We start from the raw sequence: 72,089 nt of genomic DNA, 5'->3' as shown, positions 1-72,089 counted from the left end.
AAAACACCCCCCCACATTACCCACAACCCTTTACGAATACAAATCATTGCCACCAGCCTGACACCAAGACCACTGCGACAACTAGACACATACACCACTCACACCCATACACCCCTCACGCACTCCACATCACACACCCCAACACATTACCCAACACACCCTCACCAACACACATCACATAACACCTATGGCACCACAAAGGCACCCCCTTTTCACTGAGGAGGAGTTAAGGGTCATGGTGGAGGAAATCGTCAGGGTAGAGCCACAGCTCTTTGGAGCACAGGTGCAGCAGATATCAATAGCAAGGAAGATGGAGCTATGGTAGGGAATCGTGGACAGGGTCAATGCCGTGGGACAGCACCCAAGAACAAGAGACGACATCAGGAAGAGGTGGAACGACCTACTGAGGAAGGTACGTTCCATAGCAGCAAGACACCAGCTCGCTATACAGAGGACTGGCAGTGGACCCCTACCACCTCCTCCACAACTCACAGCATGGGAGGAGCAAGTCTTGGCATTACTGCATCCTGAGGGTCTGTCCGGAGTTCGAGGAGGACTGGACACTGATAAGCCAACTATTAACAATTATCACCCCCCATGCCTGCATGGCATCACACACCCTCACTCCCATCACTCCACTCCATCCCACACACTCCACCATCACATCACACTAATCCCAGTGCCAAGCGCTGCATGCTGTACCAATGCATGGACACCCCTCCCAGCCTTGCATGGATACTCATCCCCAAAGTATGCACAGCATAGGGAAACTATCCTAACCACTATACACCAACATACACAAGCAAAAGCTGGCAGGGGAACAACAACCATAGAGGGGAAGCTACAGAAGTACACATGTCAGACACCTGAAGCATAATACATCATTTACATCCCCACAGGTACCCCAGCCAATGTCACTGGATTGGAGGTGCCACCTCTATCTAGTACCCCAACAGAGGAGGCCCACAGTGATGACAGTAACTATGGACTTCTGGATCTGGACAATCTACCTGGCCCATCAGGGACCCCTGGACAGTCGGTTACCCAAGCCCAGTCACAGTACACCACAGACCCACCCCTATCAGGATCCAACACCACAGCACCCTCCCAGCGTACCCAACCCTCTGTCCCCAGGACACGTCAATCAGCAGTGTGCCCACCTGTACAGGGTCCCCAGGCCACACCTCATCCACAAGACAATCATGGACCTGGGGTCAGTGGCAGTGGGCACACCGTTCAGGGGACAGAGGCACAGGCCAACAGGGACACTGGGAGTACTGCTGTGCGCCAGGGGAGGACAGGACCAGGGAACCGACTCTCCAGGAGGCACCCTCCGAGATCCTGGGAACCTACCAACATTCCCAGGACACGATGGGCCAGATCCTAGACAACGTGCAGGAGAACTGGTGGTTGCAGCAAGGACAGTATCAGGGGATCGGGGAGGACTTGCAGGCCATTAACAACACCCTGGTCTCCATTACAGGGGTGCTGGCAGACATGACCAACATCATGAGGGAGGCAGTGTCACACGAGCAGGCCCCTACCACTAGCCAGTCATCTGAACAGCCCTCCACTTCCGCTGCAGCTAGTGGCCAGGAGGCCCTGCCACAGGACCAACAGGCCACCAGCACCCCTCCCCTGCAGAGGGTGAACCTCCCCGCAAACGTTCCCTGTGACCCAGACAGAAGCCAGAGACACTTGCCAATACCACTGCCAGGAAATGAGACTCTCCTGATTGTCCCCCTTGTGTCCCGCTCTGTCACCTTGTCCACCTTGAACTGCTGTTGCTCCCCTTCCTATGTTCCCATGGACACTGCACCTGTGCTACAAACAGACTGGAACAATACCCTGGACTTTCCTCCATCATCACCCCATTCCATTGCATTTTCCCCTCTATATTTTAGCACAACAACAAACACCCTTAGATAAAACTCGACTACTAGTATTTCATGTATTGCAAATTTGTATTCATTGAAACAGCTACAACCATTTCAAATGACCTGTACATAGAATGAGCATAGAATTAATGACCTGTAGCTGGCTGTTGTGATCATACTAGGAGAATGTGTCATATCACCAACATCTGCAAAATTAATATCCAGAGGTAACAATAAGTAGGGCAAAGAAGTGGGTAATGCCAGCATGACAATGCCATACAGAATACATCAATAGTCATGGAAATGTGAAGTTGCACTGTCTCACCTGTGTGTCATTGGAAGTACTGATATTCTGTTGTCCACATCCTCATGCTCTGCCTCCTTATCCTCACTGTCCTCAGGGTCCACTGGTGCCACAGGGGCATCTCCAGGCTCCTCCTTCTGCAGAAAACGTACATGGTGTTTGAGGGCCAGGTTGTGTAACATGCAGCATGCCACTACTATCTGGCAGACCTTCTTGGGTGAGTAGCACAGGGATCCATCTGTCAGATGGAGGCACCTGAACCTTGCCTTCAGGAGGCCAAAGGTCCTTTCAATGATCCTTCTGGTTTGCCCATGGGCCTCATTATAACGTTCTTCTGCCCTTGTCCTGGCATTCCTCACAGGGGTCAGCAGCCATGATAGGTTTGGATAGGCATACACCAACATATACTGGGTGGGAACCAGGGCTCACCCATTAGCCACACCCTGTGCCTCTGTAGTTGGGACATCACATTTGGGATGCTGCTATTCCTCAAAAAAAAAGGCATCATGCACCGACCCAGGATACTTAGCATTGACGTGGGAGATGTACTGGTCCGCCAAGCACACCATCTGAACATTCATGGAGTGGAAACTCTTACGATTCCTTAACACCTGTTCATTCTGGCGGGGGGTACAAATACAATATGTGTTCCGTCAATCGCACCAATTATATTGGGGATATGTCCCATTGCATAGAATCTGTCCTTCACAGTGGCCAAATCCTTAATGTGGGGGAAAGCAATGTAGCTGCACATGTGTTTTACCAGGGCAGACAAGACTCTTGTTAGCACGTTTGAGAACATTGGCTGTGACATTCCTGCTGCCAGGCCCACTGTCACTTGAAAAGAACCTTTTGCCAGGAAATGGAGCACTGATAGCACTTGCGCAAGAGGGGGGGATCCCAGTTGGGTGACGGATAGCAGATATCAGGTGAGGCTCCAACTGGGCACACAGGTCTGTGATTGTGGCCCTGTCCAGTCTATAGGTGAGTATTATGTGCCTGTCCTCTAGTATAGCCAAGTCCACCAGAGGTCTGTACATGGGGTATGTCTCCATCTCCTAGTCATCTGCAGTGATAGGTATCTAAGGGATAGAAGAGTGAGTAGGCTGTCACAAACTGAATGATGGAGCCACAACAGCAGTCCGCAATGTGCAAACATGTTATGGGACAGTGTAATTATTGAAGTATGTGCCTATTTATCCTGTGATGCAGCAATAATCGATAGGCCTGTTCACCCCCCCCTGAAATGGCGACTGCCTGTTCTGTGTGTCGGGACAGGTGGAAGTGAGGTAATTCCGCTGTCATTGTGCGCGGTGGCGGTAGGCGGTCGTGAACCGCCGTGCAATTCCTCATTGGTTAATATTGGTCCCTATGGGGTACAATGGTGATCTACGCCGGCGGTGACGGTGTGCACTGCCGCGGACGTGACCGCCATTTTCTATCTGATTCCTCACTTGTTTCCTGACCTTCCATAGGACAGGACCTACACTGCATGTGCTGCTGTGATCTGTGTCTGAAACCTACTATGGCCCGTGTGACCCGGGAAAGGGCCCCAGCCTTCACTTCTGAGGAGTTCAGCGACTGGTGGATAGGGTCCTACCCTAGTAAGGACTGCTGTATGGGCCTCCAGACCAACAGGTGAGTACACTTTTTGCACAATGCATATGGCATAAATGCATGGAGTGGTGTGTGAAGGCCTTGTGTAAGGGAGGTGGGTAGATTTCCTCTTGGCGGTGTACATGTTGTGGGCTGGGCTATGTGTGTGACAATGGTGATGCAAAGGGGTATGGTGGGCCATTTGTGTGACAGGCTGGACTGTTAGTCTAATGGTGTTCTCCTGTCTGTATTTCCTCTACAGGTCAGCGCTCATCAAAAGAAGGGAATATGGCGTGCCATCGCCAAGGAGTTGCAGACCCTGGGGGTCTATTGTAGGCGGAGCACCCACTGTTGCGAGCGGTGGGAGGACCTGAGATGCTGGGCACGACAGACCGCGGAGGCCCAGCTGGGGATGACCTCCCAACGAGGAAGGGATGCCCGTTGGACCCTGACCCCCCTGATGGCCCGCATATTGGCAGTGGCCTACCCTGAGCTGGATGGGGGCTTGAGGGCATCACAGCAGCCACAAGGGGGTGAGTACAGTGGGTATCATTACAACTTACGGCTGGTGGGGTGGTATCCGGGTGGTGGTTGTGTCTCCTTAGGTGCCCCTAGGCCAGACATTGCAGTGTAGGACCTCTGGTGGATAAGGATCTGTATGTGAAATACAGCTTACCTAGCTTGTTAGTATCCACTCCTGGGCAGGGCTGCATGGGTCCCAGGTGTGCTGCAGTTGGCAGTGTGTGCCCCTCCTCATTCCTTGGTGAGTAGCCATTTCACTGGTAGTGCCATGCATAGTGCGTAGGCCTGTTCCCTGTGTGTGAACGTGCTGTGTGTGCCAACGGTGGTGTTGGTGCTGTCATTGACCCAGTGTATCCTTTGTCTCTCTCTCCCCCCTTTCTTGTTTTGTCATCCTGTCCTTATGTGCATTAGCATAATCTGGCGGAGGAGCAGAGGCACCGGCGACAGAGGGAGCTGCATCCCACTGGACTCTGGAGGCAGAGTCCACCGACGCTGAGGGCACCAGTGGGACGAGGGGAGCACCACGACGGAGACAGGACGGGACAACACAGACTCTGATACCTCCTCCAATGGGAGCTCCCTGGTGGTGGCGGACACCTCTGTGACCACCCCAGCTGAAGGTACAGCAGCCACCCCCCGTACCAGCACTGCCCTCCCAGTAGCCCCTCAGCGAGTTGCCTGTGCTCGCTCACCCAGGAGAGAGGGCATCTCCTTCGCCCCAGGCACCTCCGGCCCTGCCCCGGTGAGCCCTGCTGCCCTGAGTGAGGAGGCTATTGACCTCCTGAGATCCATCTCTGTAGGGCAAACAACCATTGTGAATGCCATCCAGGGGTTGGCAGCCCAGATGCAGCAATTAAATGCATTCCTGGAGGGCATTCACGGTGGATTGGCGGCCCTACAGAGATCGATTCAGGCTCTGGCCTCCTCTCTGATGGCAGCCATTGTCCCTGTTTCAACCGTCGCCTCTCCAACTTCCACTTCCCAGTCCCATTCTCCTCATCCCCAACCCATCCAAAGCACTCAGCCAGACGAGCATGCACAAAAGACAACACCCAAAAGTGTCACAGGCAAACACAAGCACCACACTTCATCCCACAGGCAAACACACAAACACCATTCAGTTGCAGACATGACAACATCCACTATCTCCACTGTCTTCCCCTCCTCCTTCTCCTTCACCTCCCACTGAGTTACGTCTACACTCACACCTGCATGCACTACATCAATATCCACTACCAGCATCATCACCACACCAAGCAGAACACACATCTCACTGGCACACACCTCCACAACATCCATGCACGCGTCCCCTGTGTCCTCTCCCCCCGTGTCCTCTTCCCCCCCCAAAGGACACAAACTCAAGCACTCAGACACCCAACAGCCATCCACCTCACAACAACATACAGCCCATGCACCTGCACCCAAGACCAGCAAACACCTCCAACAACCACTCCCTCATCCTCCACTCCCATTACTCCTCCCTCTTCCTGCCCCAACATCCCTAAAAATCTTTTCCTTTCCACAATTGACCTCTTCCCTACCCCTCCCCCCGTCCTGCACGTATGGGCAGGGTAGCAAGGACCCAGCCCAGCACCTCAGCCAAACAGTCCACAGGCCCAGTGGTAGCACCACCTACTCGTGTTGATAGGGATTCCAGGCCAACAATACTGAAGGAAAGGAGCACCAGCTGGAAAGAAGGGGAAGGAGCATGCACCAGCTGGAAAGAAGGGGAAAGAACCTGCACCAGCTGGAAAGAAAGGGAACGAGCCTGTACCAGCTGGAAAGAAGGGGAAGGAGCCTGCACCAGCTGGTATGAAGGGGAAGTAGCCTGCACTAGCTGGAAAGAAGGGGAAGGAGCCTGCACCAGCAGGCAGAGGGGGAAGAGCCCATCCACCACTGCCAGGAAGGGTAAGGGATCCCCAACCCATGACCAGGAGGAGCGGTGGCAATCTACACCAGCGGAAGCTGTCAGCCAAACACCGCCACCACCAGCAGCTGTCACAGGGCCACCACCGCCAGCCGTGGTTGTGCAGCCATCAGAGGGTGCAGGGGCTGAGCAGGAGCCTCCCACAACCACCATCACAGTGCAGCCATAAGAGGGTGCAGGGGCTGAGTAGGAGCCTTCCACAACCACCACCACAGTGCAGCCATCAAACGGTGCAGGGGCTCAGCAGGAGCCTCCCACAACCACCACCACAGTGCAGCCATCATAGGGTGCAGGGGCTGATCATGAGCATCCCACGACCACCACCACAGTGCAGCCATCAGAGGGTGCAGAGGCTGAGCAGGAGCCTCCAACAACCATCACCACAATGCAGCCCTCACTGCCAGCAGACGCCATATAGTCCATCCTCCAAGGGCTACTATGCGGCCTGCCGCCTCCAGAACCAGTGGGGTGTTCACCCACTCCAGAGACTGTGGCCTTGCACTCCTCAGGACAAAGAGCAATGGGCATGTTGCCCCCTCCAGAACCAGTGGGGAAGACACGCACTCCAGTGACTGTGGCCTTGCACTCCCCAGGGCAAACAGCAATGGACATGTTGCCCCCTCCAGAACCAGTGGGCTTGTCCCCACATCCAGATGAAGTGTCCCCCCTCCCCCTGAGGTGCATGCCTATTTGATAACTGATGCCCCTGCAGTGTTCTATCCGGATTGGTGCAGGATTCAAGTGGGGCCTTGAACTGTGCCCTGTAGGCCCTCTGAACTATGAACTAGGTAGTGTCCCTTTTTTAGACAACAAATATGTTTCATGGCCAAATCAGATTGTTGATTTTATTGTTGGACTGATTACAATCACTTTCGTCAATTCCTGTTGCCCTTGCATTATTCTGCTCATTTTCGTGGTCATATTGTTTTTGTAATGTACATGGTTGTGTGTATGGCGTGTGTATGTCAGGTGTGTGTGGAACGTGTGTGTCACTCTTGTTTTCCTTTCACCCTCCTTTGTGTGCTAGGCGGCTGTACTCACCATTGTCGTCTTTGCCGGCGTTGGTGTTCCAGGTCGAGCATAACGTAGAAGGTCATCGAGAAGACTTGCAGTTCGGGTTCCATTGTGTCGTGGTTCTGTGTCTCCAATGGTGAGTCCTTTGACTTTTGTGCTCTATTTCCGCCGGGCTTTTGATGGCGTTGGTAACGCCCCGGAAAAGGTGGCGGTTTGCAGGGTCATAATATGGTAGGCGGCTACCGCCGTGGTGACTGTTGTTTCCGCCCTGGTGGTCGGTGTGGTACATTGGCTGTCTATTGGAGATATCACCGCCATCATCATAATTTGGCAGTAATTACCGCCAGCCTGTTGGCGGTATTACCACCACTTTATCACCCACTGCCAAGGTCGTAATCAGCGCCAAAGTGTCAAAGTGACAGGTCACACCAGGAAAAAGCACCAGTTCGATCTCAAAGACGAATGACCCCCCAAAGACTGACCATCAAACATTAAATTAAATTTGCTAAACATTTGCTTTTGGTTGAAAACATCAGGCGAAGAAAGAACATCCAATTACAAAAACATTAGATATCGGCAATGCATTAGAAAAGACACAATAGGAATGTTCAAAACGTTGATTTGTTCCTCTTCCATTTATGTAACTCCAAACTATACTAAATATATCTTGTGCACCTCTTCTTCCGACTGTGATCAGTAGGCTCTTTTGTTTGGGACATTACAAATATTCTGCGAGACAATTGTTACAGAAACCTCAGTATCCTCAAGAGAAAAACATAAGTTAGAAACATAGCTTTAGACAAATATGTGACTCAATTAATGGAGCATGTTATAACAACAGATGTGAAAACATACAATTGTATCAACAGTAAGAACACCGGGTGTTAGATAACTTCCCACTGTGGCCTTGTCTGCTTGAGGCTCAGCAGTAAACAAGAAATACTCATATTATTTCAGCATTCATTTTAGCAGAGAACATGCTCTTAAAGAGATGTGTTTTTCATTATGACGTTAGTACATTATTTATAAAATCATGTGCAGGCCTTGCACTAGATGGTAGCCAATAATAATGGCACATTTTGTAACATACATAAATTTTATCATTAAAGCATTTCACACATTAGTACATAAGTATGATTACGTGAAAGATAATTATTGATGCAAAATTTCGACACTCGCAGTGTCAATGCCGCCCCAGAACATATCACCATACACGAAAGTTGGAGACCAAGCAGAGATACTGTTGCAATTTTCTAAACATGGTAATTTACCTTTTCCGTAATCAACTGTTTTAAATTTCCGTTTACTTCGTAATACCAACTGTCACAAGACTTTTCACTGTGCACGCAACCATTAGTCACTGCTATAAATTTTCTAGCTATAGCGTTTAGAATTTTGAATTCTATTAAGGATACGGAGGCGAGGTTTATGATTTTCTTTCCCTGATTTAATATTTTCAGCAGCCAATTAGAAAGAACTTTCTTAACAAACTACATATCCCATGAACCCAAGTGTAACACATGATTAACCATAGAGATCAGCCCTACAAAACCTTCATGACGTAAAGCCACTTCCTCTTTCTTTACGAGATAGACACAGTTAATGCACTGATGCCGAAAGTCTCAGAAGCAAAAACAGAACCTTAAAGTCCAGGAAACAAAACCAAACTTCTGAACAAGGAAGCCAGACCATCTCATCAAGGATGTGGACGAAGACCGAACCCCATACAGAAGAACCCCAGTCATTGAAGAGAAGTCAATCGTTTGTCCTCTTCACCTATAATCAGAAAATGCAGAAAGACTAGCCGTAAACACTGTCTTATAAACAAAACATTCAGAAATTGCATTTATTTTTTATTTTTTTATAAATCATACCACATTATAATCAGGGTTGGGAGAAAAAATAACATCAACAAATTTGTAAATATAGAATACACAATGAAAAAACATTATAAATGATGATATTCAAACAATGGGTGGGATAATCCTCGCCTCCGTGTCCTTAATAGAATTGAAAATGTTAAACGCGATAGCTAAAAAATGTTATATTCTATGTCAGGACCGGAGGCTCCGATTATGCTAGTTTGAAGTCTTGTCATTACAACTGAAGAAATATCCAAAATAGGTTTATAATAGAATCTTTTAAACGTGGAATCAGAAGACCACTCTGCGGCGCCTAATATATCCTCTAAATGAGAACCAAGGGAAAAATACTTTGATGTCATAGCACCTCTCACAGAGTGAGCTCCACATTTAGACACATCAATGCCAGCCTCCGACAGGATCCATTTCACCCATCTAGCAAGGGTTGCCGAGGAGACTGGACGAAATGATCTCTGAAGTGAAATAAAAAGTTGGCCCAACATATCTGAGCGAAATTTAGCTGTTCTCACCTCGTAATCCTTCAAACATTGCACCACACAAAGTTTGCTATTATCTGGAAATGCAGAATAAGATACCAACCTGGTATTACACTTTGTTCTTCGAGATATAACAAAAGATACCTCTTCAGGGGAAAAACGTCTCCCTGCTAAATCTAAAGCCTTGACGTCAAATACTCGTTTACAAGAGATAAGGCAGAGTAGCATGGTGAGCTTAGCAGACAGTTGTTTCCTAGATAAATATTTATTGGAAGGCCAGGAATCTAAAAATCGAAGAACGACATTAACATCCTAAAGATCCGAATATCTAGGAAGGGGAAGATTCAACATCCTAATGGCACGGATCAACTTACAAACAACAGGTAATTGACCCACGGGTCTCCCTCAATGAAAACATGACCGGCAGAGATTGCCGATCGAAAATTGTTAATAGATTTATATGCCATCCCTGAAGCAGCTAAGGAAGCAAGAAAATTCAATATCAGGGAGCAATTGGAATTAAAGGGCTCTGAACCCTGTGAATTACACCAACTGCACCAGCGCCTCCAAGCTGAGGCATAAAGTTTATGGGTACTGGGGGCCCAGGATTGATTGATGAATTCTTGAGCTTCCTTCGAAAGGCCTGAGAGACTCCAGCTTTGCCTGAAAGGCACCATGCTAGGAGCGACAGTTGTGCTGATTGAATCAATGGATAAGAAGAACCCCTGGGTCCAGGAGTAAGTTTCAACACCAGGGTAAGAGACTGGTAGGGGCACAGACCAGCTCCATAATGATGGGAAACCAGGGTTGAGCTCTCCAATACGGGGAGATCAACACCATTTCTGCTTCCTGTCTCCTAAGATGCGCTAAAAGCCTGGGAATCATTATGAAAGGAGGAAATGCATGGGAGAGGATTGGGATCCAGTCCTGGAGGAAAGCATCCGTCGCTTTCGCTCCTGGATCCGGATGCCAACTGAAATAGGTCAGAAGTTGGGTGTTCAATCGTGAAGCGAAGAGGTCGACATTGAAAGGGCCCCATCTCTGCATGATAGCTCTGAAGATTTGTGGATGCAGTCTCCAATCGCTGGCATCCTTTAAATGTCGGGAGTGCCAATCCGCTATCACATTCCGTTGACCCGGAAGATATTTTGTCGTCACCGAAATGTGATTCTGGAGCCAAAATGCAAAAAGTCCTTGGCAATTTCCGTCAGTAATTTGGATTACGTCCCCACCAGCTTGTTCATATAGCGAACCGCTGAAACATTGTCCATAAGGAGAAGAATGCAGCATTTTGCTTTGCCCTCTGTAAAGCTGCGAATTGCAAAGGATGAGGCTAAGAGTTCCAGGCAATTGATATGAAGAGATAGTTCCTTCTGAGACCAACGACCCCCGTGGAAATTTTACCGCAAAGGGCACCCCAACCCCACAGACTGGCATCCGTCTCTATAACTAGGTCTGGGGAGGAGGGGAATATGGCCCTGCCGTTCCATGCTTCCATGTGAGATAGCCACCAAGAGATTTCCATTCTTGCTTCTTATGAGAGGGGAACTAATTGGGAATAAGACAGACCCTTGTTCAGGTGCATGATCTTCAGGCGTTGGAGGGACCTGTAGTGTAGAGGACCTAGGAAAATCGCCTGAATTGAGGAGGCTAGAAGTCCTACTAGTCAAGCCAGAGACCTCAAGGATACATTTGTCCTGGGCAAGGCTAGTCTCAATTCTCTCTTGATGTTCTTCACTTTCAAAGGAGAGAGAATTAATTGGGCCGAAGGAGAATCCGCTAAGAATCCTAGGAATTCTATAGATTGTGTAGGCGTCAGGATAGACTTTTGGACGTTGATGACAAACCCTAATTCCTGAAGAAGACAGATCGCCAATTCCAAATGGATAACTGATGTTTGGGGAGATTGGGACAGAATGATTATGTCGTCCAGGTAAATGATAAGACGAACACACCTGGATCTTAGAGATTCGACAACCGGCCTCATTAGCTTCGTGAAGCACCACGGAGCCGACGAAAGACCGAAGGAAAGAACCTTGAACCCATAAATCTTTCCTTCCCATTGAAACTGGCGCGAAGCGTCTTTTCGGAGGAAAGATAGGTATGGACAGGTAGGCGTCCTTCAAATCTAAACATACCATCCAATCTCCTATCCGAAGGATGTCTCATAATAAATGTATCCCCTCCATTTTGAAATGGCGGTAAACCTCTAGGCGCCAGGGCAAATTTTTTTTGTTTGTTTGTTTTTTCAGAGATGGGGAGCGACCCATTAGGCAAGGGTCGCTCCCTTGGGTGGCAAATTGTATTTAGACCATTTCTGCCCCCCTTGGGGGCAGATTGGCCGATTTTAGGTCAATCTGCACCCAAGGGGGCAGAAACCACTAGGCACCGGGGATTTTTATTTTGGCGCCAATGTCACGCAGGGGGAGCGACCCCGTAGGCAAGGGTCGCTCCCGGGGGGTTTGGGGGGCTGGGGGGGCAAATTTATTTTAGGCCATTTCTGCCTCCCCGGAGGCAGATCGGCCTATTGTTATTAGGCCAGGGGGGGCAGAAACCTCTAGGCGCCAGGGCAAAAAATTTTTTTTTTGTTTTTTTTTTTTCAGAGATGGGGAGCGAGCCATTAGGCAAGGGTCGCTCCCCTGGGGGGCAAATTGTATTTAGACCATTTCTACCCCCATTGAGGGCAGATTGGCCGATTTTAGGTCAATCTGCCCCCAAGGGGGCAGAAACCACTAGGCACCGGGGATTTTTTTTTGGGCGCCGCAGGGGGAGCGACCGGTAGGCAAGAGTCGCTCCCGGGTGGGGTTTGGTGGACAAATTTATTTTAGGCCATTTCTGCCCCCCCTGGGGCCGGCTGAGCTAGAGGCCAAAATCCACGTTGCGTTTTGGGGCATTTCCTGTCGCGGGCGCTAGGCCTTCCCACACAAGTGAGGTATCATTTTTATCGGGAAACTTGGGGGAACGCTGGGTGGAAGGAAATTTGTGGCTCCTCTCAGATTCCAGAACTTTCTGTCACCGAAATGTGAGAAAAACGTGTTTTTTTAGCCAAATTTTGAGGTTTGCAAAGGATTCTGGGTAACAGAACCTGGTCAGAGCCCCACAAGTCACCCCATCTTGGATTCCCCTACGTCTCTAGTTTTCAAAAATGCACAGGTTTGGTAGGTTTCCCTAGGTGCCGGCTGAGCTAGAGGCCAAAATCTACAGGTAGGCACTTTGCAAAAAACACCTCTGTTTTCTTTAAAAAAAATGTGATGTGTCCACGTTGCGTTTTGGGGCATTTCCTGTCGCGGGCGCTAGGCCTACCCACACAAGTGAGGTATCATTTTTATCGGGAGACTTGAGGGAATGCTGGGTGGAAGGAAATGTGTGGCTCCTCTCTGATTCCAGAACTTACTGTCACCAAAATGTGAGGAAAATGTGTTTTTTTAGCCAAATTTTGAGGTTTGCAAAGGATTCTGGGTAACAGAACCAGGTCAGAGCCCCACAAGTCACCCCCCCCCATCTTGGATTCCCCTAGGTCTCTAGTTTTCAGAAATGCACAGGTTGGGTAGGTTTCCCTAGGTGCCGGCTGAGCTAGAGGCCAAAATCTACAGATAGGCACTTTGCAAAAAACACCTCTGTTTTCTTTCAAAAAATGTGATGTGTCCACGTTGCGTTTTGGGGCATTTCCTGTCGCGGGTGCTAGGCCTACCCACACAAGTGAGGTATCATTTTTATCGGGAGACTTGGGGGAACGCTGGGTGGAAGGAAATTTGTGGCTCCTCTCTGATTCCAGAACTTTCTGTCACCAAAATTTGAGGAAAATGTGTTTTTTTTAGCCAAAGTTTGAGGTTTGCAAAGGATTCTGGGTAACAGAACCTGGTCAGAGCCCCACAAGTCACCCCATCTTGGATTCCCCTAGGTCTCTAGTTTTAAAAAATGCACAGGGTTGGTAGGTTTCCCTAGGTGCCGGCTGAGCCAGAGGCCAAAATCTACAGGTAGGCACTTTGCAAAATACACCTCTGTTTTCTTTAAAAAAATGTGATCTGTCCACGTTGCGTTTTGGGGCGTTTCCTGTCGCGGGCGCTAGGCCTACCCACACAAGTGAGGTATCATTTTTATCAGGAGACTTGGGGGAACATAGATTAGCAAAACAAGTGTTATTGCCCCTTGTCTTTCTCTACATTTGTTCCTTCCAAATATAAGAGTGTGTAAAAAAGACATCTATTTGAGAAATGCCCTGTAATTCACATGCTAGTATGGTCACCCCGGAAATTCAGAGATGTGCAAATAACCACTGCTCCTCAACATCTTGTGCCCTTTTTGGAAATACAAAGGTTTTCTTGATAGCTATTTTTCACTCTTTATATTTTAGCAAATGAATTTCTGTATACCCGGCATAGAGTGAAAACGCACTGCAGGGTGCAGCTCATTTATTGGCTCTGGCTACCTAGGGTTCTTGATGAACCTACAAGCCCTATATATCCCCGCAACCAGAGGAGTCCAGCAGACGTAACGGTATATTGCTATCGAAAATCTGACTTTGCAGGAAAAAGTTACAGAGTAAAACGTAGAGAAAAAGTGATGTTTTTTTCACCTCAATTTCAATTTTTCTTTTTCAGTTGTTATTTTCTGTAGGAAACCCTTGTAGGATCTACACAAATGACCCCTTTCTGAATTCAGAATTTTGTCTACTTTTCAGAAATGTTTAGGTTTCTGGGATCCAGCATTGGTTTCACGCCCATTTCTGTCACTGACTGAAAGGAGGCTGAACGCACACATTTTTTAAAAAATGGGGTATGTCCCAGTAAAATGCCAAATTTGTGTTGAAAAATTGGGTTTTCTTATTCAAGTCTGCCTGTTCCTGAAAGCTGGGAAGCTGGTGATTTTAGCACTGCAAACCCTTTGTTGATGCCATTTTCAGGGAAAAACCACAAGCCTTCTTCTGCAGCCACTTTTTCCCATTTGTTTTGAAAAAAAGAAATTTTCACTGTATTTTGGCTAATTTCTTGGCCTCCTTCAAGGGAACCCACAACGTTTGGGTACCTCTAGAATCCCTAGGATGTTGGAAAAAAAGGACGCAAATTTAGCTTGGCTAGCTTATGTGGACAAAAAGTTATGAGGGCCTAAGCGCGAACTGCCCCAAATAGCCAAAAAAGGCTCGGCACAGGAGGGGGAAAAGGCTTGGCAGCGAAGGGGTTAAAGCATAGAAATAATCGGAGCCTCCGATCCTGACATAGAATTCAAGTGGCCAGACACAACGGCTTTTCTTTCGTGTTAAATCTTGGTTGTACGAGACTGAAAGTGATGTCCTTGCACAGCTGGAATTCAGGAAATGCCACTTGTCACATCAGGAAGATCTCCGCGGGGCGTGGTTTATGGTTGACCTTTCTGGTTTCGTAGTCAGTAGGGGACGTACAAGCCTGTGCTTTTACGTCACTTTAGAGGCGCCGGGTGGTGCGGGAAATTTCTAGAGGCGACGGGAGCAGTCTTCTTACTGCGAGGGCTGAAATCACTTGCAGGACCCAGCATGGAGGAGGAGGTGAGAGTCCGCGGTAGAAGACATTGCTCATGAACAGTGGCGAAAGCAAGGACAAGCGGAAGGGGAACAATAATAGAGGGCGAGGTGACAATTTAGCACAGATAGGGCAACAGAGGCTAGAGGGGAAATAGTGGCAAGGAGAGAGTGAAAGGAGACGGCACGCCTGCAGTTAAAATGGAGCGATCAATATTTGGACGAATTGTGGGGAAAACAAACATGGGCGTGTAGTGTAGCGGAGTAGCAAACGTAGATATTGGAGAGAGCGTTATGGGGAAGAGAATAAAAATGGATCCGCGGGAGATTTGGAGTGGGAGCTGGAGCAAAAGTGGCTGTGAAGGCAGAGATCTACGTGGATTGAGGTGATGCGATAAGTGAAAGAAGGGAAATGGAATGCGGAGCAAACAGTGATGAAACACAATAAAATGTAAGGAGTAGTACAGAGTGTGTTAGTTTTGTGAGGTGGTGGTGTATATAGGTGGGGACTTAATGGAAAGGAATATGTGATGAAGAACAAACACAGTTGTTAATGGGAGGTATGAGTTGGGGAGCGAGCTGGGTAGATGTGTTAGGCAAGCACGTACATTTGGATAGTTAGAGTCGAAGAGGTGAAAATACCGGGGAGGTTGAATGGCTTGGTGTAAAGGAAGCGGGAACCGGTCTACTCGCACAAAGATGAGATTAGCGGTTGTTAGATGTGAGACAAAGAAAATTTAAAAGCAAGGTAAAATGACGGGTGCGACAAGAATGAGGGACAGGACACAGCAATGCATTTAGCTGGAGAAGGGGGTGGAAATGGTAGAGTTGAAGCAAGGGAGTCATGTCATTAGAGGACGATAAGACAATGACAACTGCTTAGCAACAATATAAGCCTTCATTTAAAAGGTGGCGAGAAAGCAGCTGCGGTGTAAACATTTATGGTAATCGAATTGCAAGACGTTTTCTACCTCTTTGGTTCCCTCATATAACGGGAACTGTTCCAAAACCACACGATATACTGCAATTGCTCAAAAATGCAGGATCTATTAACAGTGATATTAACTACCCAGATTGTTTCTCATATTTCCACAAAACGTTAAAAAACAGTAATCTTATCGCCGCTGTTTGGCGTATCATGTAGCGAATGCGGGCAGCGGGTGTTTCAATTAAAGATTATAGGGTGCAGCACCTTATGTGGTTTAAGGAGGTCCCAAGGGGCAGCCTGTGGTACTGCACACTTTCTCTGCTTCATGCACATTAGAACAGTAAATGTTGCAGGTTTTTTAGGGTCGAGCCTGCGTCGCATGCGTATCGCTCGCGAGACGCTTTAGGTATTAGAAAAGGGCTCGGAGCCCTGTCGACCTCACGTCAGTGTTTTTCATTGGTTCGTGGGCTTGCCTATTAAATTCTGCTTGCTTTCATTAGTCTAAGGCATGCATCGTCATGCCTTTTCCGGTAGCTTTCCCTCCTCGAGTGCATCGACCAAGTACAGAAAACATGCGAGGCTCGCTTTTTCTGTCTGGCTCGTGGACTACTTTTTCGCCTATTTTCCTAGCGCGATTTCGCTTGGCAGAAGTCGAGCGCTTTACACAGTTAATTGCACTTTTTCGGGTTACGTACATAAATGCACTTTTGCCGATAGGTGAAAAGTCGGGTTAGGAGTTTACAACGCTATCAGCTCTAACACGAGCAAACGCGAGACCCGTTGTATTACAAATGCTTGTTTTTCCAGTCAGCATATTCTAAGTGTAAAAGCATTAATGTAGCCATGATCTACGTGATTACATTTCACATGCTATACTTAATCTTGTCTTTTTTTGCTATCCAAAGCGTTCCCACTGTAATAAAGTAGCGGAGTAGCAAACGTAGATATTGGAGAGAGCGTTATGGGGAAGAGAATAAAAATGGATCCGCGGGAGATTTGGAGTGGGACCTGGAGCAAAAGTGGCTGTGAAGGCAGAGATCTACGTGGATTGAGGTGATGAGATAAGTGAAAGAAGGGAAATGGAATGCGGCGCAAACAGTGATGAAACACGATAAAATGTAAGGAGTAGTACAGAGTGTGTTAGTTTTGTGAGGTGGTGGTGTATATAGGTGGGGACTTAATGGAAAGGAATATGTGATGAAGAACAAACACAGTTGTTAATGGGAGTTATGAGTTGGGGAGCGAGCTGGGTAGATGTGTTAGGCAAGCACGTACATTTGGATAGTTAGAGACGAAGAGGTGAAAATACCGGGGAGGTTGAATGGCTTGGTGTAAAGGAAGCGGGAACCGGTCTACTCGCACAAAGATGAGCTTAGCGGTTGTTAGATGTGAGAAAAAGAAAATTTAAAAGCAAGGTAAAATGACGGGTGCGACAAGGATGAGGGACAGGACACAGCAATGCATTTAGCTGGAGAAGGGGGTGGAAATGGTAGAGTTGAAGCAAGGGAGTCATGTCATTAGAGGACGATAAGACAATGACAACTGCTTAGCAACAATATAAGCCTTCATTTAAAAGGTGGCGAGAAAGCAGCTGCGGTGTAAACATTTATGGTAATCGAATTGCAAGACGTTTTCTACCTCTTTGGTTCCCTCATATAAAGGGAACTGTTCCAAAACCACACGATATACTGCAATTGCTCAAAAATGCAGGATCTATTAACAGTGATATTAACTACCCAGATTGTTTCTCATATTTCCACAAAACGTTAAAAAACAGTAATATTATCGCCGCTGTTTGAGGCGTATCATGTAGCGAATGCGGGCAGCGGGTGTTTCAATTAAAGATTATAGGGTGCAGCACCTTATGTGGTTTAAGGAGGTCCCAAGGGGCAGCCTGTGGTACTGCACACTTTCTCTGCTTCATGCACATTAGAACAGTAAATGTTGCAGGTTTTTTAGGGTCGAGCATGCGTATCGCTCGCGAGACGCTTTAGGTATTAGAAAAGGGCTCGGAGCCCTGTCGACGTCACGTCAGTGTTTTTCATTGGTTCGTGGGCTTGCCTATTAAATTCTGCTTGCTTTCATTAGTCTAAGGCATGCATCGTCATGCCTTTTCCGGTAGCTTTCCCTCCTCGAGTGCATCGACCAAGTACAGAAAACATGCGAGGCTCGCTTTTTCTGTCTGGCTCGTGGACTACTTTTTCGCCTATTTTCCTAGCGTGATTTCGCTTGGCAGAAGTCGAGCGCTTTACACAGTTAATTGCACTTTTTCGGGTTACGTACATAAATGCACTTTTGCCGATAGGTGAAAAGTCGGGTTAGGAGTTTACAACGCTATCAGCTCTAACACGAGCAAACGCGAGACCCGTTGTATTACAAATGCTTGTTTTTCCAGTCAGCATATTCTAAGTGTAAAAGCATTAATGTAGCCATGATCTACGTGATTACATTTCACATGCTATACTTAATCTTGTCTTTTTTTGCTATCCAAAGCGTTCCCACTGTAATAAAGGGTCTCCGTCAACAGATGTCTGAAGTGTGGCATAGCGCCAAAGCTGCTTCCTTTGTAGCTGGGAAACAAGATTCCAGTATAAGCGCTGGCTCACCATTCTACGATTCTGGGCAATTCACGTAATCTCCCTGTGCCCCCCTAAAAAATGAATCTGCACTTGTGTAATATAATTGGTGCTCCTGGAAAGCGCTTCGATGCCTTCGGGTCGAGTTTGCACTTTATAAAACTGCAAAATATCCATAGTGATTTTGGAGAAGATTTTAAGCCGTAAGTCACCCAGCACTAAGAATTCACATAGATGCTGAGCTTGAAGTCACTTTAAAATGTATAACCTGTCATCCTTTGTGGAGAATTGTGGCTCAATGGTTAGAGCGGCAGACCCTGATGCAGAATCTGGCCCGGGACCAGGGTTCAATTCCCGCCTCGGCGGGTCTTGAGCTCAATTTCCTCGGACCCGATAATTCTCGCATCAGTGCCTAATCTAATTCATAGGTCCCACTCTGTAACTCTGGGCAATAGCTTGCTTAATCTCCACAACGGCCCCAACAGCGCTGGGATGCCTGGCTTCACCTTGGAGGTTGCCCAGGAGTGGGCACCTCACAGGGAAAAGCCAGGAGGGGTTCCACAGCGGTATGCGTACAGCGCCTTGAGACCCTAACGGGTGAGTAGTGCGCTATACAAGTACAAAGTTTACAGTTTGTGGCTTGGAAAGGTGCTTTCCGTCGGGTATGGTGCGGTATCTGTTGGATTTCACCAGGAATTGTTACACACAGCAAAAAATGCGCCCACACACTCTCCTTCTCTCTGTTTAGAAAGAGTGCAAAATGTTGGTCATTTCACAAACTATTGTGCTTTTATCCCACTTACTACACCTACAAATCCACATTCCTCTTTCCGCTGCCCCTTAAGCCCCTCTTGTGCGCCATGCTTACCATATAATATTATGTTCCAGCCACTGAAAGCGTAGGATGAAAAAGTATGTTTACACATATTAGCGCTTGTCACGTTGATTAAAAGCCACCCCTCCAATTCCAATTTCTTAGTAACAGCAGCAAGGAGTTGTCAGCTATCATGACTCAATTTTGCCCCGTGTAAAGCTCGACATCGGTTGTAAACTCTTAAGCAAACACTTTTCAGGAGAAGAACCATCTTCATAAGCTATACACTCCCAGATAATGACAACTGCACCCTAATCCACTCCCTTACTTGTGCATCCACTTCTAGCATACTTTTGCCCTAGTTCTCCCCTTGTACGACTTAAGGATTTTGGGGGTCCTGGTCCAAACTTATTTTGAGGGCCCTTGTTCATAAAATATTTGAATTTATGATCCAGTTCCAGCCCTTTCTCACCCTCTTTGGCCAGGTCACTGACAATCGATAGGCTCACCTGTCCAAATTCCTAATGTGTTTACATCTAATATTCAGGGGTAGTGATGTGTGTTTTCAATACTTGAAGACAGCAGCGGCTCACTAATATTACTGCAAATAACCTCCATGACACCATCCAATTTCTCATATGTGAGGTCCTTTTTTGGTCTTAAAGAACCTTTTTTTATGGATGCTGCATGAAACAAACACAACATTTCTCTGAAAATGTCAGTAATAGTCCCTCACACATCACCCACATTAAAAATAAATTACAAGAAAATGGTACTAAAACAATCTAAGAAATGTTCAAGGTCTTCATCGCAGGATTCTCTGCAGTAAATGGAAATGCTTTAGTTATATGGCCACTGAAATTATGTAGTTGAGAACCAAATTAAGCAGCAGGGCTGACCAAATTATGTGGCAAGAAAAGTCCAGTTAGCCATTTACAATTCAAATAGCTCTAATTCAAGCAAATGCCAGACCTATGGCATTATAAATGCTGGTTTCTTTTGCCTCTCCACTTCGTGCTCCATGGCCGTATGTTGTTTTTTTCCTCTTCCTTGCTTTTGGGCATGCTGCAGGTTCTTTCTGATGTCTGCGCCCAAAGGCTGCAAGCTGGGGAGGGGGTTAGTTACGTAAATATTATTATTATTATTATTTATATTTATTTATATATACATTTTTTTGTGAAGTTTCATATAGTGTGGACTCGATCGGAAGAGTGCTTTACATGAGTACCACATGCGTACAAGTTTAACAGTTGAAAATATAGAAACTGACAAATTTTAAACAGAAAAAACACAGAAACCTCAAGGTGGCTCTACGGCACAGCTGGAGAGCTGATGCTACAATAGTCACTGTGCTCAGGAAACCTGCCCAATAATAATACTTTGCGGGGCATTTCTTTTGCAAGACATTTTTGCCCATAACTCAGCCGGTGGTGGTCCTAGGACAATGGGACCACCATCAAAGCGTTCAGTTCTATGTGCACTTTCCATCTAGTTCATCACTGGGTCCCTACACTAGGTTGGGGGGACGCCAAGATAATAACTTCTCCCACCATTCATTGTCTTTTTTAAGCTGTCTCATGGCTGGAACTTTTATTTTACAGCTGGGGTTAGTTTGTGTTTTAAGGGCCTTGTTTGTAATATTATTCTGGTAAGCCTGAAAATGTGTAACGCACTACACCCAATATTGGCTAAATATATGCATACACTGCATTACTTTCTGCCATTCTGTTTTCATGTGGTTATTCTCTCTAGAGGCTGACTATGTATACATGACCATGTTTCTTCCAAATGCTATTCTTATTGTTGGTGTCCTCTAGGGGCTGTTCTGAGCATTAGTTAAGATACTACACTATTAACTGCACTCTGAAACTCGCCCCATAATGCTTTGCGGGGCATTCCTTTTACAAAACGTTTTTGCCCTTAACTCACTGTGTGGTGGTCTTAAGACAATGGGACCACCATCAAGACTTGACACGTTCTGTCTGGGTCATCCCGAGGTCCCCACACTAGGTTGGGGGAGAACCCAAAATAATAACCTTTCCCACCATTTTTTTTTTTTTTTTGCTGTCTCCTAGCTGGAACTTTTGTTTTATAGCTGGATGTGGCTTGTGTTTGAAGGGCCTTGTTTGTAATAAAATTCTAGTAGGACATTCTGTTTTCATGTGATTATGCTTTCTAGCGGCTGACTATATGGTACATGATCATGTTTCTTCTGAATGCTATTTTTATTGTGGTGCCCTCTTGGGGCTATTCTGAGCATTAGTCTAATGCCAAGCATATGAAGGAATGCACAAACATAGTTTATTTCTGATAAAGGTTCTATTGTGTTTACATGATGATTGTATATGCTTTATTGATCTCTTCTTATTGCAATTATGATCATGATTCATGTCAGCGTAACATACTTATTACACTATTGACTGTTTGAACAGTCTTGAAATGTTTGGGTGACCCTTCTAGGGGATCACCAGTGGTTGCATAATGTGAGCTATGGTATGTTCCATCTGCCAATGTAATGTACTGCATTGCTAAATACTAATAAGGTCCCAAAGGTGAGACCTATTGGCTATGCCAATGCTTGTTCCTTGTTGTTCTGTCAGCAACAGCGCAGGGATCTAAGCATTTTATGCCTTAACACAAAACTTTCTCTACTCTACCTCTCTGCAAACTACGCTGACGTCTATCTCTGGGGCCAATTATCACAGCAAACTGTTCTGGTAGGTGGCCCGGACCAGATTCAGTGTCTGAGAGGATAAAGAAGAAGCATGGGTGGGCCAAGGCAGTGCAGGGGCGAGCGGCAAAAAAAGTGTTTTGGAAGAACAGTTGTTTTAGACTCTGTCAATTTTGACCTGTCAAAGGTATATTTTAAATAATGCTGGACCTAATGGGTGGATTATCTGTGCCCAGTTTAAACAGTGAGCAGGGGCATTGGACACAGGTGGAGCCCTCTCCCCAGTATCATATCTGCCCACTTTTCAAGACCAAAATGAAGATGATGGGCGGGAGGAGGAGGCATTGCCATCATCCACAAGAACACTCTCAGGATCACGGCCAACACCAAAGACACCCTCAGCATTGCTGAACTCCTGCACTTCCAAATCTACACTGACCCAAACACCACCTTCCGAGGGGCCCTTGTCTACAGGCCTCCCGGCCCACAACTGCAATTCAGCGACTCCATTGCCGACATCATCAGCAGGCACGCTCCTGCATCCACTGACTACATACTCCTCAGAGTCTTAAACTTCCACCTCGAACACCAACGACAACAACACCGCCACCCTGCTAGACAACCTCTCCAACCTCGGCCTCAAACAGCTCATCACAACACCAACCCACTCCACAGGACACACACTCGACCCTATTTTCTCCACCAGCAATCACGTCTCTTTCAGCCACACCACCAAACTCCACTGGACAAACCATCGCTGCATCCAGTTCTCCTTCAAGAAACCCACAACACACCAACACCCACAATGGATCCCCCACCGCAGTTGGAACAAGGTCACTGAAGACCAATTTATCGCAACCCTCTCCCAGAACCCATCCATCGACACCACCGACACTGATGCAGCTGCCAGCAACTTCAGGCAATGAGTCAACACCTGTGCCAATACTCTTGCCCCAATCAAGAATCCCTCCAATAGACGTACTCACAGAAAGGCCTTCTGGTTTACACAGACCTCCACAACAGCTTCAGCACCCAGGACACCCACCAAACCCACCCCCTCCTCCATGACAACCACCAACACCACAGATTCACCTCCGACCAACCTCCTTCTCTCCCCGTCAACGACGACACCATCCGAATCATGAACACCATCCACTCCGGCTCTCCATCTGACCACTGCCCTCAATACATCCTCAACAAAGCAAGCTCCATCATCGCACCCCAACTACCGAAGATCATCAACAGCTCCTTCGAGTCCGCCACCTTCCCGGAGAGCTGGAAACACGCCGAGATCAGCGCCCTCCTCAAAAAACCCAAGGCAGACCAAAATGACCTCAAGAACTTCCGGCCTATCTCCCTGCTCACCTTCCTGACAAAAGTCATTGAGAAGGCCGTCAACAGACAACTAACCCGCTTCCTAGAGGAGAACTGCACCCTGGACCCTTCCCAATCTGGATTCCACAGCACCAAAACCGCCCTCATCGCTGCCACGACAACATCAGAACCATACTGGACAGCGGCGAAACCGCGGCCCTCATCCTGGACCTTGCGGCCGCATTCGACACAGTCTGCCACTACACCCCTATGCTCACGCCTCAGCAGTGCTGGAATCCGCAACAGAGCCCTGGACTGGGTCACCTCCTTTCTCACCGGCAGAACTCAGTCAGCTTCCCCTTTCCTCCCCCCCCCCCCCCCATTCCGCTCGGAGGCCACCAAAACCATCTGCGGCGTACCCCAGGATTGGTCCCTCAGCCCGACCCTCTTCAACGTCTACATGGCCCCGCTCGCTGACATCGCCTGATCCCACAACCTCAACATCATCTCATACACTGACAACCAGCTGATCCTCTCCCTCACCAAGGACTCCGCCAAGACCTACCTCCACGAAGGAATGAAGGCCATCGTGAAATGGATGAAGAGCAGCTGCCTCCAACTCAATTCCGACAAGACAGAAGTCCTCATCTTCGGCTTCACCCCCTTCGTATGGGATGACTCCTGGTGGCCTGCCACTCTTGGAACCGCTCCACTGCCACATCACAGGCCACCTGAAAAACCTGCACTTGCTCCCAGTCAATAAGAGATTCACCTTCAAACTCCTCACCCGTGCTCACAAAGCACTGCACAACACTGGACCAGAATACCTCAACAGACGACCCTCCTACAACCCGACCCGGGATCTCCGCTCCACTGCCCTCGCAACCGTCCCACGCGTCCGCAGAACTACAACCGGCGGTAGATCATTCTCGCACCTTGCCGCCAAAATGTGGAACACTCCTCCCACCCACCTGCGCTAAACCAAAAATCTCCTTACCTTCAGATAACTTCTCAAGATCTGGCTGTTTGAGCAGTAGCAGCACCTCCCAACCCCCCGCCTCTTCTTCCCCCCTCCCCTCCTCAGCGCCTTGAGACCCTCACGGGTGAGTAGAGCGCTTTACAAATCCCTGATTGATATTACTGATGTGCTGCAAACAACTGATGTTATTCGTGGATGAAAGGGAAGTGGGAAAACAAAGCTCAAGCTCATCACCTAGGTCGTCTGAGCACAGGTCACCTACCTTCATCTAAGCTCCTTTCTTTACATCAGCTTTTCTTTCCACCACCCGCTTCAGCTGCTGCTATCTTAATTCTTCACCCTAGTCTAGCTGTTCTTCTCCTCTTCCAGCTTCAACTACACTGCACCATCTACCCTTCATTACTTGCCTTCTTCCAGCCGAGCTCTTCTTTCCCTCATCTGCCACACCTTTCCTCTCACATCCTTGCTTTCTCCTCCCCATCTTTAACAGCCTCTGCTCTTCGAGCATTCTCCCCTTTTCAGAGCACATCAATGACTGATTTTCTCCCTCAATTGCCTCGGTGTCTCTGTCGGTCACTGAATGGCATTAATCACAGAACGAGTTAGTAATCAAAACTGCAAGAAAAACATGTAAATAAGCAGGTGTGAGTTTGTACACCTCCCAGTTCGAGTAACTCCTCTTGGTTGCCTGGGACCAGACAGCTGTGCGGCCCCCACTGGACACTGCTGCATGCTCAGTGTGTACTAGAGGTAGGCTAGAAGTGAACAGTGCAAAGTAGGCCTAGAGATTACAGCATACAGGTGTATTTTGGCAGTAGGGTGTGTCTGAAGTGCATATACCATGAATTCTGGTATACTATAGCTAACCGGATTTGTGAGAATTTTGTTTTAGGTTTTGAACCATGACTATAAAGTGCTTTGAGCAGTGGTTTAAAATATGTCATAGTATGAATTACTTTCCATAATTCACAGAAAATACATTTCCATAGTGGCTATTATGGCTTTCAATCAATGAGAAGATTAAAAGTTGTATAGCGTACTGATGTATATAGCAGTATTATGCAGTACTATTTTTCAATACACATCTTCGGATTCCAAAAAGCACAAAACGTAAAAAAATAAGTAATACGTTTATTGAGTTCTGGTGATATTTCCAAACGATTGGGTGTGTTGTACTGAGAACCCAACATTAGCATTTTGGAGTTGGAGGTCAACAAAATAAGTTTACTCACGTAATTTTGTATCATTTCAGTCCTATACTCTGCACTTGGAAGTCCCAAAGGCGTCCAGCTGCAGAGAATTGTTTTCCTCACTGTTATTCTTGATTAGCTACCCGAAAAAGACAGTCTGGAACCTAATACCAGTCTCCTTACATGCTCCCCTTCCTGCTGCCAAAGTCTTGCCTTGGACCTTCTCTCATCACAGAAAGTGGGGCGTGCTGCTTGTTGGAATCCTGTAAGACGTTGCATGCTCAAAAGACTTCTTTGTCGGAACATTCGTACGGCCACAGTGGGTCCCTCTTTTGTTTCTTTTTAATGTTTTTTTGAAATAAGCTGTGAAAGTTTGTCAATTTACAAAATTAGGACACTCAAAAAAAACTGCTAAGCTTTGCAACTTCCTACAACCCTCTACAGATTCGATTCATGATACATAGTTGCCATAGTGGTGCAATAGGCAATAGCAACGGTATAGCTAGGGATAAGTCACATGCTTCACCAGAGTCCAAAATTATTTTCTGGATAAAGTTTTTAAATCTTTGCATAAAATTTACCATTTAAAAAAAAAAAAAACCTTTTACGTTTGTACATGTGGTTACCAATTTATCCTAACTTGATACGTACACATAGTCTGTTTGGCTTACATTTACACTAATAAATCACAAAAATGTCCTCCAAACATTGAGAAAAGCACTTCAAACATATTCAAAATCTGTTTATAGCTTGGGTGTGCATAGAAAGAACAATTCCACTTTCAGAGAGTATCTGTAAAAGCTTCTTCCAGTTCAGTTGCTATCCAGTAACAATGTGTGCTTTTAGCCTTATGGATTCCAACTGTAAATTTGATGATTTAAAAACAAAAATTAATAAAATGTTTGGCCCAATCTAGACCTGCTTTAACAGTGCTGTACTTTCTTTTGAATGACCAACGCAGGATAAAAGATCTCCACAAATTACTCTTTAAGGAACCCATTGGGTACTGCATCCCCGCCCAGAAGGACCCAATGATATGCTACTAAAGTGGGTCAGGTTCTCTGTATCCTGAAAAAGGATATTCTTTAATAAGGACTATCCTATTGCATAGCTAAAGAACAAGCATAGAGCTGTCAAAATGCAGCCCTTTCGGAACGCCCTTCTTAATTTGGTTGCTGTTAATAAAAAAGAGGGGAAGTATGACCAACTGATCAACCTCTCCTCCTCCCGTATTTAGGTTAGGCATAGCAGCGCACCAGCCTGCCTTTCGACATGTAATCTATTCTGTGGGCTTTAACAACTCCCATCACTTTCATTCGTTCCTGGTTTTGCCTTACAAAAATCCCTTGCTGTCATTAGTAAATGCTTTGTTTGTCCCGCCTTGAGGCTGTTTTGTAACACCCTGCAGACTGACCCTTTTACATGGATTACTGCACCATCAGCGATATACGTTAGTGTGAGTGAACTCCTTTTTTCTTTTGTCTCTCCCCATCGCGCTACATGAATGCAATGTCTCTCTGAAGTTTCATACAGCACGACCTTTATCGGCTGTTTTGGAGCTGGCATGACTACCAGTTACGTCACATTGTTCACACTGTTACCGAATTGGAGTCCTTTCAATTTTGCTTTTGTCTCTCTCTTTCCTCTCCATGGCAGTATTGGAGCACTGCAGCCGTTTCATAAGTACAAACATAGAAATCCTCAAAGTGGCTCTCCTGGCACAGCAGGAGAGCCAGTACTACAATATTCACTGCAGTTGGGAAACTCTCCCCATAATGCTTTGCGGGGCATTCCTTTTACAAAACATTTTTGCTCATAACCCTAGGGTGGTGAAAGTGGTATTCTGTTGGAATTAGCATGGTGGATTTAAATTAGAATGCTAAATGACAACATTTTCATTTTTATGCTGCAGATGAAGGAAGAAGGTAAATGGAAGTGCTTTAGTTCTATGTACGGCCACTGAAATTATGTGGCAGGAAAATACCAAGTTATGAGGCAGGGCTGATCAATTTAAGTGGCAAGAAAATTTCCAGTTATACATGTACAGCGCCAGTAGCTCTAAATGAAGCAAATGTGAGACCTATTGCATTGCAAATGCTTGTGTGTAGAGGTGGTTCTTTTATACCACCAGAGAGTGATAATTGGCACCTCCAAAGAAAATGGAAGTTCTGGTGGTACCAGCCCAACTCATGGAAGCACAGTTATTCAAGCAAAGAATACGTTGAAATCTAGCGAGTAACAGCAGCCCAAGACCTGGATGTGTTATTAAGCAACGCATCCAGAAAGCCTCAGAACGCCTCATCCTGGACATCCCCCGCGACTGCCACCTCACAGCCTACCTGGGAGACCTGCATTGGCTCCCCTTCAAGAAGATAATCACCTTCAAATTCCTCGCCCACATGGCACTGCACAACACCGGACCAGAATACCTCAACAGATGGCTCTCCTTCTGCACCCCGGCCTGACAGTTTCGCTCCGCTGACCTTGCCCTCGCCACCGTCCCACACATCCGCAGAACAACCACCGGTGGCAGATCATTCTCGCACCTTGCTGCCAAGACGTGGAACACTCTTTCCACCCACCTGCATCAGACCAAGGACCTCCTTACCTTCAGGAGACTTCTCAAGACTTGGCTGTTTGAGCAGTATCCACTAGATTGTCACTTGTATGTCTCCAAAAAACGAATAAAATGTAATAAAAAAAAAAAAAAAAGCCAAGCATTGACATAGCCAGTAGGTCACACATTTTGGATTTGAGTGCACTATTTTTACGTTTCTATTGTGTTACTGTTTAGCATCTCGCATTGCCACTACAAGTGGAAAAACACCAGTAGATGCGTGATGCCATACTCGCATGCATCGAAAATACCAAAGGACGTTTGGGAGCTGTGTTCAGAGCATTACCCTGCTCCTTGTATTAGACTACCTGTAAGGAAATGCCTCCTTGGCATGGTTGCCCCCTGACTTTTTGCCTTTGCTGATGCTATGTTTACAATTGAAAGTGTGCTGAGGCCTGCTAACCAGGCCCCAGCACCAGTGTTCTTTCCCTAACCTGTACTTTTGTATCCACAATTGGCAGGCCCTGGCATCCAGATAAGTCCCTTGTAACTGGTACTTCTAGTACCAAGGGCCCTGATGCCAAGGAAGGTCTCTAAGGGCTGCAGCATGTCTTATGCCACCCTGGAGACCTCTCACTCAGCACAGACACACTGCTTGCCAGCTTGTGTGTGCTAGTGAGGACAAAACGAGTAAGTCGACATGGCACTCCCCTCAGGGTGCCATGCCAGCCTCTCACTGCCTATGCAGTATAGGTAAGCCACCCCTCTAGCAGGCCTTACAGCCCTAAGGCAGGGTGCACTATACCATAGGTGAGGGTACCAGTGCATGAGCATGGTACCCCTACAGTGTCTAAACAAAACCTTAGACATTGTAAGTGCAGGGTAGCCATAAGAGTATATGGTCTGGGAGTCTGTCAAACACGAACTCCACAGCACCATAATGGCTACACTGAAAACTGGGAAGTTTGGTATCAAACTTCTCAGCACAATAAATGCACACTGATGCCAGTGTACATTTTATTGTAAAATACACCACAGAGGGCACCTTAGAGGTGCCCCCTGAAACTTAACCGACTATCTGTGTAGGCTGACTAGTTTTAGCAGCCTGCCACAAACCGAGACATGTTGCTGGCCCCATGGGGAGAGTGCCTTTGTCACTCTGAGGCCAGTAACAAAGCCTGCACTGGGTGGAGATGCTAACACCTCTCCCAGGCAGGAATTGTCACACCTGGCGGTGAGCCTCAAAGGCTCACCTCCTTTGTGCCAACCCAGCAGGACACTCCAGCTAGTGGAGTTGCCCGCCCCCTCCGGCCAGGCCCCACTTTTGGCGGCAAGGCCGGAGAAAATAATGAGAAAAACAAGGAGGAGTCACTGGCCAGTCAGGACAGCCCCTAAGGTGTCCTGAGCTGAAGTGACTCTAACTTTTAGAAATCCTCCATCTTGCAGACGGAGGATCCCCCCAATAGGGTTAGGATTGTGACCCCCTCCCCTTGGGAGGAGGCACAAAGAGGGTGTACCCACCCTCAGGGCTAGTAGCCATTGGCTACTAACCCCCCAGACCTAAACACGCCCTTAAATTTAGTATTTAAGGGCTACCCTGAACCCTAGAAAATTAGATTCCTGCAACTACAAGAAGAAGGACTGCCCAGCTGAAAACCCCTGCAGCGGAAGACCAGAAGACGACAACTGCCTTGGCTCCAGAAACTCACCGGCCTGTCTCCTGCCTTCCAAAGATCCTGCTCCAGCGACGCCTTCCAAAGGGACCAGCGACCTCGACATCCTCTGAGGACTGCCCCTGCTTCGAAAAGACAAGAAACTCCAGAGGACAGCGGACCTGCTCCAAGAAAAGCTGCAACTTTGTTTCCAGCAGCTTTAAAGAACCCTGCAAGCTCCCCGCAAGAAGCGTGAGACTTGCAACACTGCACCCGGCGACCCCGACTCGGCTGGTGGCGATCCAACACCTCAGGAGGGACCCCAGGACTACTCTGCTACTGTGAGTACCAAAACCTGTCCCCCCTGAGCCCCCACAGCGCCGCCTGCAGAGGGAATCCCGAGGCTTCCCCTGACCGCGACTCTTTGAACCTAAAGTCCCGACGCCTGGGAGAGACCCTGCACCCGCAGCCCCCAGGACCTGAAGGACCGGACTTTCACTGGAGAAGTGACCCCCAGGAGTCCCTCTCCCTTGCCCAAGTGGAGGTTTCCCCGAGGAATCCCCCCCTTGCCTGCCTGCAGCGCTGAAGAGATCCCGAGATCTCTCATAGACTAACATTGCGAACCCGACGCTTGTTTCTACACTGCACCCGGCCGCCCCCGCGCTGCTGAGGGTGAAATTTCTGTGTGGGCTTGTGTCCCCCTCGGTGCCCTACAAAACCCCCCTGGTCTGCCCTCCGAAGACGCGGGTACTTACCTGCAAGCAGACCGGAACCGGGGCACCCCCTTCTCTCCATTATAGCCTATGCGTTTTGGGCACCACTTTGAACTCTGCACCTGACCGGCCCTGAGCTGCTGGTGTGGTGACTTTGGGGTTGCTCTGAACCCCCAACGGTGGGCTACCTTGGACCAAGAACTAAGCCCTGTAAGTGTCTTACTTACCTGGTTAACCTAACAAATACTTACCTCCCCTAGGAACTGTGAAAATTGCACTGTGTCCACTTTTAAAACAGCTATTTGTCAATAACTTGAAAAGTATACATGCAATTTTGATGATTTGAAGTTCCTAAAGTACTTACCTGCAATACCTTTCGAATGAGATATTACATGTAGAATTTGAACCTGTGGTTCTTAAAATAAACTAAGAAAAGATATTTTTCTATATAAAAACCTATTGGCTGGATTTGTCTCTGAGTGTGTGTACCTCATTTATTGTCTATGTGTATGTACAACAAATGCTTAACACTACTCCTTGGATAAGCCTACTGCTCGACCACACTACCACAAAATAGAGCATTAGTATTATCTCTTTTTACCACTATTTTACCTCTAAGGGGAACCCTTGGACTCTGTGCATGCTATTCCTTACTTTGAAATAGCACATACAGAGCCAACTTCCTACACTACCGATATGCTTTGTGAGTAACATACAACCTCCCGCTGTGTAAGAATCAATAAGCGCTGGGAGGGGAGGTAGAGGGAGAGAGGTGAAGATGGAGAGAGAGAGATGGGGAGAGGGAGTTGGGTGGGGATATACAGGGGGGAACGGGGGTAGAGAGAGGGATTAGAGGGGGCATATAGAGATGGGGGTGTATAGAGAGAGAGGGGGAAGAGGTAGAGAGAGGTAATGTGGTTGTAGAGGGACATAGAAGTAGGGAGGTAGAGGGAACAAGAGAGGAAGGTAGAGGTATTTAGCGGAGTAAAGGTAGGTAGATGGGGAGAGAGAGAGAAAGGTAGAAAAAGGGACGTGTAGAAAAATGCACCAATTAAAAAAAAAAAAAAGCATTTAAGACAAACACTGCAAAGAACGAAGGGCAAGGGTGAGCGTGGTTAAAGCCCATATAGTGAATATAGCACGTTTTGCAGGCAGCACATGCGCACTGCCTAGGCTTGACCTAAAAAGAGTGACTCTTTAGTGGTAAAACAACTTCTCTGAGCTGGCTCCAGGGCTCCTTCCTATTACAAAATAAGTACAAGGTACTGGCCGTGGTGGTCCATTACTTAATATTTCTGAGTGAGTTTTGAGAAGAAGGGAGGGCCAGAAAATATTGCACTGTGTTCAGAAATCCACATTTACGACAACTTCGTGTTTGGCAAAGCTGCCTGGGAATCTCAACAAGGGGCAATAATCAAATTGATAAGAGGGTATATAACCTACCAGAGATGAGCCAAATTTCCCATGTTGATGTTTTTTTTGGTTTACAAGCAGCTTTCAGCTCGATTCAAAGAGCCAGACCTCAGAGTTTGTATTGGGTTTCATACAGTTCAGATGTCATGAGCATAGGCAAGCTTTATCCGGTCAGATCAGCATAGACGTGTCAGTTTTGGCATAGTATACAGTTTTTACCAAGATTGTCACTAAGCACCTGTAGGAAGTTGGCTCTGTATGCACTATTTCAAAGTAAGGAATAGTATGCACAGAGTCCAAGGGTTCCCCTTAGAGGTAAGATAGTGGCAAAAAGAGATAATACGAATGCTCTATTTTGTGGTAGTGTGGTCGAGCAGTAGGCTTATCCAAGGAGTAGTGTTAAGTATTTGTTGTACATACACATAGGCAATAAATGAGGTACACACACTCAGAGACAAATCCAGCCAATAGGTTTTGTTATAGAAAAATATATTTTCTTAGTTTATTTTAAGAACCACAGGTTCAAATTTTACATGTAATAGCTCATTTGAAAGGTATTGCAGGTAAGTACTCTAGGAACTTTGAATCATTACTTTAGCATGTATACTTTTCACATAAAACACAATAAGCTGTTTTAAAAGAGGACACAGTGCAATTTTCACAGTTCCTGGGGGAGGTAAGTTATTGTTAGTGTTCACAGGTAAGTAAGTCACTTACAGTTTTCAGTTTTTGGTCCAAGGTAGCCCACCGTTGGGGGTTCAGAGCAACCCCAAAGTTATCACACCAGCAGCTCAGGGCCGGTCAGGTGCAAAGGTCAAAGAGGTGGCCAAAACACAGGCTTCAATGGAGAGAAGGGGGGTGCCCCGGTTCCAGTCTGCCAGCAGGTAAGTACCCGCGTCTTCGGAGGGCAGACCAGGGGGGTTTTGTAGGGCACCGGGGGGGACACAAGTCAGCACAGAAAGTACACCCTCAGCAGCGCGGGGGCGGCCGGGTGCAGTGTGCAAACACGCGTCGGGTTTTCAATGGAAGTCAATGAGAGATTAAGGGATCTCTTCAGCGTCGCAGGCAGGCAAGGGGGAGGCTCCTCGGGGTAGCCACCACCTGGGCAAGGGAGAGGGCCTCCTGGGGGTCACTCCTGCACAGACGTTCCGTTTCTTTGGGGGCTGGGGGCTGCGGGTGCAGGGTCTTTTCCAGCCGTCGGGAAATGGAGTTCAGACAGTCACGGTCAGGGGGAGCCTGGGGATTCCCTCTGCAGGCGTCGCTGTGGGGGCTCAGGGGGGACAACTTTGGTTACTCACAGTTGTAGAGTCGCCGGAGGGTCCTCCCTGAGTTGGTTGTTCTCCACCAGTCGAGTCGGGGTCGCCGGGTGCAGTGTTGCAAGTCTCACGCTTCTTGCGGGGAGTTGCAGGGGTCTTTAAATCTGCTCCTTGTAACAAAGTTGCAGTTCTTTTGGAGCAGTGCCGCTGTCCTCAGGAGTTTCTTGTCTTTTTCGAAGCAGGGCAGTCCTCGGAGGATTCAGAGGTCGCTGGTCCCTTGGAAAGCGTCGCTGGAGCAGGGTTCTTTGGAAGGCAGGAGACAGGCCGGTAAGTCTGGGGCCAAGGCAGTTGGTGTCTTCTGGTCTTCCTCTGCAGGGGTCTTTCAGCTCAGCAGTCCTTCTTCTTGTAGTTGCAGGAATCTAATTTCTAGGTTCAGGGAGAGCCCTTAAATACTAAATTTAAGGGCGTGTTTAGGTCTGGGGGGTTAGTAGCCAATGGCTACTAGCCCTGAGGGTGAGTACACCCTCTTTGTGCCTCCTCCCAAGGGGAGGGGGTCACATCCCTAATCCTATTGGGAGAATCCTCCATCTGCAAGATGGAGGACTTCTAAAAGTTAGTCACTTCAGCTCAAGACACCTTAGGGGCTGTCTTGACTGGCCAGTGACTCCTCCTTGTTGCTTTCTTTGTTTCCTCCAGCCTTGCCGCCAAAAGTGGGGGCCGTGGCCGGAGGGGGCGGGCAACTCCACTAAGCTGGAGTGTCCTGCGGTGCTGTGACAAAGGGGTGAGCCTTTGAGGCTCACCGCCAGGTGTTACAGCTCCTGCCTGGGGGAGGTGTTAGCATCTCCACCCAGTGCAGGCTTTGTTACTGGCCTTAGAGTGACAAAGGCACTCTCCCCATGGGGCCAGCAACATGTCTCTAATGTGGCAGGCTGCTGGAACCAGTCAGCCTACACAGATAGTCGGTTAAGTTTCAGGGGGCACCTCTAAGGTGCCCTCTGAGGTGTATTTTACAATAAAATGTACACTGGCATCAGTGTGCATTTATTGTGCTGAGAAGTTTGATACCAAACTTCCCAGTTTTCAGTGTAGCCATTATGGTGCTGTGGAGTTCGTGTAAAACAGACTCCCAGACCATATACTCTTATGGCTACCCTGCACTTACAATGTCTAAGGTTTTGCTTAGACACTGTAGGGGCACAGTGCTCATGCACTGGTACCCTCACCTATGGTATAGTGCACCCTGCCTTAGGGCTGCAAGGCCTGCTAGAGGGGTGTCTTACCTATACTGCATAGGCAGTGAGAGGCTGGCATGGCACCCTGAGGGGAGTGCCATGTCGACTTACTCATTTTGTTCTCACTAGCACACACAAGCTGGTAAGCAGTGTGTCTGTGCTGAGTGAGGGGTCTCTAGGGTGGCATAATACATGCTGCAGCCCTTAGAGACCTTCCCTGGCATCAGGGCCCTTGGTACCAGAGGTGCCAGTTACAAGGGACTTATCTGGATGCCAGGGTGTGCCAATTGTGGAATCAAAAGTACAGGTTAGGGAAAGAACACTGGTGTTGGGGCCTGGTTAGCAGACCTCCGCACACTTTCAATTCAAAACATAGCATCAGCAAAGGCAAAAAGTCAGGGGGTAACCATGCCAAGGAGGCATTTCCTTACACAACCCCCCCCCCCCCCCAAACGAAAGAGGATGAGACTAACCTTTCCCAGGAGAGTCTTCATTTTCTAAGTGGAAGAACCTGGAAAGGCCATCTGCATTGGCATGGGCAGTCCCAGGTCTGTGTTCCACTATAAAGTCCATTCCCTGTAGGGAGATGGACCACCTCAACAGTTTTGGATTTTCACCTTTCATTTGCATCAGCCATCTGAGAGGTCTGTGGTCAGTCTGAACTAGGAAGTGAGTACCAAAGAGGTATGGTCTCAACTTCTTCAGGGACCAAACCACAGCAAAGGCCTCCCTCTCAATGGCACTCCAACGCTGCTCCCTGGGGAGTAACCTCCTGCTAATGAAAGCAACAGGCTGGTCAAGGCCATCATCATTTGTTTGGGACAAAACTGCCCCTATCCCATGTTCAGAGGCATCTGTTTGCACAATGAATTGCTTGGAGTAATCTGGAGCTTTTAGAACTGGTGCTGTGCACATAGCTTGCTTCAGGGTGTCAAAGGCCTGTTGGCATTCTACAGTCCAGTTTACTTTCTTGGGCATTTTCTTGGAGGTGAGTTCTGTGAGGGCTGTCACAATGGATCCATATCCCAAAACAAACCTCCTATAGTACCCAGTCAAGCCAAGGAATGCCCTGACTTGAGTCTGGGTTTTTGGAGCTACCCAGTCCAGAATAGTCTGGATCTTGGGTTGGAGTGGCTGAACTTGGCCTCCACCTACAAGGTGTCCCAAGTAAACCACAGTTCCCTGCCCTATCTGGCATTTGGATGCCTTGATAGAGAGGCCTGCAGATTGCAGAGCCTTCAAAACCTTCTTCAGGTGGACCAGGTGATCCTGCCAGGTGGAGCTGAAGACAGCAATATCATCAAGATAAGCTGCACTACAGGATTCCAGCCCAGCAAGGACTTGATTCACCAACCTTTGGAAGGTGGCAGGGGCATTCTTTAAACCAAAGGGCATAACAGTGAACTGATAATGCCCATCAGGTGTGGAGAATGCTGTCTTTTCTTTTGCTCTAGGGGCCATTCTGATTTGCCAGTACCCTGCTGTTAAGTCAAAGGTACTTAAGAATTTGGCAGCCCCTAATTTGTCTATGAGCTCATCAGCTCTAGGAATGGGATGGGCATCTGTCTTGGTGACAGAGTTGAGACCTCTGTAGTCCACACAAAACCTCATTTATCTCTTTCCATCTTTGGTGTGAGGTTTGGGGACTAAGACCACTGGGCTAGCCCAGGGGCTGTCAGAGTGCTCTATTACTCCCAATTCCAGCATCTTGTGGACTTCCACCTTGATGCTTTCCTTAACTTGATCAGACTGTCTAAATATTTTGTTTTTGACAGGCATGCTGTCTCCTGCGTCCACATCATGGGTACACAGGTGTGTCTGACCAGGGGTTAGGGAAAAGAGTTCAGCAAACTGTTGTAGGACCTTCCTACAGTCGGCTTGCTGTTGGCTAGAGAGGGTGTCTGAGTAGATCACCCCATCCACTGAGCCATCTTTAGGGTCTGATGAGAGGAGATCAGGGAGAGGCTCACTCTCAGCTTCCTGGTCCTCATCTGTTACCATCAACAGATTTACATCAGCCCTGTCATGGAAGAGCTTAAGGCGGTTTACATGGATCACCCTCTTGGGGCTCCTGCTTGTGCCCAGGTCTACCAGGTAGGTGACCCTACTCTTCCTTTCTAGTACTGGGTAAGGGCCTCTCCATTTGTCCTGGAGTGCCCTGGGAGCCACAGGCTCCAGAACCCAGACTTTCTGCCCTGGTTGAAATTCAACCAGTGCAGCCTTTTGGTCATACCACAACTTCTGGAGTTGTTGGCTGGCCTCAAGGTTTTTACTTGCCTTTTCCATGTACTCTGCCATTCTTGAGCGAAGGCCAAGTACATAGTCCACTATGTCTTGTTTAGGCTCATGAAGAGGTCTCTCCCAGCCTTCTTTAACAAGAGCAAGTGGTCCCCTTACAGGGTGGCCAAACAGAAGTTCAAAGGGTGAGAATCCTACTCCCTTCTGAGGCACCTCTCTGTAAGCAAAAAGCAGACATGGCAGGAGGACATCCCATCTCCTTTTGAGTTTTTCTGGGAGCCCCATGATCATGCCCTTTAATGTCTTGTTGAATCTCTCAACAAGGCCATTAGTTTGTGGATGATATGGTGTAGTGAATTTATAAGTCACTCCACACTCATTCCACATGTGTTTTAGGTAAGCTGACATGAAGTTGGTACCTCTGTCAGAAACCACCTCCTTAGGGAAACCCACTCTGGTAAAGATACCAATGAGGGCCTTGGCTACTGCAGGGGCAGTAGTCGACCTAAGGGGAATAGCTTCAGGATACCTAGTAGCATGATCCACTACTACTAGGATGTACATATTTCCTGAGGCTGTGGGAGGTTCTAGTGGACCAACTATGTCCACACCCACTCTTTCAAAGGGGACCCCCACCACTGGAAGTGGAATGAGGGGGGCCTTTGGATGCCCACCTGTCTTACCACTGGCTTGACAGGTGGGGCAGGAGAGGCAAAACTCCTTAACCTTCTGGGACATATTGGGCCAGTAGAAGTGGTTGACCAACCTCTCCCACGTCTTGGTTTGTCCCAAATGCCCAGCAAGGGGAATATCATGGGCTAAGGTCAGAATAAACTCTCTGAAACCCTGAGGCACTACCACTCTCCTAGTGGCACCAGGTTTGGGATGTCTTGCCTCAGTGTACAGGAGTCCATCTTCCCAATAGACCCTATGTGTTCCATTTTTCTTGCCTTTGGACTCTTCAGCAGCTTGCTGCCTAAGGCCTTCAAGAGAGGGACAGGTTTCTTGTCCCTTACACAACTCTTCCCTTGAGGGTCCCCCTGGGCCCAAGAGCTCAACCTGATAAGGTTCCAGCTCCATAGGTTCAGTTCCCTCAGAGGGCAGAACTTCTTCCTGAGAAGAGAGGTTCTCTTTTTGGTGTTGTGTTGCAGCTGGTTTCCCAGCTGACTTTCCTTTTCTCTTGGTAGGCTGGGCCATTTTTCCAGACTCCAGCTCTACTTTTTCACCCTGTGCCTTGCACTGTGCCCTAGTCTTGACACACACCAGTTCAGGGATACCCAGCATGGCTGCATGGGTTTTCAGTTCTACCTCAGCCCATGCTGAGGACTCCAGGTCGTTTCCAAGCAAACAGTCTACTGGGATATTTGAGGAGACCACCACCTGTTTCAGGCCATTGACCCCTCCCCACTCTAAAGTTACCATTGCCATGGGATGTACTTTAGTCTGATTGTCAGCATTGGTGACTGGATACGTTTGTCCAGTCAGGTATTGGCCAGGGGAAACCAGTTTCCCTGTCACCATGGTGACACTGGCACCTGTATCCCTCAGGCCCTCTACACTTGTCCCATTAATTAAGAGCTGCTGCCTGTATTTTTGCATGTTAGGGGGCCAGGCAGCCAGTGTGGCTAAATCCACCCCACCCTCAGAGACTAATGTAGCTTCAGTGTGACACCTGATTTGCTCTGGGCACACTGTTGATCCCACTTGGAGACTGGCCATTCCAGTTTTAGCTGGATGGGAGTTAGAAGTGGTATCTTTCTTGGGACAGGCCTTGTCTCCAGTTTGGTGTCCAGACTGACTACAGTTACGACACCAGGCCTTTTTGGGATCAAAGTTTTTACCCTTGTACCCAGAATTGTTTTGTGAAGAGGCTCTGGGCCCACCCTCCTGTGCAGGTTTTTGGGGGCCTGTAGAAGACTATTTACTATCTTTGTTTTTGGCTGTCTCACCACCTTTCCCCTGGGGAGGTTTTGTGACCCCTTTCTTTTGGTCACCCCCTGTGGAAGTTTTGGACACCCTAGTCTTGACCCAATGGTCCGCCTTCTTTCCCAATTCTTGGGGAGAAATTGGTCCTAGGTCCACCAGATGCTGATGCAGTTTATCATTGAAACAATTACTTAATAGGTGTTCTTTCACAAATAAATTGTACAGCCCATCATAATCATTTACACCATTGCCTTGAATCCAACCATCTAGTGTTTTTACTGAGTAGTCTACAAAGTCAACCCAGGTCTGGCTCGAGGATTTTTGAGCCCCCCTGAATCTAATCCTATACTCCTCAGTGGAGAATCCAAAGCCCTCAATCAGGGTACCCTTCATGAGGTCATAAGATTCTGCATCTTTTTTAGAGAGTGTGAGGAGTCTATCCCTACACTTTCCTGTGAACATTTCCCAAAGGAGAGCACCCCAGTGAGATTTGTTCACTTTTCTGGTTTCACAAGCCCTCTCAAAAGCTGTGAACCATTTGGTGATGTCATCACCATCTTCATATTTTGTTACAATCCCTTTGGGGATTTTCAACATGTCAGGAGAATCTCTGACCCTATTTATGTTGCTGCCACCATTGATGGGTCCTAGGCCCATCTCTTGTCTTTCCCTTTCTATGGCTAGGATCTGTTTTTCCAAAGCCAATCTTTTGGCCATCCTGGCTAACTGGATGTCCTCTTCACTGGAGTTATCCTCAGTGATTTCAGAGAGGCTGGACCCTCCTGTGAGGGAGCCAGCATCTCTGACTATTATTTTTGGAGTCAGGGCTTGAGAAGCCCTGTTCTCCCTAGATAGGACTGGTGGAGGGGATTCTTCCTCCAGTTCACTATCATCCTCCTCTGTGTTATCCACAGAGGGGTTGGCTCTATCATACTCTGCCATCAGCTCCTGGAGCTGTACTTTGGTAGGTCTGGAGCCCATTGTTATTTTTCTTATGTTACAGAGTGACCTTAGCTCTTTCATCTGGAGATGGAGGTAAGGTGTGGTGTCGAGTTCCACCACATTCATCTCTGTACTAGACATTATTCTTCAAAAAGTTGGAATGCTTTTAAGAATCTAAAACTAGTTCTAGAATCTAATTCAAACTTTTACAAACTTTTAAACTCTAAAAGAAATGCTGACAGGGACTAACACAAGGCCCTAGCAGGACTTTAAAGAATTTAGAAAACTTTTCAAATTGCAAAAATCAATTTCTAATGACAATTTTGGAATTTGTCGTGTGATCAGGTATTGGCTGAGTAGTCCAGCAAATGCAAAGTCTTGTACCCCACCGCTGATCCACCAATGTAGGAAGTTGGCTCTGTATGCACTATTTCAAAGTAAGGAATAGTATGCACAGAGTCCAAGGGTTCCCCTTAGAGGTAAGATAGTGGCAAAAAGAGATAATACTAATGCTCTATTTTGTGGTAGTGTGGTCGAGCAGTAGGCTTATCCAAGGAGTAGTGTTAAGCATTTGTTGTACATACACATAGGCAATAAATGAGGTACACACACTCGGAGACAAATCCAGCCAATAGGTTTTGTTATAGAAAAATATATTTTCTTAGTTTATTTTAAGAACCACAGGTTCAAATTTTACATGTAATAGCTCATTTGAAAGGTATTGCAGGTAAGTACTCTAGGAACTTTGAATCATTACTTTAGCATGTATACTTTTCACATAAAACACAATAAGCTGTTTTAAAAGTGGACACAGTGCAATTTTCACAGTTCCTGGGGGAGGTAAGTTATTGTTAGTGTTCACAGGTAAGTAAGTCACTTACAGTTTTCAGTTTTTGGTCCAAGGTAGCCCACCGTTGTGGGTTCAGAGCAACCCCAAAGTTATCACACCAGCAGCTCAGGGCCGGTCAGGTGCAAAGGTCAAAGAGGTGCCAAAACACATAGGCTTCAATGGAGAGAAGGGGGTGCCCCGGTTCCAGTCTGCCAGCAGGTAAGTACCCACGTCTTCGGAGGGCAGACCAGGGGGGTTTTGTAGGGCACCGGGGGGGACACAAGTCAGCACAGAAAGTACACCCTCAGCAGCGCGGGGGCGGCCGGGTGCAGTGTGCAAACACGCGTCGGGTTTTCAATGGAAGTCAATGAGAGATCAAGGGATCTCTTCAGCGTCGCAGGCAGGCAAGGGGGGGGCTCCTCGGGGTAGCCACCACCTGGGCAAGGGAGAGGGCCTCCTGGGGGTCACTCCTGCACAGAAGTTCCGTTTCTTTGGGGGCTGCGGGTGCAGGGTCTTTTCCAGCCGTCGGGAAATGGAGTTCAGACAGTCGCGGTCAGGGGGAGCCTGGGGATTCCCTCTGCAGGCGTCGCTGTGGGGGCTCAGGGGGGACAACTTTGGTTACTCACAGTCGTAGAGTCGCCGGAGGGTCCTCCCTGAGTTGGTTGTTCTCCACCAGTCGAGTCGGGGTCGCCGGGTGCAGTGTTGCAAGTCTCACGCTTCTTGCGGGGAGTTGCAGGGGTCTTTAAATCTGCTCCTTGTAACAAAGTTGCAGTTCTTTTGGAGCAGTGCCGCTGTCCTCGGGAGTTTCTTGTCTTTTTCGAAGCAGGGCAGTCCTCGGAGGATTCAGAGGTCACTGGTCCCTTGGAAAGCGTCGCTGGAGCAGGGTTCTTTGGAAGGCAGGAGACAGGCCGGTAAGTCTGGGGCCAAGGCAGTTGGTGTCTTCTGGTCTTCCTCTGCAGGGGTCTTTCAGCTCAGCAGTCCTTCTTCTTGTAGTTGCAGGAATCTAATTTCTAGGTTCAGGGAGAGCCCTTAAATACTAAATTTAAGGGCGTGTTTTGGTCTGGGGGGTTAGTAGCCAATGGCTACTAGCCCTGAGGGTGAGTACACCCTCTTTGTGCCTCCTCCCAAGGGGAGGGGGTCACATCCCTAATCCTATTGGGGGAATCCTCCATCTGCAAGATGGAGGACTTCTAAAAGTTAGTCACTTCAGCTCAGGACACCTTAGGGGCTGTCCTGACTGGCCAGTTACTCCTCCTTGTTGCTTTCTTTGTTTCCTCTAGCCTTGCCGCCAAAAGTGGGGGCCGTGGCCGGAGGGGGCGGGCAACTCCACTAAGCTGGAGTGTCCTGCGGTGCTGTGACAAAGGGGTGAGCCTTTGAGGCTCACCGCCAGGTGTTACAGCTCCTGCCTGGGGGAGGTGTTAGCATCTCCACCCAGTGCAGGCTTTGTTACTGGCCTTAGAGTGACAAAGGCACTCTCCCCATGGGGCCAGCAACATGTCTCTAGTGTGGCAGGCTGCTGGAACCAGTCAGCCTACACAGATAGTCGGTTAAGTTTCAGGGGGCACCTCTAAGGTGCCCTCTGAGGTGTATTTTACAATAAAATGTACACTGGCATCAGTGTGCATTTATTGTGCTGAGAAGTTTGATACTAAACTTCCCAGTTTTCAGTGTAGCCATTATGGTGCTGTTGAGTTAGTGTAAAACAGACTCCCAGACCATATACTCTTATGGCTACCCTGCACTTACAATGTCTAAGGTTTTGCTTAGACACTGTAGGGGCACAGTGCTCATGCACTGGTACCCTCACCTATGGTATAGTGCACCCTGCCTTAGGGCTGTAAGGCCTGCTAGAGGGGTGTCTTACCTATACTGCATAGGCAGTGAGAGGCTGGCATGGCACCCTGAGGGGAGTGCCATGTCGACTTACTCATTTTGTTCTCACTAGCACACACAAGCTGGTAAGCAGTGTGTCTGTGCTGAGTGAGGGGTCTCTAGGGTGGCATAATACATGCTGCAGCCCTTAGAGACCTTCCCTGGCATCAGGGCCCTTGGTACCAGAGGTACCAGTTACAAGGGACTTATCTGGATGCCAGGGTGTGCCAATTGTGGAATCAAAAGTACAGGTTAGGGAAAGAACACTGGTGTTGGGGCCTGGTTAGCAGACCTCAGCACACTTTCAATTCAAAACATAGCATCAGCAAAGGCAAAAAGTCAGGGGGTAACCATGCCAAGGAGGCATTTCCTTACAGCACCCCTCCCAGGAATAACTGCCTGTGTCGCACCACTACGAATCAGCTGCTACCGTATAGCCTTCTAAGGTGTGACAGCAATTATCCACTTTTGTGAGTGCGTTTACATATTGGGTACAAACTGCACAGCACAGTCTGCTCTTTCTGTGATGACCCAGAGTAATCTTGGTGCTTATTTAACAGAGGTCATCAGTAGAGTGTGTAATCAAAGTTTTCCGAACTCTGCGAAAGTCTTGAACCTTTTAGTCGCCTTCACAACTTTCCTGTGTGTGAAATTTCTCTGCAAAAAAAATTCTGAACGTTTTTTTCAGAAAAAAACGTTTGCTATTAGAATTCTTTTCCTTAGATTATGTTTTCTTATTTTGTTACTTTGTGAACGTGACAAAGCAAACAAAAGCGCAAAAAAGTTTGGATAGCCAGCTACACAAACATTGAATGCATCTAATCTTGAGATGTAAGGCCATTGAACATTAAACACACTTGCCAGGCTATAATGCAAACTGCACATAACTAATTACCCTTTCTCTTGATCAATTTAATGCAAACTTCCATTAAGTCTGGTTCGAATCGCTCCTGTTTCTTTGTATCTGTCTTGTCACTATTTTAGCTGTTGCAATCCTTTACTAATAAGAGTTCTTCATCTGCATCTCTTTTGAATGAACATTCGAGGGTCTTATGCTCAAGAAGGAATTTGTGTTTCAAGACTGAAAGATAGCAGTGCCTGGCCAGCCTGTTTGCTTCATGTGTTAGTGACAGAAAGGGGTTTGAAGGGTGGAGGTCATCTTTGGGTGTATTTGAAATGGGAGAGTTGCCCGTGACTTTCACAATAGGGATAAGTGCCTTTGATGTCCTGAGTGCCACCTCCTAGTACAGAGTTTTTCTTTAAGTCAACTCTCTCTGCTCCCTTCGCGGTGGGCCTCCCTTAACTCGCACTCCCGCCTTTCACCATGGTATTTCATGAGCATTATGAGTTGCGTAACACCACTTACGTAGGTGCTGATAAAATGGAGGAAAAAAAATGTGTAAAGAATTGGTATGCAGAGAAAGTGCTTAAGAAAAAAAAACAGGATTAAAAGAGAAAGTAAGACAATGGATTGCTTGTTAATTGATTTAAGGAATGTAATACAATAAACGTTTTGTTACTAGGCTGTAATCGGTACTTCTCTTTTTTTTTTATCTCAAGCTACGTAAAGACCTGGAGGAAGTTAAAGATTTGCTGTCGAAAGCATCCCGGCAACGAGTGTGCAAAGTCCTCCTTGCTGAGCAGCGCAAACTGGAGACAGAACTCAACAAAGTCAACCAGCAGTCATTAGCCAAAGAGACCTCTGAACTTACGAAATCAGCTACTGTTGTGGGGCAGCTTAGCTCTGGCTATACTGTGAAGATCAACAATTACGGTACTAGAGATTTTGCAACACCTAGTGAGGGCAGTGTTGTGCTTATCGAGAGAGATGATGTTATCTCCTTCCTTTGTGAGCTACTGAGAGGAGTAGGTGTTAGAAGCTGGTGATGTAATGATTTAGCTTAACCCTTTGATGAAGCACACTCCCCTCATTTTTTAACTTGAATTTAATTACATTATTACAGCGCTTCTCCGTTATTTCTAAATTAATTTTCTGATAATTAGTTTAGCTTTTCTTGTTCATTTTCAGATACGTTTTAAATGGTCTATTTATTTACCTATGAAGTCCAAATACAAAAGTGGAAGTAATGGATTCAGTACAATGCACTGTTCATGCACGTGTTTTTGCTAAGGCAGTGCAGAGTTCATGAGCAGAACGATTGGGATTTGAAGTTGTTGTGTTCCAGCAATTTATATTGTCGAACTAAAAAGGAGCGTAGTGAAAGGGCGTACTGTGACCACGAACATCAAAACGCCATAAAGAGGCAAAGTTCATGTCTAAAAGTTCCTGATTTACATTTTTTTTTTATTCTGTTGCCTTTCATGATCTTGTAGGCTGGGACCAATCCAATGCATTCGTGAAAATCTACGTCACCTTGAGTGGAGTTCACAAAATCCCAGCGGAGAATGTACAGATTCAATTTGCTGAGAAGTATGTTAAATAGACCAGCTCCTGCTTGCCAGAACTGTACCTTTTTATCTTTGTTGCATGTTTTTCGGACATTGGGACATAATAGGTAGAAAAGGGTTCGAAGGTGCAAACAGTATTAAAATTAACTGGTTAAATTAACTGGCTAGGGATAGCCATGCTAATGATCTGGTGGCCGTATGAGACCAAGCACAAGCCAAGTAATCAAGAGTGTCTACAGTCAAATATTCCTGCAATCAATCAATAAATTTATAAAGCGCGCTATGTACCCGTTAGGGTTTCGAGGCGCTGGGGGGGGGGGGTGCTGCTATCGTTCGAAAAGCCATGTCTTGAGTCTTGCAATTGTGTTAAGAGGATAGATCCTTTCAGTTTAAAAATAGGTTATTTCTTGAACACGTTGAAAAATTGGATCATTATTTGGAATGGACGACTGCCCACCTGAAAGAGTAATCACAACTCTTGTCAGTGTGCACCCTTAAAGAAACTATATTAACCTGAGCTTGGCTCCAAGAGCAGGCAGGCTTAAGTCATGGCAATGTGAAGAATGTATGCAGTGCCAAACAGTAATCCAGTCAAAATGCAAACCGATAAACATCCCAAACCGCAATAGGAAAATAGAGTAAAATTTAATGAAGAAAATGGCAAAAATCCAATAAGGGTAACCAGAAATATGAATTTTTAAAAAGCTTTCAGTGGAAATAACACCAAATAAACACTAGGCGTCAATCATAGTGCATGGTCGTGGTAGAGGGGAACCCAGGATCAATTTCAGGCTGACGACAATTGAGTCCTGGTCTGATACACCAACCAGGTTTGCCCCGGTGAAAGGTGTTATCTTCTGACTTAGTCTTTTAAGTCCTAGTTAACCATAGGAGAACACTTCAAAGGCTTCCAGGACCTCAGGAGAGGCACATAGAGACTAGCACGGTGTCAGGCAGAGGCCAACAGCTAGCTTGGTCCAGTCTAGATCCAGTTGACACTGGTCAGCCGGGTGGTTTCAGGAAAAGGCCTCTTGCAGCTTGTTTTCTAATCATAGTTGCACTCTTGGAGTCCTCTTCTTGGTCCTGTGTACAAGAGGAATCTGACCCAGTGCTTAAGTGCTCCTCTCATGTTATAGACAGCAGGTCCAGTTCTTTTAGGATCTTCTGTGGGTCCAGAAAGTGTTCTAAAGAGGGTTCTTGGGGATGCACAATTTATGAATGAAACTATCTAATGAGTGGTGGTGACTCCTGGCCACCCCCTAAGTAATGTGGTAAAGGTTACCAGGCCCTAACCTGTACTTTAGCAGTAACCCTGTTTACCGTACTACAGGGCATGTTCAAGAGGGCAAACGTTTTCGGGCCCACTTAATTTGGGCTCTTTGGGTATGGGGGTATGTGTTGGGGGGGGTTACTATGGTGATCCTTGTGTTCTCCAACATTGAACACTAAAGTCCAGTTTGAAGCAGGCACTGTACCCACAACAAACCCAGAGACCAGTATGGTAGGACAAAGGAGGGTCCTTCAACAACCAAACAGGAGATCCATAAGAATTGTCTTGGCATCATGTTCTTTTCCTTTCCAGTATGCCTTGAGTGTTCATATGGCTCAGTAGACCTGTCAAGTAGGATTTTACATTGTGCATCCCCCGCCATGCATGTTCTGTGGAGTTCGGAGGCGTCATCTCTGCCCGTTCATGTCAGCCTATTGTTTGCTCCTTCTGAGGCATTTCTCACCTATTCAGGGCTCAACAAAGGCGAGGGCTGAGGGCTGACAGATGCTTATGCTAACTAGCCTGCTGACAGTTCTGGCTGGAAGAGGGTACCTCTAAAAGTTGCTTTTCCTTAATATTTATTAACACAACTTCACCATTCAATTGGATTTTTTTTTTTTTAAGCTATTAAAAATAGTGGTTTAATTTTCTAGCTGTTCCTAAAGTTTGTTTTCAGTATTTTAATCCATACTCTGGTTTTGTTGGACCGCTGGGTCTGCTACAGTGAAAATAGCTCATAGGACCCTGTCATGAAGGGACATGGCAATATTCTTCTTCTGCATGCTCCAATTTTTAATACATTTGCCCCACCTGTTGAGCTACAAGGCTTACGTAGTGGCTTACTAATATTTAAAAGAGTGTGTTTTTTTTGTTGTTGGTCAAAAAGGGCTATTTTAACATGTTGGATGGCGGGTTTAAATTGCAGAAGTGAGACTATATTGGTAGGCATAATGGTGTGTTTGCACTGCCACTTTAGTGGTGGCACAATAGGTGCTGCAGTCTATAAATGACATTCAACTTTTAGGCCCTGGGTAAAATTTTTACACCATATACTAGGTGCTTGCAAGCAAGATAAATGTGGCAGTCAGAAATATGCCAATTGAACCATGTTCGAAGGTGGTAGTAAAGGGGCTTTACTACTAGTTAACAGGGGTAAAGTGCAGAGTTGTAAAGCCAACACAAATATAGGTTCCAGCAAAAGGCAAAAATACGAGGTTGACCATGCAGTAAAGACCGATTTCGTCCATGTGTTTCCCTTTCAATATATTAGATTTTACTAAATTGACATCTGTTAAAAGTAAGTCCGCACTGTCTATTAAACCCTACATAAAGTGATGGTGTTTTACACAGTGCACAATCTGAACTGAATTTATTCAAAATAATCTTACATCTGGAATATGGAGCTTTTTGATTTTAAGATATGAACTCAGTTTTCTGTTTGACAATTTCGCTGCTGGTTGAATATCTTCTTGCTCCATTTTTACCACTGGAACACAATGTCTAATCTGCAGTAATTTCATCACCTTAGTACAGTAGGTTCAGTAAACCCAAGTATCACTTATTAATCTAGTTTGACTCAGTATGTCAAAGTATAACAGAAAGCTATTTCGTTGTTAATCACTGCTTACCCCTGACTTTACAAACAGTAAAGAGAGGCAGGGTCAACACATTCATGGTGGCAATTTCATCGCCTTTCAGAACAGACGAATATGACTTCCCTGTGGAATTTTCTCTTTGATTTCAGATATTCAGTAAGGCACATGTGGAATTGCAGCTCTGTCTGGCTGCAGGCACATACAACACAAAACAGTTTGAGGTTTTGTATACTCGGCTTTCCTGTGTCTAGTGTTCCTTTTTTAATGTATGTATTTTTTTTGTCTTTTAAAACTGCATTAGGGATGGATAAAGCTGAGCCAAGCATCCAGGCACTTCATTTCTTTTGGCTTTCAGGTCCCCATGGGACGACCTAGAGCCAGCCATTCGGCTTAAGACTTTCTTCACTTGCCCTCCTTAATTAGGGGTGTTTTAAAAGAAGTCATAATTAAAGAGGGATTAAAAGATAGTAAGGTATTATTTGTAGTGAAAATGTGTTCGAAATTGTTGTGTGGGATGAGGGGTAGTGGTGATCATGCAAAGGGTAAAGTGGTTAGGGGTGAATTGTTGGTGGTAGTTGGAACTAGTTCCCTACAATAGTACAGCTATCTGTAGATATTTAACCCTCCTATTTTTTAACTTTCACTGCTATAAAAAGGCTTCTGTGAGTTGCACTGGTTTTTGCCTAATGTTTGGTGGTCTTTTTCAGATCCTTTGAGCTGCTGGTGAAGGATTTGAATGGGAGGAGTTATTCCTTAATCATCAATAACCTTCTGAAACCCATCTCTGCGGAAAGCAGCTCTAGGAAAGTGAGTCATTTTGCATCTAATGGATTGTTGCTCTTTTTCTTCATACACTCTGTTTCCTCCAGATTGTACCCTCTTTTGTCTCCATTTCTCAACCCCTCACCCTTGGTGTTTGTGTCCCTTTCCCTACTGTTTTACTTTAACTCTTATGCTGTGTTTTCTTCTTTTCAATCTGGTGTCTGCTTGCCTGCCTGAAATTGTCCTTGCTTTCAAAAAGCGTAAGCCCAGAGATTGTGGCTTTGCATGTTTCTGTGGACAGGGATAGGGGAAGCATGCATGCCCTCCATATTTGTGACTGTCCGCTCTTGACGGACTGTGTTTTTATTTATGGTCATAGGAAAGGCCGTTTTATCTGCCCGTGCCAGTGGTCGAATGGCCTATTGGTCTTGCCGATGTAACGTGTCTGACCAGTCTTTTAGGCTCTTCGTTAGGTGGTTATAGCAGCATGAACGAAGTTTGTATACCATGAATGGCTATAAGCATAGGGAATCCATCTTGGATTTCCACTGTAAGTATGGTGTACAAACTAGAGGTTGGGAGTAGCCTGCCAGCCGTGCAGTGTTTATTGGTTGATGTTCATTCATGAATCTTGTAGGAGTCCCCAGACTATATAGTGTGGGATGACTGGAGGCACCTCTATCCTTAAAAATGCAGGGGTGCCCTTTTGCCAGGCCCTGCTCTTTTTCTCCCTTCAGATATCTCCTCCATGAGGTTTATGGGTGATTTAGTTAGGTAGGAGACAACAATCTCTTGAGAAGGAAATAAGTAAGTTTTTGAACATGACCTGCCCTTTTATTTACACGGGCCTGTTTCTCCCAAAAGACTGACACGTTTATATTTTAATGGCTTCTTTTCCCCTTTGTGCTTCCATTTTGAGATTATTTAAATAAGACTCCCACTTACATCCATCCTTCCTGCTGACACTTGGAGATAAAGACTGTAGCTTGGCAGTTTGGAGATTGGTACAAAGTGTCAGAACACCCTCGAACCAGGCACAGAGCTGTGCTAGGGAAATACACAAGCAAACATGGTGTAAAATATGGACTGAAGCCCTTAGTCGCTGCTCCAGGACTTTTTTCTGACCACTGGTAGGTGACACCACACAGGTGTTGGAGACAAGCGCTTCAGATCCCAAAAGATTCTCTTAACAGTCGGCTTCACAGTTAGGTGAAGGCACATCACTTGCAAATGCATAAAGCTTTCGGCTGAAAGAGCCGATGATCTGCTTTTTATGAAGGGTAGATTGGTACTGCCAGTGGCAGTAGTGAGCCTATGGCTGTTTTTGTGTCTGCCTCCATCTGGACTTGACGAGACCCACTCACACAAGCACAGAGGAAGTAAACGTACCAGCATGGCCCTTGCGACCCGTTAGTGAAGTGGGTGATTGTTGATCTGACTTGAATCTTCTCATACTAGAAAAAGTCTGTTTGGTGAGTGTAAACTGTAAGGACAGGCCCCTTTGGGCATAGCCATGGAAGGGACCGAATCACTCGATCACTGAAATTGGCTTTCTGTTTTTTCCAGTAGTGATTTATAGAATTTTGTATTAATAATCCTGGATTTGTGTAACACGATTCGCAAAGATTAAAGTATGTTTTCTTAACAATACAAAGCACTGGCTGAACAGTTGATTTATTGATTACTGTTTTGTGAGACTCTGGTTTTAGTCCCTACCCCTACACCACCTTCCTGAGTAAACCTTGACTGCGTGCCCTGCTACTCTGCGAGTCAAGTGCAAAGGGGATGTATTTAATTTTCGGTTCCCAAGTCATAATAGGTCAGACCCAGAATGCATGAGGCAAACCGACTCAGTCACCTCAACTGAGGTCTATCAAACCTGTGTGCCCCGTAGCTTCAATGGCGTCTGCCTGCTTGCTTTTAATCACTTAACTTTTACAAAAATACTCCTTCCTTCACTCTGGCTTCCTCCTTTGCCATCTCATCTCTTTTTCCTCCTTTATTGTGATTTATTACTTTTTCCTTTTCCAGTCCTTTATACTCTCGTCTGCTTTTGGTCGTTGCAATTGTACTGTACATACCATATCAACCCTTTTTCAACTAACTTGAAGATACTTGATATTTCAGTACTTCATCTCTTTTCTCTGTATTCATGCATTGCCATGTTTTTGCCTCACCTTCTGTACGTCTGCTGAGTGGTTCCTTTTATATTTCTGTATTCTTTGAGAGCTTCACAAACTAAATGTATTGTTTACCAAATTTCTTAGTGTGGCTTCGAAACCAATCCATAGTTCTAGCTTTTTAACCTTCCTCTTTGCCACCATACTCCTGTTCTTATTCTTGTTTGCTTCTTTTCATGCTATTTACCAGCTGAGCCACCGGTATTTAGTACAAATGCCTTCTTGTTTTTTTGGCTTAACATTTATTTATGTCTCTTTAAACAATGGATTTAAAAATCCCTTTCATCCATGTCTGCCAGTTTTGCCTCTGCCTTCTGCTCCTTTTGTGCCTTCTTCCTCGTGTTTTTCTTTTAGTTCACTTCCTTTTTTGTATTCCCCTCTTATTTCCATTACTTCAGCTCCTTTATTCCAGTTAAGTTTTATTTCCAGCTTTTTTGGTTAAATCTCCTTGCTTTGTATATGTCTGTTCATTTCCAATCTCAAATGTTGTTTTGTTCAGTAATATATAGTTTAGTTTTTGTATTTTCTATGAACAAATGCTAAAAATATTATGGAAGAAGTATAGTGAGTTGATTTATTAAAATAAAGGCAAGTCTCTCTTCCCCTATGTTTTTCTTTATCCCTGATCGTAGATTAAGACGGACACAATTTTAGTAATGTGCAGGAAGAAGTCCGAGCAACATTGGGAGTACCTAACCCAGGTGGAGAAACAACTCAAAGACAAAAAGTGAGTTTTGAGTGTCCTGCATCTACTGGTTTTACAGCTTCAAGCTGAGTTTGGCATAAGCTTGATAATTCTTTGTTGTAGAAAAATGTGCTTGCATTAGGTCCCACACTGTTTTGTTAATGTACCTTCGCAGCAGTGCAGCCAGTCCCGTAATGAGACTCCAGTATTTTTTCTGCGCGGCCTCTAATTGCAATACGGAAAAGTATCTGTTCTTACTACTGCAGAAATTGGACACTAAACAGTTTTGTCCCCGAACCTCAAAAGTCGCACATACATCTGTAATGTTAAGTTGCTCCTGTCTCTACTGTTATGCATTAAAATCCTAGGCTGTCTGTGCCAATGCATTACATGTGTGTCCTGCAGCTGCTCCTGCTATAGCGTTAGATGCTGGTGTAGTGCTACTAATGCACTGATGGCTAGTTTTGAGCAGCCTATGCTGTTGTGTATTGAATGCTGGATTAAACTGTATCATTTGCTATTGTATTTTGAATACCCCTAATTCTTCTCGTGCGCTTCAGTGCCGATACAAGCACGCTCGTTTTTAGGGTCGAGCCTGTGTTGCATGCGCTCGCGCATGCGTATCGCAGCGAGACGCTTTAGTATTTAGAAAAGGGCTCGGAGCCCTGTGAACTTCACGTCAGTGTTTTTTAGGGTCGAGCCTGCTTTGCATGCGCTCGCGCATGCGTATAGCAGGGAGACTCTTTAGTATTTAGAAAAGGGCTCCGAGCCCTGTCAACTTCACGTCAGTGCTTTTTAGTGGTTCGTGGGCTTCCCTAATTAAATCGGCTTGCTTTCATTAGTCGAAGGCACTCGTAGGTCATGCCTTTTCCGGTGGCTAGCCCTCCTCGAGCGCAGCGACCAAGTGCAGAAAACATGCGAGGCTCGCTGTTTTCCATCCGGCTGGTGGACTTTTTTTAAAACTAATTTACGAGCCAGATCTCGCTTGGCAGAAGTCGAGCGCTTTACCTACTTGATTTCACTTTTTCGGGTTACGTGCATAAATGCACTTTTGCCCGATAGGTGAAAAGTCGGGTTAGGAGTTTACAACGCGATGGGCTCTAACACGAGCAAACGCGAGACCCGATGTATTGTAAATGCTTGTTATTGGTTTGTGGGCTTGCCTAATAAAATCTGCTTGCTTTCATTAGTTGAAGGCCTTTTCCGGTGGCTAGCCCTCCTCGAGCGCAGCGACCAAGTACAGAAAACATGCGAGGCTCGCTGTTTTCCATCGGGCTCGTGGACGACTTTTTCTCTAATTTATGTGCGCAATCTCGCTTGGCAGAAGTCGAGCGCTTTACATAGTTAATTTAACTTTTTCGGGTTATGTACATAAATGCACTTTTGCCCGATAGGTGAAAAGTCGGGTTAGGAGTTTACAACGCGATCAGCTCTAACATGAGCAAACGCGAGACCCGTTGCATTGTAAATGCTTGTTAGTACTGAAACAATACACGTTTAGCCCGAAGCACCTTAATCTTGGCCAGCAGCGCCATCTGCTGTTCAGCCTTGAACCCTTACGTAGCTCTTATAGTGTCCCTCTATCTTGATTACATTTGGCTCCTCTGAGATGAATCAGAGTTGTCTTTTTTTAAGGCTAACGGACAGTTGTACAGGGCAGTAAGATAAGAAATTATCATTGAATAGAAAGCAAATTAATTTGTCTGTTTCCTCATGTACATCACACCAATTGTTACTGTTTGGAGCCACGATCGTCACAGGCTGCAAGCAGCAGCAATCCTGTGGTGAACTGTTGCTCCATGTATTCACACAGTCAACCCTTTCGGTTTTTTTGCTCTTTGCCATCATTCATATCTCATAAAACCAACCAATTGTGCAGACAACACCCGCCCACTTTCCGACAGCTACCGCCCTCCTATAATATCCTTTTCAATTTCCACACTCACTATACTTAGTTGCTTTCCAAATAATCATTTTTCAATGCATGACTCACAAGGGAACAAATCTTCCCAACCTCCAAACCAAGCACAAACACCCACTCCACATACACGCGGCTCTCACAGTTCGACAAAGACTCAGGCCGCCCAAATCCACTTGTCACGCAGGTGTTCAGAAGCCAACTCATAAATATATATTTTGCCATCTTATTTGTAAATATCTTTGCACAGTTTGAAGATATCAACCCCGGCCTGCTTCTGGCCACAGAACCAGCTTTGATTTGAAAGCGGACCCCAAAATTAGTCCCCCTTCCTCATAGCTGTAATAGATATGCCCCCTAACTATACTATACATACGGTACTAAAACACACTTCTCAAGATTGAATCGTGCATTTTAAATGCAGCCTCTTTGTAATCATTCAGGTTCCTACACCTCTTCTGGTACCTGAACACATTTTTTTAAAATGTATAATGTTATCTACTACACCTCCCCACCTGTACTGACAAATTATGCTAATTTGTTTGTAGTATCTGATCCCACCGAGTGAGGGCCATACAAATTGGATGAGGCTTATTGCACTATTAAGAACATGCTCTGAGTTGGGAACTGCTGTGCCTGCTAATCTTCTTCCAACCCATCTCTTTCCAGCAAACCCTCATTTGACAAAGATGCAGACCCCAATGAGAGCTTGATGAATCTGATGAAGAAGATGTATGATGAAGGAGATGACGAAATGAAAAGAACCCTAAACAAGGCATGGTCCGAGAGCAGGGAGAAGCAAGAAAGAGGCCAGATGGATTTCTGAAGTGAAGAGAACTGCATACACTTTAGGCTTCGCTGTGCAAGGGATGAAAGATTGAAAGATCTGAGCTCGGACTGTTGCATTACCAGAGCATACCTTCAAGGCTCCTTGTTTGCAACCCACTTAAAACCATTAATTGGGACAGGCGGTTGAGAGAAAGAAGAAACACGCCGATTTGTAACTTGTTGATTTCTATTCTTGTAATTTGATTTTTTTGGGGGGCATGCATTTCTCAGATTGGTTTATAATGTTTTGCAAGGATTAGGCAGGCGTTACTGTCGGGTACCTGCATGGAGAGGAGGACATCATATGGCTGTTGTTAGGTTTGCTTATGTGCAATAACCTGCTGGCTGGTCTCAAAAGAAAAGAGAGAGAAAGAAAAGAGAGATAGAGAGAGATATTTTTTCTCCGTCCACACATTTAAAAGTCGTAGATATACATTCATATGTATGTATGTTTTTTTTCTGTAAACAGTTTTTTTTTCGTGTCGAGAATGTTTAGATGAGATCTTTCAACAGTGTAACAACTGGAAATGTATTATGAACAACCTAGGTTTTTATACATGGCTGGTATTCTCCTGTTATCGAGTTAATACCCTCATGTATGCACTGCAAATATAAAGTGCTTTTCTTCCTTCTCGAAGCTGTGCTACTCTGTTATGGTAAAAGGTTTTGTCGGCCACCCTCGTGTTCTGTACCATCATCCAGCTCTTACAACTTGTTTGTTGCTAAGCCAAAGTTATTTGCTTTCGAGTAAGAGTTATCGAATAAGACTGTGCACCACATCTTGTGCAAAGTGTCTTAACCTATTAACGAAGGTGTAAACATGGATGGATGGATGGATGGATGGATTTTACAACCAAGAAGAAATTGGTGTTCTGCTCTGCATGTACAGCACACAGAAATTTGTACAATAGTACAACACAGCAAGATAGCAGCAATGTTCAGTAGGTACAACCAGAGCATTTGTTGAATCAATGCCTGCACCCCATTCCCCCTCCACCCTGAGTTACCCAACACCCCCTGCCCACCCTGTGTTGACCGATGTGTCACTGTGAGTCCATGCCTTATCTGTACGAGGCTCTAGGTGTATGTCTCTAATTTCCCCCATCCGTTCCATATCTTGCAGTGTTTGGTTGGGTATTATCGTGCCCTGTAAATTGGACGTTCCATGCCTTTGGCCCAGACCTAAACTGAGGGGACGGCCACGTCCTTCCATGCCTTCGCCATCTCTCTCTTGGCGATGACTGGGCCCAACCACAGGAGAGTGTTCTGATATTTGTTACCAATCTCCCCAGAATCCAATCCCAGAAGTGAGAAAGAACAGGGCAATACCAGAGCATGCTGGATAGAGTTCTTGGTGAGCTCCTGCATTGTAAGCACCAGCCTCCCACCCCACCCTCAAATCAAGTGTCAATCACATGTGATGAAGCAGCTTAAGCTGTATATGATGGAACTGGGAGGCTATTGCCTCCTCCCTTTAGCCACTCGTCATAGTGAAGCTCACAGAGTTCCCCCACCCAGGCCCTCCGTCCTGCCACCATGAGATCCGGTAGATTCCTCAGTAACATCTCATAGGACTCTGACGACTTGTACTCCTTGATATTTGTAAGGAGAAACTTGGCCTCCGGTGGAGAGAGCTCTGGTATATCATCAGTATCAACGACGTAAGGGCATGGCAGAGTTGCAAATATCGAGGGGGAAAAGAACTGCTTACGGTGCAGATTGTACTCTGCCTGTAACTCTTGGAAGGACTTTAAGAGGTATTCTCTACAAATGGGGCTTTAAAGCTGAGATACCAATGGTGTCTTAAGCCTAGAAGCCCCGCAGAGCCATGAACCGTGGAATGCAAGTACCCTACCTCAGCGGGGTCTACAGGGTCAACCCGCCCGTCAACCTGATAGCCCTCCTAGGTGACCTTGCTTAAGTTTTGAAGCATGAGCTTCATCCAGGGTAGTGTAGTCCATGGTTGAACACTGTACTGTGTGCAAAACTGTTTTTAGAAGGACGTGGACAAGACATATTTAAGAAAGATGGGAATCTCGAGTACAGGTGGCATGTGGAGGAGGGCGAAAGCAGGTAGATGGAATTACCAGTTAAACGATGCTGGCGTGCAGAAAATTACTTTTTATAAGGGGCGGGAGCATATACAACGACCTGCGCAGAGGAGGGTTTGTTAGTTAACTTGGCAAACACGGTAAGAACTACTGTTGCAATAATTAAGCGAGAGTACGCAGAGTTTGTATCGTTTAGAGAGCTGGATTTGCCTGTGTGAATAAGGGAAGGCAAGAAGTGTGGGCGAAACTGCTCCTGCTGACATGCAAGATGGGAAAATAGAAACGGTAACTGACATTGCTTGGTGAAGATGTGGCCTATTAAACTGGGGGCTACTTTAACTGCTGGGGGTGGAGTGGGGGGGGATTGGTGCTGGAAAAACAGAGGGAATGACATACAGTGTGGAACGGGCAGATCAAAACCAGTACAAATCCAAGTAATCAGAATAAGTGAGAACAATGAGATTGTAACAAAAGCCAACATCCAGCCGCAGTTGCTTGGAGGACAGGGGTGTACTTCCAATCGCAATTGTTTTCTCAGTCTGCTTCTGTATCAAGCTGCTGTGAAAAGGGAAGTAAAGCATATTTGTGCAACTTCCCCTGACCCCCCAGTGTGGTTATCCATCCAAGACCACTGACCTTTAATTATGCTGTAAGTTCCAGTTACCACTGAGCAGCTGTGCCTGGGGCAGAGCAGTCATTCATGCATTGCATCACCCACCCACAATTTTTACCATTCAGATTTGTACCTTTTGGCAAAAAATGCAATACCCATTTTTTTTCTGCATGATTAAGAATCCACATTCATGAAATGGGGTTAGGCTTTATTGGTAAAAGCCATAGTGTGTATTGGGGGAAGTGGTTTGTGCTCTGTATAGGGATACTTTGATCTACACATGTAATCTGCACTCAGTAGCACATGGGCATTTACCAACGAGCATATCCCTTAGTTGAGCATTCAAACACTTGCTCCATAAAAAAAAAATGCCTTGCTTAAAAGGTGTGCAATCATCTTTTCTTTTTCACCATTAATACTGGTGATGCCATTCTCATTTAACATGTTTTTTAAGATCTGCTGTTTTCTGTGGTCTCCACTTGGTGATACAACTGTTCTGGTCAGTGTCACTAGTGATCTGTTTACTGAGTTTCTCCAGTATTGGATCTGTCATAGATTCACATGCTTGAATCATCTCCTTCATCAAAATTGGAGGCCCACTGTACCATTAAATAGCAGTGTAGAATGTCTACATAGAAACCCTCATCACAGAGGCTCCATTTCCATTTTCTACTGCATTTCGTAAGACGGGAGTCTACCTGAGCTCTCCTCAGTTTTCTCTATAGACTGGTATTGTAAGCTTTCTTACTTTATTTGCACTATGTCTGAAACACTTAAAAAGGGTTATTTAGACCCTGTAATTCTCCTGGGAAGAAAGTACTGCATGCAGAAGACCCACACCAGTATTGTGTTTACTGCCTACACCCTCAACTTAACCCCTTCGCTGCCAGGCCTTTTCCCCCTCCTGTGCCAGGCCTTTTTTTGGCTATTCGGGGCAGTTCGCGCTTAGGCCCTCATAACGTTTTGTCCACATAAGCTAGCCAAGCCAAATTTGCGTCCTTTTTTTCCAGCATCCTAGGGATTCTAGAGGTACCCAGACTTTGTGGGTTCCCCTGAAGGAGGCCAAGAAATTAGCCAAAATAAAGTGAACATTTCTTTTTTTTTTTTAAATGGGAAAAAGTGGCTGCAGAAGAAGGCTTGTGGTTTTTTCCCTGAAAATGGCAACAACAAAGAGTTTGCGGTGCTAAAATCACCAGCTTCCCAGCTTTCAGGAACAGACAGACTTGAATCAGAAAACCCAATTTTTTAACACAAATTTGGCATTTTACTGGGACACAATTTTTTGTGCTTTCAGCCTCCTTCCAGTCAGTGACAGAAATGGGCGTGAAACCAATGCTGGATCCCAGAAACCTAAACATTTCTGAAAAGGAGACAAACTTCTGAATTCAGCAAGGGGTCATTTGTGTAGATCCTACAAGGGTTTCCTACAGAAAATAACAACTGAAAAAGAAAAATATTGAAATTGAGGTGAAAAAAACAGCAATTTTTCTCTACGTTTTACTCTGTAACTTTTTCCAGCAATGTCAGATTTCGAAAGCAATATACCGTTACGTCTGCTGGACTCCTCTGGTTGCGGGGATATATAGGGCTTGTAGGTTCATCAAGAACCCTAGGTACCCAGAGCCAATAAATGAGCTGCACCCTGCAGTGCGTTTTCATTCTATACCGGGTATACAGCAATTCATTTGCTGAAATCTAAAGAGTGAAAAATAGCTATCAAGAAAACCTTTGTATTTCCAAAATGGGCACAAGATAAGGTGTTGAGGAGCAGTGGTTATTTGCACATCTCTGAATTCCGGGGTGACCATACTAGCATGTAAATTACAGGGCATTTCTCAAATAGATGTCTTTTTTACACACTCCCTTATATTTGGAAGGAAAAAATGTAGAGAAAGACAAGGGGCAGTAACACTTGTTTTGCTAATATATGTTACCCCAAGTCTCCAGATAAAAATGATACCTCACTTTATGTGGGTGGGCCTAACGCCCGCGACAGGAAATGCCCCAAAACGCAACCTGGACACATCAATTTTTTTTTTTTTTTAGAAAACAGAGGTGTTTTTTGCAAAGTCCCTACCTGTAGATTTTGGCCTCTAGCTCAGCCGGCACCTAGGGAAACCTACCAAACCTGTGCATTTTTGAAAACTAGAGACCTAGGGGAATCCAAGATGGGGTGACTTGTGGGGCTCTGACCAGGTTCTGTTACCCAGAATCATTTGCAAACCTCAAAATTTGGCTAAAAAAACACATTTTCCTCACATTTTGGTGACAGAAAGTTCTGGAATCAGAGAGGAGCCACAAATTTCCTTCCACCCAGTGAACCCCCAAGTCTCCCGATAAAAATACCTCACTTGTGTGGGTGGGCCTAGCGCCCGCAACAGGAAATGCCCCAAAACGCAACGTAGACACATCACATTTTTTGGAAGAAAACAGGTGTTTTTTGCAAAGTGCCTACCTGTAGATTTTGGCCTCTAGCTCAGCCGGCACCTAGGGAAACCTACCAAACCTGTGCATTTTTGAAAACTACAGACCTAGGGGAATCCAAGATGGGGTGACTTGTGGGGCTCTGACTAGGTTCTGTTACCTAGAATCCTTTGCAAACCTCAAAATTTGGCTAAAAAAAACACATTTTCCTCACATTTTGGTGACAGAAAGTTCTGGAATCAGAGAGGAGCCACAAATTTCCTTCTACCCAGCGTTCCCCCAAGTCTCCAGATAAAAATGGTACCTCACTTGTGTGGGTAGGCCTAGCGCCCGCGAAAGGAAATGGCCCAAAACAGAACGTGGACACATCACATTTTTTCATAGAAAACAGTGCCTACCTGTGGATTTTGGCCTCTAGCTCAGCCGGCACCTGGGGAAACCTAGCAAACCAGCGCATTTTTGAAAACTAGAGACCTAGGGGAATCCAAGATGGGGTGACTTGTGGGGCTCTGACTAGGTTCTGTTACCTAGAATCCTTTGCAAACCTCAAAATTTGGCTAAAAAAAACACATTTTCCTCACATTTTGGTGACAGAAAGTTCTGGAATCAGAAAGGAGCCACAAATTTCCTTCTACCCAGCGTTCCCCCAAGTCTCCAGATAAAAATGGTACCTCCCTTGTGTGGGTAGGCCTAGCGCCCGCGAAAGGAAATGGCCCAAAACAGAACGTGGACACATCACATTTTTTCATAGAAAACAGTGCCTACCTGTGGATTTTGGCCTCTAGCTCAGCCGGCACCTGGGGAAACCTAGCAAACCAGCGCATTTTTGAAAACTAGAGACCTAGGGGAATCCAAGATGGGGTGACTTGTGGGGCTCTGACCAGGTTCTGTTACCCAGAATCCTTTGCAAACCTAAAAATTTGGCTAAAAAAAACACATTTTCGTCACATTTTGGTGACAGAAAGTTCTGGAATCTGAGAGGAGCCACAAATTTCCTTCCACCCAGCGTTCCCCCAAGTATCCCGATAAAAATGGTACCTCACTTGTGTGGGTGGGCCAGGTGCCTGCAACAGAATGAGGCCAAAAACTTGTAGAGATAGAGGGGATAGCACAGCGAGTTGATAAGGACATATTCTTCTTTTATACATCTTTAAGCTGACTCTGCTTTGGGGACCCACACAAGTGAGGTGTCATTTTACTTGGGAGACTGAGGGGAACGCTGGGGAGTAGGAATTTTGTGCTGGAGCGGTGATCGTACAAACAAAAGTCAGGAAAATATGCTTTTTTGAAGCAAATTTTGTGTTTTGCAGAGGCGTTTGGGTAAGAAAATGTTGGGGGATCCACGCAAGCCACATCTCCCTGCACTCCTTGGGGTGTCTAGTTTTAAAAAATGTCTGGGTTTGGTAGGTTTCCCTACATGAAGGCCGCACCCAGGACCAAAAACATAGGTGTCCCCTCCCCCCAAACACAGGTAGTTTTGTAATATATCATTTTGATGTGTCCACATACGTCTGTGATGTGCCAAACACTAACATTGTGAAAAGAAAAGCACTTAGGTTATGTGAAAAAGACCCCTCACCCACCAACCAAGTTGGTGGCATGCTTCATCATCGGGGGTCCCACCTGAGACACCTAGCGTGTCTCAAGTGTGCTGCGACGCCTGATTACAGCAGAGCAGGTTTTGTCATTTGTACCACGCATACTGGTTGGATTTGGCACGAGGGTGAGTGATGGTTCAGTAGATCAAATTTTATTAACAAGAGATTTCACAAAAATGAAATGCACTGTTAATAACTGAAAGACAAAAAACTGAACCAATGACTCACAGCTCGTGAGCTGTAAAGCCGCGACAAGGCACCAACTGCTTTACAGTCCATTCACACACCTTTCATACATGACACGCACAAGACCATTCACACCGCCAGCCACGGGCCCAGCACATTACAACACTCACATCGACAGACAGCGCCACTCAAGGGCCCATCACTTACATACGCCCACATGTCTGATACAACAATCACACCAGCGGAGTGTGGACTGGCGTTTGGCTGGCACCGCCAGCCAAGAGCCACCCCACGCACACCGCCAGCCAAGAGCCACCCCACGCACACCGCCAGCCAAGCCCCACCCCACGCACACCGCCAGCCAAGCACCACACCACGCACACCGCCATCACTTTTTTTGTTTATAAACAACAAAGAAACCACTAACTAATTATAAAATAAGCACAAAACTACAAACACAAAAGCTCTAACTAAATACATGACTGACATGCCAACTGTGAAACATATGAAAATATAAAACAGACAGCTTACGCTCATGGTATTTCCCAGAAGTTTTTCCTTGTGTGGTAACTTCTAAAACAGCTGGGCACACACAGCCCAGGCTTTGAAGGGCATTCGGGGCAGTAGATCTGGCTCTCCCTCCGGATTAATCTCCGGGCACATACTCTACATTTCTTTGTGGGCAAGTCTTTTTTGGGAGTGGTAGGAATGTGATCTGGAAAGTGCCGATATTTCAATCTAGCCACATCCTCCACCACTTCTACTCTAGGAACTCTTGCCTGTTCCACCACAATAAGGCTTTCTATCACCGACTCCTGAAATTTAACATATGTCATCCTTGACTCAGGTGAACAATCCTTGAATACAATAAAGGCATTAAAAGTTGCTAAATGAAATAAATGTAGGGTGTAAGGAAATACCTCCTTGGCATGGTTACCCCCTGAATTTTTTGCCTTTGCTGATGCTAAGTTTTGATTTGAAAGTGTGCTGAGGCCTGCTAACCAGGCCCCAGCACCAGTGTTCTTTCCCTAACCTGTACTTTTGTTTCCACAATTGGCACACCCTGGCATCCAGGTAGGTCCCTTGTAACTGGTACCCCTGGTACCAAGGGCCCTGATGCCAGGGAAGGTCTCTAAGGGCTGCAGCATATCTTATGCCACCCTGGGGACCCCTCACTCAGCACAGACACACTGCTTGCCAGCTTGTGTGTGCTGGTGAGGACAAAACGAGTAAGTCGACATGGCACTCCCCTCAGGGTGCCATGCCAACCTCACACTGCCTATGCAGTATAGATAAGTCACCCCTCTAGCAGGCCTTACAACCCTAAGGCAGGGTGCACTATACTATAGGTGAGGGCCCCAGTGCATGAGCACTGTGCCCCTACAGTGTCTAAGCAAAACCTTAGACATTGTAAGCGCAGGGTAGCCATAAGAGTATATGGTCTGGGAGTCTGTCATGCACGAACTCCACAGCACCATAATGGCTACACTGAAAACTGGGAAGTTTGGTATCAAACTTCTCAGCACAATAAATGCACACTGATGCCAGTGTACATTTTATTGTAACATACACCCCAGAGGGCACCTTAGAGGTGCCCCCTGAAACCTTAACCAACTACCCGTGTTGGCTGACTGGTTTTAGCAGCCTGCCACACTCGAGACATGTTGCTGGCCACATGGGGAGAGTGCCTTTGTCACTCTGTGGCTAGTAACAAAGCCTGTACTGGGTGGAGATGCTTATCACCTCTCCCTTGCAGGAACTGTAACACCTGGCGGTGAGCCTCAAAGGCTCACCCCTTTGTTACAGCACCCCAGGGCATTCCAGCTAGTGGAGTTGCCCGCCCCCTCCGGCCACGGCCCCACTTTTGGCGGCAAGGCCGGAGGAGATAATGAGAAAAACAAGGAGGAGTCACTGGCCAGTCAGGACAGCCCCTAAGGCAACCTGAGCTGAGGTGACTCTGACTTTTAGAAATCCTCCATCTTGCAGATGGAGGATTCCCCCAATAGGGATAGGAATGTGACCCCCTCCCCTTGGGAGGAGGCACAAAGAGGGTGTAGCCACCCTCAGGGCTAGTAGCCATTGGCTACTGCCCTCCCAGACCTAAACACCCCCCTAAATCGAGTATTTAGGGGCCCCCAGAACCAAGCAAGGCAGATTCCTGCAACCTAAGAAGAAGAGGACTGCTAAGCTGAAAAACCCTGCAGAGAAGACGGAGACACCAACTGCTTTGGCCCCAGCTCTACCGGCCTGTCTCCCCCCTTCTAAAGACACTGCTCCAGCGATGCTTTCCCCAGGAACCAGCGACCTCTGAATCCTCAGAGGACTACCCTGCTCTAGAAGGAGCAAGAAACTCCCGAGGACAGCAGCTCTGTTCATCCAAGACTGCAACTTTGTTTCAAAGGAGCAACTTTAAAACAACTGCGTTTCCCGCCGGAAGCGTGAGACTTGCTACTCTGCACCCGACGCCCCCGGCTCGACTTGTGGAGAAACAACACTTCAGGGAGGACTCCCCGGAGACTGCGAGACCGTGAGTAGCCAGAGTTGCCCCCCCGAGCCCCCACAGCGACGCCTGCAGAGGGAATCCCGAGGCTCCCCCTGACCGCGACTGCCTGTTCCTCAGATCCCGACGCCTGGTAAAGACTCTGCACCCGGAGCCCCCAGGACCTGAAGGATTCGAACTCCAGTGCAGGAGTGACCCCCAGGAGGCCCTCTCCCTTGCCCAGGTGGTGGCTACCCCGAGGAGCCCCCCCCTGGCCTGCATCGCTGAAGAGACCCCTTGGTCTCCCATTGATTTCTATTGAAAACCCGACGCGTGTTTGCACACTGCACCCGGCCGCTCCCGTGCTGCTGAGGGTGTACCTTCTATGCTGACTTGTGTCCCCTCCGGTGCCCTACAAAACCCCCCTGGTCTGCCCTCCGAAGACGCGGGTACTTACCTGCTGGCAGACTGGAACCGGGGCACCCCCTTCTCCATTGAAGCCTATGCGTTTTGGGCACCACTTTGACCTCTGCACCTGACCGGCCCTGAGCTGCTGGTGTGGTAACTTTGGGGTTGCTCTGAACCCCCAACGGTGGGCTACCTTGGACCCAAACTTGAACCCCGTAGGTGGTTTACTTACCTGAAAAAACTAACTAACTCTTACTCCCCCCCCAGGAACTGTTGAAAATTGCTCAGTGTCTAGTTTTAAAATAGCTATATGTGATTTATTTGAAAAATGTGTATGCTATTTTGATTATTCAAAGTTCCTAAAGTACCTACCTGCAATACCTTTCATTTGAAGTATTACATGTAAAATTTGAACCTGTGGTTCTTAAAATAAACTAAGAAAATATATTTTTCTATACAAAAACTTATTGGCCTGGAATTGTCTTTGAGTGTGTGTTCCTCATTTATTGCTTGTGTATGTACAACAAATGCTTAACACTACTCCTTTGATAAGCCTACTGCTCGACCACACTACCACAAAATAGAGCATTAGTATTATCTCTTTTTTGCCACTATCTTACCTCTAAGGGGAACCCTTGGACTCTGTGCATACTATTCCTTACTTTGAAATAGTACATACAGAGCCAACTTCCTACATTGGTGGATCAGCGGTGGGGTACAAGACTTTGCATTTGCTGGACTACTCAGCCAATACCTGATCACACAACTAAATTCCAAAAATTGTCATTAGAAACTGATTTTTGCAATTTGTGCTATTTTCCTACATTTTTAAAAGTCCTGCTAGGGCCTTGTGTTAGTCCCTGTTAGCATTTCTTTTAGAGTTTAAAAGTTTTGTGAAAGTTTGAATTAAGTTCTAGAAATAGTTTTAGCTTTTTAAAAAGTATTCCAACTTTTAGAAACATAATGCCTGGTGCAGAAGAGAATGTGGTGGAACTCGACCTCACACCTTACCTCCATCTTAAGATGAGGGAGCTAAGGTCTCTCTGCAAAATAAAGAAAATCCCAGTTGGCTTAAGACCCTCCAAACAACAGCTCCAGGAGCTTTTGGCAGAGTTTGAAAAAGCCAACCCCTCTGAGGATGACAACCCAGAGGATGATGTTAGTGACTTGGAGGAGAATTCCCCCCTTCCAGTCCTAATTAGGGAGATCAGGGACCCTCAATCCCTGACTCCAAACCTAATAGTCAGAGATGCTGCTTCCCTCACAGGAGGTTCAGCACCTCTGTTATCACTGAGGAGAGCCTCAGTGAAGATGACCTCCTGTTAGCCAGGATGGCCAAAAGATTGGCTTTGGAGAGACAGCTCCTAGCCATAGAAAGGGAAAGACAAGAGATGGGTTTTGGTCCCATCCATGGTGGCAGCAACATAAATAGGGTCAGAGATTCTCCTGACATGTTGAAAATCCCCAAAGGGATTGTAACTAAATATGAAGATGGTGATGACCTCACCAAATGGTTCACAGCTTTTGAGAGGGCTTGTGCAACCAGAAAAGTAAACAGATCTCACTGGGGTGCTCTCCTTTGGGAAATGTTCACTGGAAAGTGTAGGGATAGACTCCTCACACTCTCTGGAAAAGATGTAGAATCTTATGACCTCATGAAGGGTACCCTGATTGAGGGCTTTGGATTCTCCACTGAGGAGTATAGAATTAGATTCATGGGGGCTCAAAAATCCTCGAGCCAGACCTGGGTTGATTTTGTGGACTACTCAGTGAAAACACTGGATGGTTGGATTCAAGGCAGTGGTGTAAATGATTATGATGGGCTGTACAATTTATTTGTGAAAGAACACCTATTGAGTAATTGTTCAAATGATAAACTGCATCAGCATCTGGTAGACCTGGGACCAATTTCTCCCCAAGAATTGGGAAAGAAGGCGGACCATTGGGTCAAGACTAGGGTGACCAAGACTTCCACAGGGGCTGACCAAAAGAAAGGGGTCACAAAGCCTCCCCAGGGGAAGAGTGTTGAGACATCCAAAAACAAAAATAGTAAAGAGTCTTCTACAGGCCCCCAAAAACCTGCACAGGAGGGTGGGCCCAAAGCCTCTTCACAAAACAATTTTGGGTACAAGGGTAAAAACTTTGATCCCAAAAAGGCCTGGTGTCGTAGCTGTAATCAGCCTGGATACCAAACTGGAGACAAGGCCTGTCCCAAGAAAAGTACCACTTCTAACTCCACTCCAGCTAACACTGGAATGGCCAGTCTCCAAGTGGGATCAACAGTGTGCCCAGAGCAAATCAGGTGTCACACTGAAGCTACATTAGTCTCTGAGGGTGGGGTGGATTTAGCCACACTGGCTGCCTGGCCTCCTAACATGCAAAAATACAGGCAGCAGCTCTTAATTAATGGGACAAGTGTAGAAGGCCTGAGGGATACAGGTGCCAGTGTCACCATGGTGACAGAGAAACTGGTTTCCCCTGGTCAATACCTGGCTGGACAAACTTATCCAGTCACCAACGCTGACAATCAGACTAAAGTACATCCCATTGCTATGGTAACTTTAGAGTGGGGAGGGGTCAATGGCCTGAAACAGGTGGTGGTCTCCTCAAATATCCCAGTAGACTGTTTGCTTGGAAATTACCTGGAGTCCTCAGCATGGGCTGAGGTAGAACTAAAAACCCATGCAGCCATGCTGGGTATCCCTGAACTGGTGTGTGTCAAGACAAGGGCACAGTGCAAGGCTCAGGGTGAAAAAGTAGAGTTGAGCCTGGAAAAAGGGCCCAGCCTACCAAGAGAAAATGAAAGACAACTGGGAGACCAGCTGCAATACAACAACAAAAAGAGAACCTCTCTTCCCATGAAGAAGTTCTGCCCTCTGAGGGAACTGAGCCTATGGATTTTGAACCTTATCAGGTTGAGCTCTTAGGCCCAGGGGGACCCTCAAGGGAGCAGTTGTGTAAGGGGCAAAACACCTGTCCCTCTCTTGAAGGCCTTAGGCAGCAAGCTGCTGAAGAGTCCAATGGCAAGAAAACTGGAACACATAGGGTCTATTGGGAAGATGGACTCCTTTACAGTGAGGCAAGAGATCCCAAACCTGGTGCCACTAGGAGAGTGGTAGTGCCTCAGGAGTTTAGGGAGTTCATACTGACCTTAGCCCATGATATTCCTCTTGCTGGGCATTTGGGACAAACCAACACGTAGGAGAGACTAGTCAACCACTTCTACTGGCCCAACATGTCCCAGAAGGTCAAGGAGTTTTGTGTCTCCTGTACCACCTGTCAAGCCAGTGGTAAGACAGGTGGACACCCAAAGGCCCCCCTCATTCCACTTCCAGTGGTGGGGGTCCCCTTTGAAAGAGTGGGTGTGGACATAGTGGGTCCACTTGAACCTCCCACAGCCTCAGGGAACATGTACATACTAGTAGTAGTGGATCATGCCACTAGATACCCTGAAGCTATTCCCCTTAGGTCGACTACTGCCCCTGCAATAGCCAAGGCCCTCATTGGTATTTTTACCAGAGTGGGTTTTCCTAAGGAGGTGGTGTCTGACAGAGGTACCAACTTCATGTCAGCATACCTGAAACACATGTGGAATGAGTGTGGCGTGACTTATAAATTCACTACACCATACCATCCACAAACTAATGGCCTTGTTGAGAGATTCAACAAGACATTAAAAGGCATGATCATGGGGCTCCCTGAAAAACTCAAAAGGAGATGGGATGTCCTCTTGCCATGTCTGCTTTTCGCTTACAAAGAGGTGCCTCAGAAGGGAGTAGGGTTCTCACCCTTTGAACTTCTGTTTGGCCACCCTGTAAGGGGACCACTAGCTCTTGTGAAAGAAGGCTGGGAGAGACCTCTTCATGAGCCTAAGCAAGATATAGTGGACTATGTACTTGGCCTACGTTCAAGGATGGCAGAATACATGGAAAAGGCAAGTAAAAACCTTGAGGCCAGCCAACAGCTCCAGAAGTTTTGGTATGACCAAAAGGCTGCAATGGTTGAATTTCAGCCAGGGCAGAAAGTCTGGGTTCTGGAGCCTGTGGCTCCCAGGGCACTTCAGGACAAATGGAGTGGCCCTTACCCAGTGCTAGAAAAGAAGAGTCAGGTCACCTAGCTGGTGGACCTAGGCACTAGCCGGAGCCCCAAGAGGGTAATCCATGTGAACCGCCTTAAGCTCTTCCATGACAGGGCTGATGTGAATCTGTTGATGGTAACAGATGAGGACCAGGAAGCTGAGAGTGAACCTCTCCCTGTTCTCCTCTCCACAAACCCTAAAGATGGCTCAGTTGATGGAGTGATCTACTCAGACACCCTCTCTATCCAACAGCAATCTGACTGTAGGAAGGTCCTGCAACAGTTTGCTGAGCTCTTTTCCCTAACCCTTGGTCAGACACACCTGTGTACCCATGATGTGGACACAGGAGACAGCATGCCTGTCAAAAACAAAATATTCAGACAGTCTGACCAAGTTAAGGAAAGCATCAAGGTGGAAGTCCACAAGATGCTGGAATTGGGAGTCATTGAGCACTCTGACAGCCCCTGGGCTAGCCCAGTGGTCTTAGTCCCCAAACCGCACACCAAAGATGGAAAGAGAGAGATGAGGTTTTGTGTGGACTACAGAGGACTTAATTCTGTCACCAAGACAGACGCCCATCCCATTCCAAGGGCTGATGAACTGATTGATAAATTAGGTGCTGCCAAATTCTTAAGTACCTTTGACTTAACAGCAGGGTACTGGCAAATCAAAATGGCACCAGAAGCAAAAGAAAAGACAGCATTCTCCACACCTGATGGGCATTATCAGTTTACTGTTATGCCCTTTGGTTTAAAGAATGCCCCTGCCACCTTCCAAAGGTTGGTGAATCAAGTCCTTGATGGCTTGGAGTCCTTTAGTGCAGCTTATCTTGACGATATTGCTGTCTTTAGCTCCAGCTGGCAGGATCACCTGGTCCACCTGAAGAAGGTTTTGAAGGCTCTGCAATCTGCAGGCCTCTCTATCAAGGCATCCAAATGCCAGATAGGGCAGGGAACTGTGGTTTACTTGGGACACCTTGTAGGTGGGGGCCAAGTTCAGCCACTCCAGCCTAAGATCCAGACTATTCTGGACTGGGCAGCTCCAAAAACCCAGACTCAAGTCAGGGCGTTCCTTGGCTTGACTGGGTACTACAGGAGGTTTGTGAAGGGATATGGATCCATAGTGACAGCCCTCACAGAACTTACCTCCAAGAAAATTCCCAAGAAAGTAAACTGGACTGTAGAATGCCAACAGGCCTTTGACACCCTGAAACAAGCAATGTGCACAGCACCAGTTCTAAAAGCTCCAGATTACTCCAAGCAGTTCATTGTGCAGACAGATGCCTCTGAACATGGGATAGGGGCAGTTTTGTCCCAAACAAATGATGATGGCCTTGACCAGCCTGTTGCTTTCATTAGCAGGAGGTTACTCCCCAGGGAGCAGCGTTGGAGTGCCATTGAGAGGGAGGCCTTTGCTGTGGTTTGGTCCCTGAAGAAGCTGAGACCATACCTCTTTGGTACTCACTTTGTAGTTCAAACTGACCACAGACCTCTCAGATGGCTGATGCAAATGAAAGGTGAAAATCCAAAACTGTTGAGGTGGTCCATCTCCCTACAGGGAATGGACTTTATAGTGGAACACAGACCTGGGACTGCCCATGCCAATGCAGATGGCCTTTCCAGGTTCTTCCACTTAGAAAATGAAGACTCTCTTGGGAAAGGTTAGTCTCATCCTCTTTCGTTTTCGGGGGGGGGGGGGGGGGTTGTGTAAGGAAATGCCTCCTTGGCATGGTTACCCCCTGACTTTTTGCCTTTGCTGATGCTAAGTTTTGATTTGAAAGTGTGCTGAGGCCTGCTAACCAGGCCCCAGCACCAGTGTTCTTTCCCTAACCTGTACTTTTGTTTCCACAATTGGCACACCCTGGCATCCAGGTAAGTCCCTTGTAACTGGTACCCCTGGTACCAAGGGCCCTGATGCCAGGGAAGGTCTCTAAGGGCTGCAGCATATCTTATGCCACCCTGGGGACCCCTCACTCAGCACAGACACACTGCTTGCCAGCTTGTGTGTGCTGGTGAGGACAAAACGAGTAAGTCGACATGGCACTCCCCTCAGGGTGCTATGCCAACCTCACACTGCCTATGCAGTATAGATAAGTCACCCCTCTAGCAGGCCTTACAGCCCTAAGGCAGGTTGCACTATACTATAGGTGAGGGCCCCAGTGCATGAGCACTGTGCCCCTACAGTGTCTAAGCAAAACCTTAGACATTGTAAGCGCAGGGTAGCCATAAGAGTATATGGTCTGGGAGTCTGTCATGCACGAACTCCACAGCACCATAATGGCTACCCTGAAAACTGGGAAGTTTGGTATCAAACTTCTCAGCACAATAAATGCACACTGATGCCAGTGTACATTTTATTGTAACATACACCCCAGAGGGCACCTTAGAGGTGCCCCCTGAAACCTTAACCAACTACCCGTGTAGGCTGATTGGTTTTAGCAGCCTGCCACACTCGAGACATGTTGCTGGCCACATGGGGAGAGTGCATTTGTCACTCTGTGGCTAGTAACAAAGCCTGTACTGGGTGGAGATGCTTATCACCTCCCCCTTGCAACAACTGTAACACCTGGCGGTGAGCCTCAAAGGCTCACCCCCTTTGTTACAGCACCCCAGGGCATTCCAGCTAGGGGAGTTGCCCGCCCCCTCCGGCCACGGCCCCACTTTTGGCGGCAAGGCTGGAGGAGATAATGAGAAAAACAAGGAGGTGTCACTGGCCAGTCAGGACAGCCCCTAAGGCAACCTGAGCTGAGGTGACTCTGACTTTTAGAAATCCTCCATCTTGCAGATGGAGGATTCCCCCAATAGGGATAGGAATGTGATCCCCTCCCCTTGGGAGGAGGCACAAAGAGGGTGTAGCCACCCTCTGGGCTAGTAGCCATTGGCTACTGCCCTCCCAGATCTAAACACACCCCTAAAGCGAGTATTTAGGGGCCCCCAGAACCAAGCAAGGCAGATTCCTGCAACCTAAGAAGAAGAGGACTGCTAAGCTGAAAAACCCTGCAGAGAAGACGGAGACACCAACTGCTTTGGCCCCAGCTCTACCGGCCTGTCTCCCCCCCTTCTAAAGACACTGCTCCAGCGCCGCGTTCCCCAGGGACCTCTGAATCCTCAGAGGACTACCCTGCTCTAGAAGGACCAAGAAACTCCTGAGGACAGCGGCTCTGTTCATCCAAGACTGCAACTTTGTTTCAAAGGAGCAACTTTAAAACAACTGCGTTTCCTGCCGGAAGCGTCAGACTTGCTACTCTGCACCTGATGCCCCCGGCTCAACTTGTGGAGAAACAACACTTCAGGGAGGACTCCCCGGCGACTGCGAGACCGTGAGTAGCCAGAGTTGCCCCCCCTGAGCCCCCACAGCGACGCCTGCAGAGGGAATCCCGAGGCTCCCCCTGACCGCGACTGCCTGTTCCTCAGATCCCGACGCCTGGTAAAGACTCTGCACTCGCAGCCCCCAGGACCTGAAGGATTCGAACTCCAGTGCAGGAGTGACCCCCAGGAGGCCCTCTCCCTTGCCCAGGTGGTGGCTACCCCGTGGAGCCCCCCCCTTGCCTGCCTGCATCGCTGAAGAGACCCCTTGGTCTCCCATTGAGTTCTATTGAAAACCTGACGCGTGTTTGCACACTGCACCCGGCCGCCCCCGTGCTGCTGAGGGTGTACCTTCTGTGCTGACTTGTGTCCCCCCCGGTGCCCTACAAAACCCCCCTGGTCTGCCCTCTGAAGACGCGGGTACTTACCTGCTGGCAGACTGGAACCGGGGCACCCCCTTCTCCATTGAAGCCTATGCGTTTTGGGCCCCACTTTGACCTCTGCACCTGACCGGCCCTGAGCTGCTGGTGTGGTAACTTTGGGGTTGCTCTGAACCCCCAACGGTGGGCTACCTTGGACCCAAACTTGAACCCCGTAGGTGGTTTACTTACCTGCAAAAACTAACTAACTCTTACTCCCCCCAGGAACTGTTGAAAATTGCACTGTCTAGTTTTAAAATAGCTATATGTGATTTATTTGAAAACTGTGTATGCTATTTTGATTATTCAAAGTTCCTAAAGTACCTACCTGCAATACCTTTCATTTGAAGTATTACATGTAAAATTTGAACCTGTGGTTCTTAAAATAAACTAAGAAAATATATTTTTCTATACAAAAACCTTTTGGCCTGGAATTGTCTTTGAGTGTGTGTTCCTCATTTATTGCTTGTGTATGTACAACAAATGCTTAACACTACGCCTTTGATAAGCCTCCACACTACCACAAAATAGAGCATTAGTATTATCTCTTTTTTGCCACTATCTTACCTCTAAGGGGAACCCTTGGACTCTGCATACTATTCCTTACTTTGAAATAGTACATACAGAGCCAAGTTCCTACATAGGGCCAACTTTTTATACCACACGTAAGACTTACGAAGAGCAGT

The 72,089-nt window shown here is 46.8% G+C and overlaps 1 protein-coding gene across 1 annotated transcript; it reads left to right on the top strand.

The window, feature by feature from the left end:
* The first annotated feature begins 14,994 nt into the window (after positions 1-14,994).
* CACYBP (calcyclin binding protein) lies at positions 14,995-54,479 on the top strand. The gene is made up of 6 exons (XM_069231577.1): positions 14,995-15,120; positions 43,756-43,969; positions 44,530-44,626; positions 48,177-48,276; positions 51,044-51,138; positions 53,684-54,479. Exons 1-6 carry the CDS (start codon positions 15,109-15,111, stop codon positions 53,838-53,840), a joined length of 675 nt encoding a protein of 224 aa, XP_069087678.1. The 5' UTR covers positions 14,995-15,108; the 3' UTR covers positions 53,841-54,479.
* The last annotated feature ends 17,610 nt before the right edge of the window (positions 54,480-72,089 follow it).

Source organism: Pleurodeles waltl, chromosome 4_2 (genome assembly GCF_031143425.1).
Source record: "Pleurodeles waltl isolate 20211129_DDA chromosome 4_2, aPleWal1.hap1.20221129, whole genome shotgun sequence".
NCBI classification, from domain to species: domain Eukaryota; kingdom Metazoa; phylum Chordata; class Amphibia; order Caudata; family Salamandridae; genus Pleurodeles; species Pleurodeles waltl.
This window is presented reverse-complemented; position numbering and strand designations above follow the sequence as displayed.

What these genes read in the sequence shown, in the direction of transcription:
- CACYBP (XM_069231577.1), top strand. An exon ending in CGGAAAGCAGCTCTAGGAAA is followed by an intron (nt 48,277 to 51,043) that starts GTGAGTCATTTT and finishes CCCTGATCGTAG; the next exon opens with ATTAAGACGGACACAATTTT. An exon ending in AAACAACTCAAAGACAAAAA is followed by an intron (nt 51,139 to 53,683) that starts GTGAGTTTTGAG and finishes ATCTCTTTCCAG; the next exon opens with CAAACCCTCATTTGACAAAG.